Raw genomic sequence first — 71585 nt, forward strand, 5'->3', positions numbered from 1 at the left:
AGATCACGAAGGTGACAACTTTGTTGAGTTTGATATAGTCCACCTCCCGTCTGTAGGTTATATCTATAGGAGACCTTTGTTACATGGTAGATTTGTATTATGTTTCTGGTCTTCCATAGTATTTCCTCAGTTGAATAGTAGAAGACATGGACTGCCTTAGTTAGAAGTAGAAACCCTGATTGAGTTGTCCTCTCTATACTCCTACTATCGATCCCATACTAGATTGATCCTCCCCTATGTTTAAATATTGTTTCTACTTTAGATCTTGTCCCTAGCATAGTTTATATTTCCACCTCATTCACCCTTTTATAGTTAAATTAGTATGTAGTTGACTCATATGTTTTCTTGTGGATACGATATTTAAAACCCTCCGGGTGAAAGCTATAGCGGTATCCGTGCGCTTGCAGATCTTTTCTGTTCGCTTTAATAAATACCAACAATGTTGCACAAGGATCGACATGGCTGCAACAGGTATGGACATCCCATCCACAACATCAGTATGGCTTGGCACGTACGTTGCAAGGGCAAGCGCTCCCATACGACGACCACGACCGGCTACAGCTCCAGGAATGGAGAGCCATGCCATCACCGTACCACACCATACTTCACCCTACGCCTCAGACCTAGACCATAAAGCTAGAACAAACACATGTATCCCTAGCCTCCCCTTGTGAACTATAAAAGGAGAGACAGGTCCGGTTCAAGGGACAGGCTAAGACACTATGACTCAGACCACACCACAACACGAGCACACATAACACACATAGAGCTGAGATCTAAGACTCATTCTCTCTCTCTCTCGCGTCCCGCTTGCAACCTCTACTACGAGCACTTAAGGTGCAGGATAATACAGATCTCCCTCTCACACTGGACATAGGGCATTCCCGGCCCGAATCAGTATAAACCTCTTGTGTTCTTCCTGCATCACCATCCAGATTAAGACCACATAGATACAAATTCATTTGCCTTTTGAATATGTCACTTTAATTGTTTGTATTTAATTTCATAATATTGTTATTTTATTATACGATCTATATGTTTTTAGTATAAATTTTTAGTTGTCCTGTAGTAATGCGACATACTACCTAGTAATATAAAAAAACCTAGCTCCTATCTCGACAAAGGTCTCCAAAGCCAGCCCAGAAGCCCATCGTTGAGACCCACATCTATATGACGATATCACAGTTAACTCAAATTGAGTAAAAAAAACCGTTCTTCTTAATAAATAAATAAATAAATATCTTTTTAAAACTTTATTGTGTATGGAGTCGCACTTCCCAAGGTAGCGACCCACGTGGCCTGATAAGTGCCATGTGGCCGAGCCCACCTAAGAGCTATCGTGCTTCCACGGTCCACATGGTTACGCCGTGCGCCTATTTTTTTCTTTTGCGGCAAATTATTCTTTTTTTCTTTTTTTGTCTTTTCAGTTGTTAAGGTTTGAGTTTCATTATTTTGTGATAAATTATATACTATAGGTGAAATAATTAATATGTAAGATTTCTTTTAGTTTTAATTAATTGGGTTTTTTCAATGTTTTTATTTTGAGATTTGAATTTTTTTCTTCAATGTGTATTTCAGTTTTTAGTCATTTTTAGTGTTTTTTGTTTTAGTTTTCAGTCACTCTTTTAGGGAATACCTCCTGAAATCTTGCATATTAATTAGTTGCCTTACCTATAATATATAAGTTGTCACAAAAGAATAGTCATTGTACACATAAGTTGTCACATAATAAAGGCACGTACATATACATGACAGAATAGGTTGAGATTAGGGATCGCAACAAGTATTAGGATTAGAGGTTATAACAAGTATGAGGATTAAGTGTCGCATATTATAATAATTTGGTCCCTAGTTGGCAGCTTATTATTTTATGCTTATTTTAATAATTTGCCACTTAAGTTGTACAAATATAGTATTATACATAGTAGCAACTTTAGTATTACATAGTAGTAAGGGCACGTTTAAATGCACTCAGAAACCTAAAAGTTTATAAGATTCTCCGTCGCATCGAATCTTGCGGCACATACATAGAGCATTAAATATAAATAAAAAAATAATTATATAATTTACCTGTAAATCACAAGATAAATCTTTTAAGCCTAGCTAGTCATGATTGGACAATGTTTGTCAAATATAAACGAAAATGTTACAATCTCAAAATTTAGAAGAATTTTTGCATCTAAACAAGGCCTAAGTCTTTTTGATATTTTACCCCCGAGCTTTGCATATTATGTAACAACTTTAGTATATTTTTTAGTAGCAACTTTAGAATTATATGGCAGTACTTTTTTAATAAATCTTCTAGAATGTATTACACATAAATTGCTATGGAAATATTTTTTAAAAAATATATACGCAAATGAAGTCTAGTTTTGTTCGTTTTATAAAAAAACACATAGATATAGATAAAATTAAAAATAGATAAATTATTTAAAAGTTATAGCAATTTAAAGGGATTTTTTACCTTTTTCGCTTATGTCAGCGGCATGCATTAATGTCGGGGGTGGACGGGAGTGGGATGGGACACGGACTTGTTTAGTTTCAAAAATTTTATAAATTTTTTTTAGATTTTTTGTCACATTAAATTTTACGATACATGTATAGAGCATTAAATATATATATATAATAATTAATTATACAGTTTGTATATAATTTATGGGATAAATTTTTAAGCCTATTTAATCCATAATTAAACACTATTTGTCAAATACAAACGAAAATACTACGGTATCCATTTTGTCAAATGTTTTGGAACTAAACAAGACCCCGTGGACGACAGTAGAGATAACTCAGTTCCAGTTGGTTGTCTGGCCTTGTTAGTTCACCCAAAAAATCAAATTTTTTTCAACATTTTCGGTCATATCAAATATTACGGCACATATATGAAGCACTAAATATATACAAAACAAAAATTACTTGCACAGTTTATCTGTAAATCGCGAGATGAATCCTTTGAGTCTAGTTAGTTTATGATTGAATAACAATTGCTAAATAAAAACAAAAATGCTATATTATTCAAAAAATTGGAACTAAATAGTTCCCCATTCAAAAACTTTTCATCAATCATATTTAATCTTTAGACATATGCATAGAGTATTATATAGACAAAAACAAAAACTAATTGAACAATTTGGTTGTAAATCGCGAGACGAATCTTTTAAACCTAATTAGCCCATATACTAATGCCGGATTAATTAGACTTAATAAATTTGTCTCACAGCGAGTTATGTAATTTGTTTTTTAGTCTATGTTTAGTATTTAAAATATATACCGATATATTTAATATGACATCTATTTTTTTTTGTCTTGTAACTAAACAAAGCCTGAATCTGTTCGAGCATTGCTAAAAAAAAGAAAAAAAAGAATCCGTTCGAGCAACGTCAGCCCGTCAGGGCGCATTCGCGAAGGGGTCGTGCGCTCCCGCGCTATAAAGTCATTACATGAAGACGAATGTTGCATCCGGCAATTAAGGTCTAGTTTAGATACATCCAAAACTATACAAGTTTTCCCGTCACATCGAATCTTGTGACACATACATAGAATATTAAATATAAATAAAAAAATAATTAATTGCACACTTTATCTATAAATCACGAGACAAATCTTTTAAATATAGTTGTTCCATAATTAGATAATATTTGTTAAATAAAAACGAAAGTACTACAGCGTCAAAATCCAAAAAAATTTTGGATCTAAACAAGTCCTAACTGGCCGTTGTTGAGTCTGCTGCGGACGCACTGCTAATAAATCAGTCCAAGGGATCAGATTAGCCCCAAGCCAAAAGACGCACGCCACACCGCACACGGCTCTTCCCCCAGGATCGCTAGCTGCAGCGGACGACACCCCACGACGACGTCATCGTCATCATGTCCGTCGCCGCCGCCGCCGTGGATCGCACCGACGAGCTCCGCGCGCTGGATGCCACCCTCGCCGGCGTCCGCGGCCTTGTCGCGTCCGGCGCGAAGCAGGTTCCTCGAATCTTCCGCGTCCCTTACCCAGAGGAGCAACCGCCAGCGGCGGCGGCGGCGACCGTGCCGGTGATCGATCTCAGCGGCGGCGGCGACCGCGCAGCCGTGGTGGACGCCGTCCGCGGGGCCGCCGCGGAGTGGGGGTTCTTCCAAGTCACGGGCCACGGGGTGCCCGAGCAGGTGATGTCAGCAGCGGTGGCGGCGATGCGGGCGTTCCACGAAGCCGGCGGCGGGGAGGGCAGCGACAAGGCCCGGCTCTACTCGCGGGAGCCCGGGAAGGCGGTCAAGTACCACTGCAACTTCGACCTGTACCAGGCGCCCGTGGCCAACTGGCGCGACACGCTCTACCTGCGCATCGCACCCGACCCTCCCGCCGCCGCCGACCTGCCGGAGATCTGCAGGTAGAGCATCCTCTCTATACATAGTCTGCCTGTGGCTGTGCTGCCTTCTCCATAGTCTGCCGGGGATCTGCCGGCGGTGTCTAGTCAAGGCAGGATTTTAATGAAAATGAGCATGATCAGACCGTTCGTAGCTTGTGCTTAATAGAATGAACAAAACAAATAATGGGTACTAAACTACACTGAGAACATATTCGCTTTTACTTGCTAGCAAACTGAACATGCTGTAACTCTGTAAGATTTTGGTCATCAGGAAGACTATATACAGATGCTAGTTTGCTACTCGTAATATACTGATAATACGTCATATACTTGTCAAATAATTATTACTACTTTCTTACTTTTAGATAATACTATAAAATAGTTCTGATAGTTCTGTTAACATTTCTTGATAGTCTGCCTGTACTGCCCTCACCATAGCCTACCGGAGATCTGTACTGTCTTCTCAAAGATTCGCCGGCGGTGTCTACTGTCTAGTCAAGGCAGGGTGTCGATTTGTCGGTCAACTTGCATTAAAATATTGTAAGGATCAACGCTTAATTTGATTAGATCATTGCGACATGTGGCGATCCTCTGCAAATAGCATGTGCTTGATAAAATTTACAATAGGAATCAAGGAATGAAATGGATAATAAACTACACTGGCAACATTTTCACTTTGACTTGTAAGCCACAGATTATACGGGCTTTAAGAAAGTAGAAACTTTAGCTGTACTTTTGGTTATCAGGAAGACTATACCTCCTATTTTTGATAGTTCCATACACACACGTATCTAACACTCATGCAGCCAAACACCCACATATCTCTGTAAAATTAAATTGTATTATGATTTGCAGGGATGCACTATTTGAATACGCCAAGCAAGTGAAGGATTTGGGGGACAGGTTGTTTGAGCTGCTCTCTGAGTCCCTTGGGCTCAAACCGAGCTACTTGACAGATATAGAGTGCAACCAGGGACAAATCATACTTGGGCACTACTACCCTCCATGCCCCCAGCCTGAACTCGCCATTGGGACAAGCCGGCATTCAGACTCTGGCTTCCTAACTATACTACTGCAGGATGGTGTTGGCGGCCTCCAGATCCTCCATGATGACCAGTGGGTCGACATTACACCGACGCCTGGAGCGTTCATCGTCAACATAGCCGATCTCCTGCAGGTAAGGTGAACAGGCATCAATTGAGCACACACAGACGTACTTGAATACATTTTTGAGTGTTTTTTGACTGATTTTGCTCCATTGAATTGATTGGCATCTTCAGTTGATCTCTAACGACAAGTTCATCAGCGTCGAGCATAGAGTGGTCGCGAAGAATGCTGAACCGAGAGTTTCGATCGCGTGCTTTTTCAGCACTCATTTTCATCCCGCTTCGACGAGAATGTATGGCCCAATCAAGGAGCTGCTGTCTGAGGAGAACCCTCCTTTGTATAGGGAAACACTCGTCAGAGAATATGTTGCCCGTTACTACTCTGTCGGCTTGGATGGTAAGCAGAAGACTGCTCTAGCTGATTTCCGGTTGTGAATTCTGAACGAGAAAATCGTGTTTTATTACCAGCAAGATGCAAGTGTTTGGGTGGGACAACCTATACCGTGTAATAATATATTAGACCAAAGGTTCCCACCCTGCTTATACTGAAAGTAAAAGATAGGTGGCTGATGTTGCATGTTCTTTGAGTGATGGGAAAACATCTTAAATGAGTTTGTTGACTGCCACTTCCGTGTCTGTATATCCAATCACAATGTCATCAAGGAGTTGAACATAATCATGTCCAATCGTTTCCTCAGTTCTATTTCCAATTTGTAGCAAGTACTCACAAAACCATGGGTCTGTTATGGTTGCGGTGCCAATGCCAACATGGCTATGATCCCCATATGCATCTAGTTGGATATTTTCTTTGTCCAATATAATTGGCGAGTTTTGGTCCATCACATAGTGATTGGTACATGCAAATTTTTTGGTCAGTTGTACAAAAGATGGTTTGACTATATAAAGAGGCCGAGTGGCTGCTTCTAAAGTAGTAGCAGCAGCAGTATAGTGCCATGCACCACAGTACCATACAGCCAGCGATGAGCCGGTAGCAGCTGAACTGAACACATGGATGCTTCTGAAGTTTTACTGAATTGCAAGATAATAAAGAAAAACTATAATGCTGAACTGAACATGCCATCGGTAGGCAAGCAGGTAGCAGCTGATAAATCTGCATATTTCTTGAACCAACCCTGTCGGGCTGCTCATCTCTATAATAAATAATGATTGAAATAGATAGGCACTTGTGTAGATCAGCAACATCAGTCCATACGGAGAGCCATGACAGGCCCCAGACAGCTAGCCAGGCACGTTCGTAGATCATCAACCGGTTTGGATAGCGACGGCAAACTTAGGGGCCAAACAGACCTGGATCTCATCGGAGGATGTACTGCAGGTCCAAGGTGCAGCTGCTGGCCTTCAGCGCGGGTGCCCGCGTTGTTGCCGATCGACCGGAGAAGTGGCTTCACCGGTGACCGGTGGTGTGGCGGATGTGTGCATGGAGGGAGCCCGGCCGATACGATCGTGGAGGGTGAACTACGCCGCAGAGATCGTGGCAACAGCCCTGCAGTGAGATTAAATTCTGATTTTTACCCTTCCACGGTAGTATGTAAGGCCTTGTTTAGTTCCGAAAAGATTTCGGATTTCGGTACTGTAGCACTTTCGTTTGTTTGTGACAAATATTATTCAATTATAGACTAACTAGGATCAAAAGATTCGTCTCGCGATTTCCAGCTAAACTGTGTAATTAGTTTTTGCTTTCGTCTATATTTAATGCTTCATGCATGTGCTACAAGATTCGATGTGACGGGAAATCTTGAAAAGTTTTTGCTTTTTAGGGTGAACTAAACAAGGCCTAAGTTGATTTTTTTCGTCGAGCTGAGGAATCGAACCTCCGGCGATCCTAAGAGGGGGGGAAATTGCATGGACCCTAGGTCCAGCATGTGGCGCGTGCTACTCTCAGCCGGATGGACGCCACGTGCTACCCTCAGCCGGATGGACGCCACGTGCACGGGCCTTTTATCCTACGGCAGTTGGAAACGACACTGTGATGGAAGGCAAAACAGGCACACGACTCTGCTCCTCGATCCTCATCGGCTAGACGTCCCAATAGATCGTGCCTTGAGCCTAGTGGGTTCTCTTTTGAGAAAGTGTGTATCCGTGCATCCGATACGTATTGTATCGGATACCCGTATCCGTGTAACATAGGTTGGTGCATGTGTTACATCAACATTGGAAGAGATGGAATAGAAAGCACAAGGCAAAGGTATAACCTAAGTCTTTTCTATCTCACCGGTCATAGGTGTGTATAGAAGTTTATGACTGAATTTAGGATAGATGGTCGTACTATCAAGAGGGGCAAACTTATTTGCATATCGGTCATCTAGTGCCACTTGAGCGATCTAACTTTGTATACGTGTTAGGATCGAGTGGCATGGCAAGTTGAGAGGCTAACTCCTTTGGAAAAATGTTTATGAAACGCTAACACACATGCACAATGGTAGTGGTTACTTGGTGGTGTTAGGACATTTGCAAAGGAGGTGGAGTTTCTAGGGTAGAGAGGGGTTTGGGTTCCTCTCTCCCTTCCACCGAGCTTGCAAGGCGGGATTCGGCGCTTTTAAGAAAATAAAATGCTTATTTACTATTGCGCTGGTGGAAAGTTTGGAGAAGTCAGACTCACTGGACGCTGGCCTCGGAGGCATCGGACGCTGAGTCTACGCGTCTGGTGTATTGTCAGTTTCTAGCGCGAGTGAGCAGTGCTCTTTGGACACACGCATCGGACGCAGGGCAAACATTGTTCGCACGTCCGGTGGTGCATGACGTCAACAGTAAGTTTGCAAGTGTTTCTGACAAAGAGCATTGGACGCCCAGGACTTAGTATCCATGCTTGGGGAGTGCTAGTAAAGCCTCTAACTCACATATGCTTAATAGTGACCATCTGATTGTGCGAGTGAGCGATTCTAGTGTGATTATATTGAGAGATTGCATCGAGTGGCACTATGTGTTTGTGTTGCAAGCCGGTGGTGCTTATTACCCTTAGATGTTGCCACCTCCTAAACAGCTTGGTGGCTTGTGACTCTGCCGAAGCATGCAAGGAGATTGTGTGGTGCTCCAGAGAAGAGATTATGAGGGGTATGGTGCTCACCCCGTGAGGATCGCGAAGAGCAACTCAATTAGATCGTGCGTGTCGTTGAGCTACCTCACTTGTGGGTAGGTTCTTGCGGTGTCCTAGTGAGGACGAGGTTCGTTCAACACCTCTTAGCCACCGAACCACCAAGTGTTGATCGACACAACGGGGACGTAGGTTGGTGGCAACCAAGTGAACTTCGGGAGAAAATCTTCGTGTCAACATTGTTCTTCCTGTTGGTTTGCAAGTCCCTAACACAAGCTCGTATTTACATTCATATACTTATGCTTGTGTAATTTCTCTTGTAACTAGTTTAGCTTTTGAGTAGCTTGCTAGTCTTCTTCTTGCTTGTGTAGCTAGAAGTAGGTCCCCTTGCGTGACTAATTTGGTTTGTGTAACCTTGTTAGTCACTTTGCTTAGTTTGTATAGCTAAGTAAGCTGCACTCTCTAATTTGGCATTAGTTGCCTTGTTATTGAGAATTTCTAGTGAGCTTAGGAGCTTTTGTGCTTTTGCTTGCTAGTTGTGTAGAAGCTTCTCGGTTTGCAAAGTACTAGTGGCATAGGTTTTGTGACCTTACACCTAGAATTGGTTAGGCGAGCTCTTGCTAAGGAGGCACCTTGTTTGCTTGTTAAGGATCTTTTACAAGGTGCTAGAGAATCTAGATAGATGGGTGTCGTCTTGGCTAGACCGATAGTTTTAGTTCTGCATTTGTTTCGGTTAGCCGACGTGTTATGTTTTAGAAAGGACTATTCACCCTCCCTCTAGTCTGCCATCTCGACTCTTCAATCTATCCACCCTAGATCAAGTCCTTTCCTAGATTTATTTCAGGATTTAACAGCGATATTCTTTTAGTGGTAGACGATGTGCCCGTCAATAGTGAGACACCTATGGTGACTTCATCAATTTCAGGATATACCGATCCAACTCGATTCTTTGGAGATGCTCATAGGGGTAGGGGTTGCGTGCGTGTATTTATAGGGCTGCGTGTGCGCTGATATATGTATGTGTCTGCATATGTAACTGGGTCTCATAAAAAAACACTTTATATAAGGGACTGTTTAGGAGAGATCCAGTAGCTCTAGATCCATGAAAAACATCTCTAGATTCACTTTTCTAAGCGAAATAATTTTAGGTCCACCAATTCTAGATAAAAACATGGATCTCACTCTAGATCCTATAGACTTTGTAGAGCACCTCATGGGTTGTTCTCAAAAACTCATGGATACCTGAATGTTCCTCTCTTTTCTTTACTTTAACCTCTCCATCCCGACACTGCCGTGCGGCACTCCTCTTCATGGCCGCGACGCCACTCGACCTTTCCCCATCGGCGCCGATGGCTCTAGTCACTAGCCGCTCGCTCCTCCCCTCCGTGTGACCCTCCCCTTCGCGGCCCGATGCCGACACCTCCCCGTGGCCACCCTCGGTGCTGCCTGACATTTTCCATCGACGTCAATGGCTCCAGTCCCCGGCCACGCCACAACGGTTGTGTCACACCCCAAAATTTCCATTTTGGGTTGTGAATAGTCTATACTAAATAAAAATAATGATTTTAGAGTTTTCTAAAATTTCTAAGCTCTAATTAGGCTTTTTAGTAATTTAAAGCTATGCAAAGTATGAATCTTAAATAACTTTTATAATTTAATCTAAAAGGGTGTTGCATTCATGCCAATTTCATTTAGTGTTTATGAGTGCAAATGATTTCAAAATATGTTAGAGTGACATTTCTTCCCTTTAGTTGAGTTCCAACTTTTCTGGAATTAAATTCCTTTTCCAACAACAGAAGAGAAGATTAATAACTGCTCGATCGCCACAACAGAAGTACACATGTTTGTACAATAAGCCTGAATTGAGTTTGGACTGTTGACATATATTTCTGTAACATATAACAAGATGTTTCTTCTATACCCTTAAGCATGTACTGCATTTCCTTTTCAGTTCCCATATTCATTCCATTTATTTTGGACTTGTCATTTATATTAGTCCACTGTATACATGTTCAAGTTGAATATTTTGACTGATGAACAGAAATGCAGCAATTGCTCTGATTCCAGTCCACGTGCAACCACTTGATGCCTTGAGCTCCTCAAGCAAAAAGTATGCCTTCAGCTCCATCAAGAACGAGGATTGGGCTGCAAACAGAGTACTTGCCAGAGTATTTGAAACAAAAAGCAAATTCTGCAGAGTTCAACTCTCTCAGGCTAGAAGTCCAGCATCTCCGGGAGACTGCCCTACCGGCGCCAGTAGCTCTCCTCCCCAACCCCTCCGGCCACCGTCGGGGCCCTCTTGCGCGCGGTGGTGGCGGCCCACGAAGTGCCCAAACAATGGCAACCCGCATGCAGCCCTGCCTCCCCTCCTCTCTACCCCTTGTTTCTCTGCCACACCTACATCCCTTTCCCCTCCAACTTCGGCTGGATCCAGGCGTTTGGGAGGCCGGCCGCATGGGTCCGGTCCCCTTTGGCCAAATCTGGCTCCGGTGGCCCGCGGCCTGGTGGGGGGGTGCGGCGGCGGCGGCCTCCCTACGGGCGCTTGATGCGGCAACTGCTTGGGTCGTGGTACATGCTTGACTAGTTTGTGCTGGGGCACCACCACCAGCGCATGCGTGGCCGTGGCCGGCTGGGTGGATGGTGTCATGCCTCAACAGGTGCCCCATACACCCCGTGCTTTCTGGCATGCCCGTGCGGTTGCCGCTGAGATCTTGCTCCTGGCAGGGCTGGTGCACGGTGGCCAACTAGGCGGGCCGTGCCTGTCGTGGATGGCCACATGGGGTCTAGTGCCTTCGTGCCCCCTTCTCCGATGTGGTGGGGCGGTGCCCCCCACTAGCGAATGTAGAAGCGCCCTACGATGCGAACCCTGCGGATCTAGCGTGTGGGTTGGTGCTTGGCCTTGCCCGCGCTTCTGCTCTGTCTTGGGCATCATGGGAATAGCACCACCCCTCTATGCGGTGAATCCTTGCCTGGGTTAACACCCTGCCCAGCCTTGCTCTAGGCCGGTGGCGGTGGCATTGCCTGCGTCATTCTCCTTGTTAAAGGCATCATTCGAAGCTTTTGCACGCCATGCTAGGGATGTCAATGGGATGTTTGTCCCCTTGTGCTTCTTCAACGATGATGGCCTTTGCGGACATTCCTTCTTGAAGGCATCGTTGGTGCTTCTTCCACTTCCTTGCCTCAAGTTGCCCCTTGTTGTGCTGTCTTTTTTGTGCTTCGTGCTAGTCTTCGCTTTGGTTTGTCCAGTAGCTGTTAGTGTTGCCGCAATCGCTTGCTTGTTTGTAGCGGATGCTCTACCGCTATCGTAGCTTCAGTCTCCCCTCTCGGGCAAATACTTTGCTGCTGAGAGAGTGATGGCCCCCCTTCAACGGATGCTATGCCGCGTTGATCGTCGTCGTCTTTGGCCGATGTTTTGCCACCGTGCTACTGTTCGGGCGTATGCTTTGCCGTTGTGGTCCCTTCGCTAGAGGATGCTCTGCTGCTATGGTTGTACGGGTGTCCTTGGTGGATTCTCTGCCACTGAGGTTGTTCATTGCTTGGTAGATGCTTTGCCACTGTGGTTATGCTTGTGTCCCTCGCAGATGCTTTGCCGCCGAGTTGGTTCTTCACCTCCCCACTACACTACTGGCTGTCAATGTGTTGTCTTCGTGTATCAGGCTCAGTTACACTAGTACAGAGGCACACTGTACAGGCGGCTACTAACCTATTTCTACAGGCGTTTTTCAGCACCGCCTGCGTTGGAGGCCAGTAGAAACGGGCCATTTCTACATACGGGTAACTAAGAACCGTGTGTAGAAATGTTTTTATAGAAAATACAAAATCAACTTTTAAAAATAGGGAAAAAAAGATTTTAAATACAGGGAAGGTCCACTGGCTAATCGTCCGCTCCTCTTTGCGTAAAATCAACTTTTTTCACGTAAAATCGCGTGCTTCGCGGTCGGTAGGATTCAAACCTGAGAATTTTGCCCTTGCGCATAGCCTCCTCTACCACTCCACCACTCACTTGTGTTTATATTAGAGTTTAGTTCCCCACATATTATCCCAAACCAAGCATATATTGATTATTTGAGGCCCTAAACGGGTTCCAATGGAAAAGATGTCAACTACAAAGTTTCATAACTATTCAAGACCTACAACTTTTATATTGGTAGTTTTTCCATACGAGGTCATTTATAAAATTTGAATTTCAAATTTAAGAAATTCAAACGTAGTTTTCAGTGACAAGATGATGTCAAATGAAAAAATTATCAACTACAAAGTTTCATAACTTTTCGAGATCTACAACTTTCATTTTGACAGTTTTTCAAACGAGGTCATTTGAAAAACTCAAAAAATTCAATGGCAAATTATTTCTACAGGCGGCTTTCTTAACAAACCGTATGTAGAAATATAATTTTTAAAGACGGTTTCTTATGAGAACCGCCTGTAGAAATACATGATTTCTATAGGCGGTTTTGTTAGAAAAATCGCCTGTAGAAATATGATTTGTAGTGGCGGTTCCTTAGGACAACCGCCTGTAGAAATACATGATTTCTACAGGCGGTTTTGGTTCTGACACCGCTCTTTTTATACCACAGGCGCGTGATAACTACAACCGCCTGTGGTATAAAAAGAGAGCGTCGGTGTTGTACTCTTTTCTACTAGTGTTATTTGGGGTTTTGAGGTGGTGGGTCCCCCCTCGTGTTTCTTGATGTACTCGTGGGATTTGGTTTTGGTTGGTAATCCTCGAATTACTATCGAGTCTTATGTATCGTTTTTGTAACATTTGGTTACCTCTACTCTTAATAAAGAACAGGTTAATCACCAGATCTAGAAAAAAATATTTAAAAAGAAACATATCTATTCTTCTTCTCATGTGGTACATTCGATTATCCATTGGCTCCATACTTGGCTTATCCTCCATAAGCCTGATTCACAGGCTTTGGTTATAATGCCATCATTACAATTAGTGCAAGCGATCAAGGTCACATAGATAGAGGTCTAGTCTTATATTATTAATAATCATTACGGTGCTAGATTCTCATTTACCTTTTTATACATAGGCCGGGAGTGGCTTCACGAATTTTTATCAACCCAGTGCAATGATTGAATCAATAAAAGCCTTCTTCTCCTATACAACTAAAAAGACTAAAACCCGGACATTTCTTTGGTGCGGTTTTGGTTTTCGTCAGCCTGCCCGTCAGTCGTGCGTCCGCTGTGGAGTTGACTTGGAAACCCCCCCCCACCCCCTCCGTAATCACCTCCCCCTTTCCCACCGTGAGCACCAGCGCCCCCGATCCCACCCCGCATCACCGCCTCGCGCACCAGAGCCAGCCCCCCGATCCCCTTCCTCCGTGATCTGCAAGTCCCTCGTCGTTGGTGGCGTCGTCCCTCGTCGCCGGTGAGTCCCCTTCCCTTCACTCGCCTTCTCCCCTTCCCTTCACTCGTCTTCGCGTGGGCGCCGTGGGGCTGGGCGCCAGCGGCGGCGGCGCATCCCGATCTCTTCGCGTGGGCGCCGTGGGGCTGGGCGCCAGCGGCGGCGGCGGCCGCGGCGCGTCCCGATCTCCGGGCCGTGCTGGTGCGGGAACCGCGGCGTGGGCACGAGCGGGTCGCGGTCTTCCTGCATCTTGTTCAGCCGGTCGGGTATGGTGCCATCGAAGAGCCGCGACGTGGGGTTCTCGGCGTAGCAGACGTAGTAGCAGCCGACGCACGCCTGCGGCAGCGCCATGCCGATGCGGGTCATCACGTACCCGACGTAGAAGGCCAGCAGCGACACGGTGGGCGTGTAGTGCCGGTGCGTCGCGAACGCCCACGACCCCGCCAGCGCCACGCACAGCGCGCCGCTCGTCACCCCCGTCAGGAAGCACACCGAGCTGGTGATGTCCGAGTCCACCAGCGCCGCCATCCCGGGAAGCGCCTCGAACTGCCAGGGTGATGGGGAAGGAGAGCGACTAAATCGCTCATTCCGTGTGCTCCAAAAGCCTGAACGTGCACCAATTAGAGCATTGAGGGCTTCTTCCTCTGGACGGTCAGCTATATTTTTCTTAACTATGCATATGTACCAGTACTACGTTTCTTCTGATTTCTCAAGCATAATATTCTTTCTCAGGTACCTTCTGATTCTGTTTCGCGATGCTCCTGTTGAAGTGTGGGCCATGACAAAGAACTCCATGATGGTACTACTTCCTTTGCCTGTATGGCTGTATTTATGCAATTATGGAAAGAAATGACTGTTGACAATCGAGATGATTTTTTTAAACTTGGTTCTTCTAAGAAAAAGCAAAGCCTTATGTTACCAAGTTGACTGTTGCAATGAGCAATTGGTTTGTGCTAAACACTGTTCTTCAAGATGATAATGGAAATCAAAAAGTTAGTTTAGTCCGAACTCCGAAATGTAAGTTCAGCTACTGTCTGCCAGAAAGAAGGCTGGAGTTACAGTTATTAGTTACTCTTCTTAAAATGGCCTCCCTTTTGTTGTTTTATATTATATACATTCAAATTAGTTCTTTCCTTTGGCGAAAGAAGCATGGTATTCATGATTGTTCTGCACTTGTAGCTTAGGTCCTTGGCGCTTCCTTTTACAGTATTAGAGTGGACGGCCAGCTGCACCTCGGCCAGGTCAAAATGCATCATCTAAGCAGTCTTCAACCTCCAAGGAGCAATCAGCAGGTGTAATTTTCATTCACTAGCAAAACTATATAGACTGGATAGATTGCCTTCTTAATCAGTTTATTATTAAAGATAAATTCTTCAGCTCTTATCAGGATCTTTTTGACCAAACATTCACCGACTATACTGTTAGATGACATGATCTATTTGTGTCTGCAGAGGCTTCTGGTGCAGAAAACTCTGATGAAACATGTGAAAGTTTTGCTTTTGCATTAGTCAATGGTGCTCTTGGTGTGTTTGAAGTGCACGGGCGGCGAATACGAGATTTTAGGTACTCCAGTTTCTGACCTTGTAGCTTTCAGCAATTAAAGTAGAATCAAATGCAGCTTAAATCAGAAGACATACAACATCCATTTTCTCCAGCATGTGTCATTAGATATGCACCATCTGATTTATATAGTCATCAACTTTGTTCCACTAGAGCATTAGCATTGGTACATCACTCTTTTCGATAGACCAAAAAATATGATATGTATTACCAGGCTCAGAACAGTAAACATAGTATGTATTACCAGGCTCAGAACAGTACACATCTCTTATGTATTTGGAAAAAAAATGATATGCCTGCAGCTATCTCTAGCCGTTAAATTGGCAACCATAAAATGATCTTTTTTTCTTTTCTGTTTTTCCACTTTTAATGCAGGAAACAGAAACGTGGCATTTGATTTTTGTGTGTACATTGATTACAATTTACAAGTGATAAAATCGTGCAATGTGCTGGTACTTGCCCAAATGATGCCTATGCTTGGCGCATTTAGAATGAGACGTAAGAGAACATGATTAGCTTTGGTATTTGAGGAATGACAGTAACTAAAAAGCTAATGATTATATACAATTTATGATTTCGGACTTGAGACTGAGTGTAACTGTGAAATTTAACGTAGCAAGACTAGAAATGAAGCATTTAGACTTTCTGCTTTATGCATTCTGCAGTTTATTTTAAGTTAAACATTATCATCACCATATTGTGATGCACATGGCCTTCATTTCTGTTTTGCAGGCCAAAGTGGCCCTCATCATCATTTGCATCTTCAGATGGTTTGGTTACTGCTATGGCTTATCGCCTTCCCCATGTTGTATGTATATTTTAGCATTGTGTTTCTTTTATAAGGTCCATACTTCTATTTCCAATATTTTTTTATCTGCAAGGCATGTTATCTTGGGAAACTCTGATGAGATGCTATTATCTTATAGGTAATGGGGGATCGATCAGGCAACATTAGATGGTGGGATGTTACAACAGGCCTTTCTTCTTCTTTTAGCACTCACAGGGAAGGCATCAGGTGGATAAAGTTTTCTCCTGTTGTTCATGGTGATCGAAGTAGAGGGCGCATCGCTGTGCTTTTCTATGATAATACATTTTCAATATTTGACCTGGTAAGTATTATCTTCAGTTCTTCTAGATCTCATACATAATACCCATGGAGTATGGTTTTGCGTTAGTGGATTTCAATGTTTGTTTCTAAATGATGTTATATCGATCACCCTGTTGCATGTATTTTCGATATTGATATATAGCAACCACTTGTCATTTGATTAAAAAAAAGATTGTGTAGGACTGCCCTAATATTGTTTTATCAGATGATGCTTGGTTGCATTCTTTGTACATCCTTATTCCTCAATGTAATTCATGCATGATTTGTTGTTTGTTTCCAATATTGCTGTCCTTTTATGTTTCAGCAGGAATATGCAACTGTCTCATATGGTATTGACTTCAGGAACTATGTTTTAGGATAGTCCAGACCCCTTGGCAAATGCCCTTCTTCAACCGCAATCTCCTGGTACCCTTGTCTTGGAGCTTGATTGGTTGTCAACCCGAACAAGGAAGGATGAGCCACTTAGGTTATGCATTACCGGAGCTGATAGTAGCTTCCGACTGATTGAGGTTAACATGTATGTCATTTTAATCATGCATGTAATAGTTCTAATTCCAGTGTAGAGTTACTCTTTTTATTGTTTAGATTTAAATATGTTTCTGTACTAGAACTCTATTTGATATCTATAAATGAAACTTGACCTGTTAAGGTGAGTTATTATTTATTAATGCATCTATAAGGCAATCACCTCCTGCAGCATGCTTATGAGCTCAGAGAAGGAATAATATGAGCCCAAGGAAGACGTGTGGAATTTCGGGTTGCTTAACTTGAATTTATGCAATTATACTCATTTGCTAGAGACCCCATAATTTTTGTGTCTGCTTTTATATAGAGAAATGTGGAGCAGGATTTTTTTCTGACCCTCTCTATGATTACCCCCAGCAGCTTATTCTTCTGGAGGAAAAGCTTTTAACTTTGTCAATGACTGATCAGCAGATGGATCAATGGAGCTATATGTGGGGCATTTCTTTCACATGTAAACAAAATACAAATCTTTATTGGGACAGTCCATCAAGGTGCAGCAGTTCTCATGGTTATGGAAAAGTGGGTGCCGAGGAAACACAATCTTTTTTTTGGCAGTTTGTGTTGGATCAGCTCAACACTAGAAACATGCTTAATAGGAAGAATATGTATCTGCCTTCATATTCTTGTGTCCTGTGCAATGCTGATGTTGAAGAAACAGTGGATCACTTTTTTTTTGAGTGCTCTTTCAACTCCTGGTGTTGGAGGCTGCTTAATATCGATTGGAACCTTTGTTGTGCCTATCCTGGACAGGCTCCTTCTGGAGAAAAAATGTTTGAGTGAGCCATTTATTTTTATGAATATTATTATTGTAGCGGCTTGTGTATTTGGACTACAAAAAATAGAATTATCTTTGATGGTCAATCAGACAATCACAATCAATCAGACAATTCACTTTGTCGGTATTTAATTTCACAATATTATTATCTTATGGTGCGACTTTTGTTTCTTTAATAAAATAGTTTATTTATCCCGTAGCAACGCACGGACACACTACCTAGTTTATATATAAAAAAAAGCTAGCTCTGTGCGTTCAAAACAAGACGTTAGCTAGCTCTCGCGGTGTGGCTCGCACATGGTCATTCCTTCCTCCAGGCTTCCTACTCCAGGCAGCCGCCCCCCCCCCCCCCCCCCCCCCCCAGCCACGGCGAGGTCATCATGTCCGTCGCCCCGTCCTACGACCGCACCGACGAGCTCCGCGCGCTGGACACAACCCTCGCCGGCGTCCGCGGCCTTGTTGCTTCTGGCGTGAAGCAGGTGCCTCGCATCTTCCGCGTTCCCTGCCCTGAGGAGCCACTCCACCAGGCGCAACAACGACGGCCAGCGGCGGCGGCGACTGTCCCAGTGATCAACCTCAGCGGCGATCGCGCGGCAGTGGTGGACGCCGTCCGCGGGGCGGCGGCGGAGTGGGGGTTCTTCCAGGTCACAGGCCACGGGGTGCCGGAGCAGGTGATGTCCGCAGCGGTGGCGGCGATGCGGGCGTTCCACGAAGCCGACGGCGGGGAGGGCAGCGACAAGGCGCGGCTCTACTCGCGGGAGCCCCAGAAGGCCGTCAAGTACCACTGCAACTTCGACCTGTACCAGTCGCCGGTGGCCAACTGGCGCGACACGCTCTACCTGCGCATGGCACCGGACCCTCCCGCCGCCGACGAGCTGCCTGCAGAAATCTCCCGGTGAGCATCCTCTCTTATTACTCTATACTCTATAGATAGTGTGCCAATAGTTGCCTCACCGTACCCTGCCGGAGATCTGCCATCAGTGCCTAGCTAGCCAAGATAGGGTTGTGATTTTTTTTTTGTGAATAATACATCTGGCTTTAAATTATTAAATTATCGTTAAGTAGGAGCAATGATCGATGAAATCAGCATGATTGGATCTTCAGTGATGTGGCGACGATATGACCCTGTGTGCAGCACGTGCTTAATAATAAAATGAGCGATAGGATCAGGGTGGGTACGAAACTACACTTGGAAACATATTGGTTTTGATTTGCAAGCAAATTAAACAGAAATCAAGAAAATATTAGAAACTTTAGCAGTACTTTTAATGCATGAACAAGAAGACCACAGATACTTCTCTTAATAAGAAAACTACATATACTATATATATAATATAGTAATTTTATTTTTATAGCTTTGAAATGCGGATAGTAACCAAACTGTTAGTATTTAGGGGGTGTTTGGGACTACTCTGTTCCATGTTTTTCAACTCCACTCTACATTTTTTAGCTAAACAGTTTTAACTTCACGCACTCAGTTCGAGAAAAAAAGGTGAAGTTGTAAGAACAACTAAAGAGGCACTCCACAAACTCTAGTTTTTTATGGAGCTGCTCCACGGTGAAGTTTGTGGAGCAGAGTTTGTGAAATAGTCCCAAACACCCCCTAAGTCCTTAACGTACTCGTCATATATACTTGACAAATAAATTCTAACTATTCTATTAACTTTTATAATATTAAATAATTGGCCTCGCTGGAAACACATGAACTTAGTTTCTATATTTTTATGTGAAACATCTATACGATTCCTATAAAATTTATGCGTTACAGATGATGCCTTGATTCATTTCTGACACCTCTAAATTGTATCCATTACTACCTTAAAAAACATCACTCTATATAATTAAGGACATGTTTCAGAAGAGATCCAGCAGCTCCCAGGTCAAAAAAAAAACATCTTTAGATTCACTTTTGCAAGCCAAACACTTTTAGGCCTTGTTTAGTTACTCATCCAAAAAAATTTTATCCATCCCATCGAATCTTTGGACACATTCATGGAACATTAAATGTAGATAAAAAATAAACTGATTGGTTGAAAATCGCGAGACAGATCTTTTAAGCCTAATTACTCCATAATTAGCCTTAAGTGCTTCAGTAACCCACATATGCTAATGATAGATTAATTATACTTAATAGATTTGTCTTGCAGTTTCTTGACGAGCTATGTAATTTGTTTTTTTATTAGTTTCTAAAAACCCTTCTCGACATCCTTCCGACACATCTGATGTGACACCTGACAAATTTTTATTCTCAATCTAAACGCGGCCTTAGCTTCACCGCTTTGAGATAAAAAAACTTGGACTGGCTCCACATGTATGCTTTCCTCGAATACCTCACCCGTGCTCTGAAAACTTATATCTGAAGTTAGCTAAAATTACTCACCATACCACTGATTACACAAAACTTTGTTCTTCTCTTTTCTTTCCTCTTGACCTCTTTTTTCTTGACCTGATGACGCCATACGGCCCTCCTCCATGGCTTCGACGCCAATGCCACCCTGACACCAACCCACCTTCTGCATTGGCGCATGCGGCTTCAGTGTCTAGCCTTTTTTATCCTCCCCTTCACGTGGCCCTCGCCTTTGTGATTTTTCTTATTTTTAGCCCAAATTCAACACATATTTCAAATTTGATCCGGTTTCGAAAATATTTTCAAAACTAGTCCATTTGGCTCCGTCATCATACATGGCAGGGCAAATGAACAGTACCCCGCCATGCATGGAGGCGGAGTCAAGGTGCCACCTGGCCTGGCGCCTCTAGGGGCCTGCTGACGTGGTGGGGTACGTGACAAAGTGTACCCGCCACCCATCATGACGGGTTAGGTAACCCCGCCGCCCATCATGGTGGGGTATTGTTTATTTGCATAGAGTATCATTCAGTTCGTCAAATATCGTTCAATTGCAGCAACTAGTAGAAAAGAAAGTAATCACGGTTCACGAGAAGGATCCTTTCACCTACATGGACTAGCAGCATGGAGCAGCAGCTGCAGGCGATGTACGGCCTTGTTTAGTTCCAAAATTTTTTGAGAAACTGTCACTGTACCACTTTCGTTTGTATGTGACAAATATTGTACAATTATAAACTAATTAGGCTTAAAAGATTTGTCTTGCAAATTACAGATAAACTGTGCAATTAGTTTTTATTTTTTATCTATATTTAATGCTTCATACATGTGTCCATAGATTCGATATGACAGAGAATCTTGAAAAATTTTAGGTTTTTGAAAGGAACTAAACAAGGCCTTAGACCAGCAGCAGTAGCCGGCTATGCTGACCCAGCTGCAGGCAACGCCCAGCAGCCAGCAGCCAGCACAGGCGATGCTCGGCCAGGTCTTGTTTAGTTGCTAAAAGATTTTGTAAAATTTTTCAAATTCTCCGTCACATCGAATCTTTAAACGCATATACGAAATATTAAATATAAACGAAAATAAAAACTAATTGCACAGATTGGTCGAAATTGACGAGAATCTTTTGAGCCTAGTTAGTCTATGATTGGACAATATTTGTCAAATACAAACAAAATGCTACGGTGTCGATTTTTTAAAATTTTTTGGAACTAAACAAGGCCCAACACCCCCAACACCAGCAGCTTGTCAAGGGCTCAGCGTGATAGCCTTGTCAATCGCTCAGATAGAAATTGTGCGCAGGCGATGCCAAGGACGATAAGCTCGCATATTTACGCGCTGAGCAAGAAAATATGCCAACTTTCTATTTTTGCCAAGTTAGGATGCCAGATTATTGGAGTATGCAGGAGAGAGAGAGCGGGCGGGTCGGCTTGTGGCTTTTGGTGGGACTGGACATACCCCGCCATGATGGGGGCGGGGTATGCCTAACCCGTCATGATCCATGGCGGGTACACGTCACCAGCTTTTGGTGCTGCATGCCACGTGGCAGCTATACCACGCAGCCATGCATGACGGGGTACAGTTCATTTGACCCTCTGTGTATAGTGGTGGGGTTAAACGGTCTAGTTTTAAAAATATTTTTAAACCCAGGTCAAATTTAAAATATGTTTCGAATTTAGACTAAAAAAAAATCCCCTTTGTGGCCCAGTGCTGCCACCGCCCTGGCTGCAACCATCCTTAACGTTGCCTAGCCTTTCCCATCTGTGCCAACGGCTTCAGTCCCAGCTGGTATGCCACGACGCCTGTTGCACTACAGACAGGCTGTCACGCTAAGGAGAGGAAGAGCTCCCATCATGAGCTACAATTGGCTGGCTATTAGGCCGGTATAGCAGATCCACCGGAGAGCTCTCCAGTAGGATCTGATATTTATGATAGAGCTACTCTATATTTGATCTGGGACTATAGATTAGAAAATACTTGGAGCTCTTCCAAACATGCCTTAAATTTCCTCTCCGCGGTACTCGTCATTCTCATAAAATAGAGACGAGGACACATGGTACATCCTTGTCATCCCTCCTTAAAATTGCTTTGCATGCATGTTGCCTCACTTTCTTCTATTTTGATCAACCATTAAATGATCAATTAGGCAGTACTCCCACCATTCCAAATCATAAGACATTTTAACTTCTTTAAACACATAATTTTTTCTATGTACTTAGATATACGCTATATTTACATATATAGTAAAAACAATATGTCTAGAAAAGCCAAATATTTTATAATATGGAACATAGGGAGTACTAATAACCTTTTAGGTAATGCATATTTCTACATTTGATCAATTAATCCATTTTAAATCATAGTTTACTTAATTTTGTTTTGTCAAAAACCAAACTTCATTAATTTTGACCAAGTTTATAGAAAAATATATCAACATATACAAAATTTAATTTTGTTTCATCAAGAGTATCTATTAAATGTTAAAAGTATCAATTAAATATATTTTGGAAGTGGATTTATTTGAATTAATAGATGGTAATATTTTATTTCTAATAACTTAGTCAGAATTGGAGAGGTAGGACAAAGCCAAAATGGATCTCCAAAATATCAAAGACAGTTGACTTAGTCCTTCAATTCTCCCCTTAAGTCTTGTGTGGTGTCTTCATAGGGATTTGAACCATGCCTTCTGGCATGCAGCTCATGGAATTTGATCCTTACTAGTAACATGGTTAGGATATCTACCAACTAACCCTAGGTAATAAGAATCCATAGTAAATAGTTGGATGTAAATATACTTTGACCATGTAATAAGAATGTAACAAGAATCTACCTCACCCATTGTGCCCCCAGTTAACTAGTTTATTTATCTTTATAGATCTATCCCATGAATGTCTTTATGCTTAATTCCTATCATTACCTTTACCCCCACTCTAGCTATGCTGGTATCTTGATTGGTAGATACTCCTTTGTTAATCAACAAATCTTTATTCCATTGTTTCCCTATGGTAAATAAAAAATGATACCTAGAATACTCTCGATAAAATGCTACCCTGATGTTCTATGCGCTTATAGAATCCTTAATATTATATTTGCACTCACAAACGTCAACAACGCTGCAAACTTAGTCATCATAAACTTGCCATTGTTGTCCCTGCGTAGCTCCCAAAGCTTAAGGCTGCACTCCATAGCTGGTTGATGGCACCCGCTGCTACCACCTTGGTGTCAAGCAGGACAATGAACATGTAACAAGACATGTTGTCGATGATGAGGAGAATGTAGCTCCAGCCTCTAGGCGTAGCCAGTGTGTCACATGACCATAAAGGTCACCATTCACGAGCTCTAGATTCTCCTTGGTGCCAGAAGGGAAGCCGCCTCTACTTCATCAGCACGCAAGTGTCATAGAGCTGCTCCACGTGCTCGACGTGCGGCATGGCCTACACCGTCTCCTTGCTGCCAGGCTACTTCAAGGGCTCGAAGTTTAGGTGCCCATAGTGATCCTTCCACCACCAAGCATTGTCATCGCAGCAGGCTGCAAGACAAAGGGGCTGCGCCACCTGCACATGGAGGATGTAAAGGAGCTTTCTTCCTTGGTTGACCTTGGCCAACAGTCCATGATGATGATCCTAGATGCGGAGTACTCCATGGTCGATCTCCATGCATAAGCCATTCTCATCCAGCTGCTCCAAGCTTATGATGGAGTTTCTCAAGGCGGGGATGTAGTAGACATTAGTGTGGATGCGATGCTAACTGGTCTTGGCCTTGATGATGACTGAGCCAACCCCCTTGATCTCCATGGTAGAAGCGTCTCCAAACTGGACAGAGCCACACACAACAGAGTCAAAGAAGTACTCACGACACCTGGTCATGTAATACGTAGCACCAGAGTTGTACAGCCGTCAATCTTGTCGTCGCTAGACCCATTGCCAAGGAAGACGTGGGTGTGTGGCTCGTTGGAGTAGTGCAGTGGTGGATGGCGTGGGACGGGAAGTTTGAATATTTCTCCCCCAACTCTATTTCTTGCTGCAGCTTGCTGCACCCGTGCACCAAGAACAAGGCTGGCTCATCCTCCTCTGCTTGCTCGACATGAGCTTGTAGACAGTGCTTCACCTAGTGGCTGTCCTTGGCCCAATGGCTAGTCTTGCCACAGTTGAGGCAGGTGTCATCTTGGGTAGCCTTGCGTTCAAAAATAGTGCTGCCATCAGCGTCACCTTGCTCCCGGGGTGCCTTCTCCACCTTGCACAGACGACGGTGGTGCCCACTCGATGATCCAGATAAGCATGAAGCCTCCCCTTCCTCTCCTTTTAGCGGGCGAGCCACTACTCCTTGGTGAAGAGGAGTGTTCCACCAATGGTGATCTCGACTCTGATGGAGGTAGCTGCCCACGGGTGTCGATGGCCTAGAGCTAATCAGTCACCTCCTCAATGGATAGCTTGGAGATCTAGGAGCGTCTCCATCATGAGGGAGACTTAGGGATGATGTGGAGGAACTTCTCAACATCTTTCTCCTCGTCAATGTCATCATCACGGAACCATGTCATCTGCTTCTATTTCATTGCCTTGCGGGCATGATCGACGCTGATCTGTGCCATGACAATTGCGTCCTATGCCTCCTTGGCGGTCTCCTTGTTTGCATGGGTGGGTGCCATTTCTGGCGGAACCTCAGTGAGAATGGCCTCCGGTGCCCACGATTATCATGGAAGTTGACTTCAACGCGGCGGACCGTGCACCCACATTTTCCTTGCCTTCACCTACACCTTCATCATCAAGCTCCATTCGTTGTAGTTCATCTTCGTGAGCAAGGGCAACAACATACTCCCAACAACCTCCTTGATCACGGTCTGGATGATCGGCGATCCGTGACAGCCACCACGTCTGTGACAACACTTTGGTGATGGCGAGAGGACGCGATGCCTATGAGGGCTCTCCGAAGCTCTAGGTTGCTCTGCCTCCACGCGCAGAGCGACAGTAGCAGCCACTGTGGCCTGAGTTGGGGCCGCCGCCTGCCTGGTCGTCTCCGCAGCCCGCGTGGCCATTGCCTCCGCTGCAGCAATGCACACGTCGCGCTCTGAGTCGGGGTGATTCGACATGGCCACACACAAGAGAAGGAATAAACCTAGGCTCTGATCCTCATACAAATTGTTGGCAAAGACACATATTGGTACACATATAGACCAAGTGGTGTGATTACAGCTAAAATAGAAGATAAGATGCCATGACATAGACACTAATTACTCCTACTTATCCTAGAGATGGAGTTCCAAAATATCAAAGGCACAAGACTTATTCCTTCATAATTTACAACATATTTATTCAGTATTATATATAAGATAAGAGTACACACAGGGGCGATCCATCGTGGGGCAGAGTGTGTTTGAGCCACCTACTCGCTATGACACAATGGATCCCCTCCATAAGCCACATTAATTTTTTCTGCTATTGATTGAAGCGTGGGGTGTTTGAGGTTGAAGGAAAGTGTTGTTGGTTCAGTACCCTTTACAAGTACTGTTAAAATTGTTTTACGATTTGCAGGGATGCAATATTTGAGTACGCCAAACAAGTGAAGGATTTGGGGGACAGGTTGCTCGAGCTGCTCTCCGAGTCCCTTGGGCTCAAACCGAGCTACTTGGCAGATATAGAATGCAACCAGGGACAGATTATAGTTGGGCACTACTACCCTCCATGTCCTCAGCCTGAGGTCGCCATTGGGACAAGCCGGCATTCAGACTCCGGCTTCCTGACTATACTACTGCAGGACGGAGTTGGCGGCTTGCAGATCCTCCATGACGACCAGTGGGTCGACGTTACCCCAACACCTGGAGCATTCATCGTCAACATAGGCGATCTCCTGCAGGTAGCATGACGAGATTATCAAACCGTCATCAATTGAGCAAAAACTTGAATACATATATCAGTTTGATTGATTTTCTTCATTGACTGGCATTCTTCAGTTGATCTCTAACGACAAGTTTAGCAGCGTCGAGCATAGAGTGGTAGCAAAGGATGCTGAACCAAGAGTTTCTATCGTGTTCTTTTTCAACACCCGTTTCCATCCAGCTTCGACAAGAATGTATGGCCCAATCAAGGAGCTGCTGTCCGAGGAAAACCCTCCTTTGTATAAAGAAACCCTTGTCAGAGAGTTTTATGCACGTTACCACTCTATTGGCTTGGATGGCAAGCAGAAGACTGCTCTAGCTGATTTCAGGTTGTGAATCCGGAACGAGAAGATTACCTTTTATTTACCAACAAGATGCAAATGTTGGGACAATCTGTATCGTGTAATAATACCAAAGAGAAGATTAAAAACTGCCTGCTCGTAACATTCCCTAATTAATGTATATTTATGCTCGATCGCCACAACAAAAGTAGACATGTTTGTATAATAAGCCTGAATTGAGTTTGGACCCTGGACGTATATTTCTGTAACACATATAAGATGTTTCTTCTATGCCCTTGAGCATGTACTGCATTTCCTTTTCAGTTCCCATATGCATTCCGTTTATTTTGGACTTGTCATTCATATTAGTCCACTCATATACATGATCATTTTGAATAGACTCGAAATCTTTCTTGGCTGATGAACAGAAATGCCGAATTGCTCTAATTCCAGTCCACGTACAACCACTTGATGCCTTCAGCTACTCAAGCAAAAGGTATGCCTGAACCTGAAGAGGCCTTAATAGCATCACATGGAAATTTCTCTTCTACCAATCCACTTACATGTCGTGCCATTGTGCTCAGTCAAGGAGCTCCTACTTTATGCTACAAAAAGGCCAAAGAAAGAGCACACAGGAGAGGTGATCTCTGTCCTTTGCAAGCAGTACGTGAAGCACAATTCATTTTTTAGAAAACTCTGTCGACTAATTACACAATCGATGGTCCGTCGAATCATTAGTTTTTGTACTGGACCTGTGTTCCATCAAGAACGAGGATCGGGCACAGGGACGTCTATCTCTGGATGGAAGCCTTCCACTCCACAGGGACGTCGACTGGTGGCGCACAAGTCTATTCTCATAAAAATACTCATTCTAGCTGTCATCCGTTACCCATTCGAGATTTTTATCTAAAAAGAAAAGTAAAGCAAGCATAAGTACATCTCGTACTTAACAAGGACAACATGAGTCAACATGAGTTTATGAGGCTTAAGAGGCTGACATTGGTTTACTGCGGTTAGCACTTTTATTAAACCTATACCTTAGCATCGTATTTGATTATGCATAAGACCAAGATTACCCCAGTAATTATACACATGTCATTAATCATCATAACAGTCATCATTATACTTATCATCATAGATAATATCAAAAATAAGTGAGCAACTATTCCATAAGTTTTCCGGGCCACTCGTAACCGTAAGCACGGCTGTTATAACAGTTTTAATACTCTGCAGAGTTTGTACATCTTTACCTGAGAGTCGTGATTTACCCCTTTGCCCAAGGTTGCAAGTCTCTTAACCCCCTTCCTAGGGAGGTCGGCAGGGTTCAATAGAAAGTTTTTCAAAGGTTTTCCTAACAAGTTCATAGCCGCTAGGTTTCCTTGGCAAGGGATTATAGAGCCCCCCTTCTATATGGCACATTCCACGCAGGCTATACACATACGAACAGAGGCCACACCAGGGTTAGTCTGTACGCGGACGACCTGGTGCTATTTGTAACGCCACAAAGGCGTGACCTGGAGGTCATCAAGGCGACTTTGCAGATCTTCGGACTCGCCTCGGGGCTTTTCTCCAACCTTGAAAAGAGCGTTGCTATGCCGATGCACTCCTCCGATGAGGACATGTTGCGTGTTCAGAGCGTGCTGGCCTGCGGAGTCCAGCAGTTCCCGTGCCACTACCTGGGGATTCCACTATCTGTTCACAGACTAAAGCGCGCTGACGAGCAGCCGCTCGTTGACAAGGTGGCTGCGCGGATTCCAGGTTGGAAGGGTCAGCTGCTCAACGTGGCGGGAAGAACGGCGCTCATTTCAGCAACCTTGTCGGTGGTTCCTGTGCACACGATGATCGCGGTATGCCTGTCCCCTTGGGCAGTCAAAGCGATCGACAAGGTCCGTCGGGCGTTCCTTTGGACGGGCACTGAGTCTGTCAGTGCAGGCCGGTGCAAGGTAGCATGGGCGACTTGCAGCCGTCCCAAGCAACTAGGCGGGCTAGGTATCTCTGATCTTCGCCGCACCGGGGTCGCGCTGCGGGTGAGATGGCTTTGGCGGGAGCGCTTGGAAGGCCGCGCGTCCGCGCAGGCCGACCCAGCGGCGCTCGCTCTTTTTCGTGCGGCTGCTGTGCTCAACCTCGGCAACAGTAGGTCCACCCTATTCTGGAAAGACAGGTGGATTGACGGCCAGTGTATCAAGGACCTAGCGCCGGCAGTGTTCCAGGCCGTCAAGCCCAGGAAGAGAAACGTGACGGTGGCGGAGGCTCTACAGAATGATGTCTGGGTGCGCCATCTTCGTGGTCCGGTCACCGCGCAGCTGCTGCTGGAGATCAGCAGGTTGTTTGATCGCCTCGTGGACATCAACCTTTCCTCCGAGCCCGACACGTTCCGGTGGCGGCTCACGGCGGACGGGGAGTACTCGGCGGCGTCGGCGTACGGGGCTATGTTTCTGGGGTCGTCTACAACCGTTGGAGCCAAGCAGCTGTGGAAAACCAGAGCTCCGCCAAGGGTTCGTTTCTTCGTATGGCTCATCCTTCATGGGCTGTGTTGGACTGCGGAAAGGAGGTTCCGCCATGGGCCGCAGAACAACGACGTTTGCATCATCTGCGACCAGAGCTCAGAGACGATGGACCACTTGGTTCTGGGATGTGTTTTCAGCAGGGAGGTTTGGGGCATCCTGCTTCGCAGGCTTCACCTGGGGCACCTTCTCGTCGACGAGCAGTCAGTAATCGACTGGTGGCTGCAGGCAAGGAAGACTATCGATAAACCTTTTAGGGCCGGTTTCGACTCCTTTTTCTTGATGGCTTGGAACCTTTGGAAGGAGAGAAACACTAGGACTTTTCAGGGGGTTGAGAGAACGGCGTCGAGGCTCGCCGACGATATCCAGCAAGAGCTGAACCTGTGGTGCTCAGCGGGGTACAGGGGCCTGTCCGCGCTGGCTGCTCGTTTCGCGTAGGCTGTTGTACAGCCTGTTGTAGGTTCTGGTTCAATGTAATCTCTTCTGTCTTCGAGGGGTGAGGAGAGTGTTCGTTGTTGGCTGGTAACCTGGGTTACGTAGTCGCTCTCTGTGTGTACTAAAAACTCTTCCTGCTTAATAAAATACGCGCCAAGGCGTGCTCTAAAAAAAATAGTTAGCTCGGCAGGCCCCATGTGCGCCCTTTCGGGTAACTACTAGCAAGTTAGAAAAGATCATATTACTGAGCTAAAACTAGAGCCATGTGGCAGTCTCGGTTGTACTGTAAGTCTCAGCTTTTGTCAACGGATGAGTCCTTAGGGAGGGCCAAGAGCACCAACTGCTCTCTCACCCTATCGTCCAGTTACTGTTCACTTTTATATCCATTCCATATATTCATTAGTTACCATTCACAATTGTTAGTTTGAGCACTAGCCATCTACCCAAATGCATATATATAACCCATAGGAGAATAAAGGTACGGGGTACAACAACTAGGATGTCCTTAAGGGTGATCAAAATTGACACATGCATATGACTAGGTAATTAACTATGATATAAATAGGACAAGGAATCCCCATGCTATACTTGCCTTGCTGGTAGTTCCCTTGCTGATCTTGGTCGTCGAAGTAGTAATGCTGATCGCCCACTCACGGCTCACCGTCTGGACTCGCGACAACAATCAACAACACACAAGTAATTGGGGACAATCATGCACGAAGCAAACAAGCTATAATTAGAATAGTATACCAACAGTAGTAAAACAAATATAAAAGTTTATAAAAAACATTCTATGCAGCGCTACGATTACATGGATGTAAAGATCACGAAAATCGGAACTAAAACATAGAAGTTATGAATTTTCCAAGATTTCCTATAGAAGAATAATTAATTAAATAGTACTACGAAAATAAAAAGTTACAAGCTAAAGAAACAGAGATACCAACATTTAGATCTCGCAACTACGAATCTAACGCAATTTGAATGGATCAAATCGGAGTTAAAATGACCATTTTATAAGCAATTCAATTTTAGTGGTAAAATTGTAAATAACAGAACGTATTTTCAGTCGAACCGATAATAATATGTTTTCGGAATTAAAAACGTCAAATCGCTGAGATGCTAAGGACGGTGGGTTTTATCTTTGAAAAGGGAAGGGGCTCTTTAGTAAAACGTCCTGCTGAAACGGTAACTTCTAATCTCGTGCGTTGATATGAGATTCGACGGCTGAGAACGATCCAAGGGAGAAAATTTTTGGCCGGCCACCGGAGAAGAAGACTGGCACGGCGGCATAGCCATGCCCGGCGGTGCGAAGCTCGACGGAGCTCATGAATCGGTCACTAAAGGCCACGGTTTTCAAAGCCGATCACAGGGGAAGGAAGCAGGGACACAGGTGAACACGCCAGCCCCGATGCGCGACCCGGGGAGGGCTCATGTGGTGCTCGCCATGGCCGGCGGCGGTTCGGCCTCATTGGAGTTCGCAGCTACGGCCTTAGAGGCTACGATTCAATGTGCTAAGGGCACGGGGAGGAAGAGAGCATCACCACGAACTCACCTAGACGAAGAAACGGGGGCAGAGACGGAGGGGGGCAGCGCTACGCGGTGAGCTCCGAGCTCACCAGTGGCGGCTAGGGTTTGCACGTGCTAGGACAGGGAGAGGGGGCACTACGGGTGTGGCGGGTTAAGTAGGTGGGGCGCGAGCGCTCGAGGCGGATCGAGGAGCGCGACCGAGCGGTGGTGAAGGCGGGCGACACAGTCGCCATCGTCTGGTTCAGGCGGGAGGTAGAAGACGGCACCGATAGGTGGGTCCCACCTATCAGCGAGGCACAGAGAGAGGAGGCGCGCGCGGGTGACTTGGGCCGGGTGAGATGGGCCGGCCCAGTGTCGCACACGGCCTGCAATGGGGGGAGGAGGGGAAAAGAAAGGAAACCCTTTTCTCTTTTTTAGAAATAAATTTTCCAAATTCATTTGTACAAGATTTTGAATTACTTTCAAACTTGGTCAAAAACCACTTATCACAAAACAAAAGTGCAGCGGCATGAATGCATGTACATGTATCTAGCCTTATATTTGATTTATATTCCCACAAATTATTATTTTTCCTAAATTTGAATGCCACAAAATTGCATAATAAATCAATTTTTAAAATTTGCTACCCAAGTTCAAAGAAATCAAACAAGGGAGGACCCATATCTTATGGAGGTGGTGGCACAGGGTCTTCTTGTGTTGGTCCAGCACCCAGGTGTTCGTGCTACATGACCTCAATCTGAACTGACTAGGAATCCCCATCTTGGTTGATTGGGTCAGAGAAAGTTGCCCAGTGAGGGATGGTGTCAAGCTCAGTAACCTTGACCTAACAATCAAAGCCGCAAGCTCATCATGGTGCAGATTGCCACCAAGCTGATGATCAGGTCGAAGCATGGAGATGGCAAACTACTCTTACAAGAGAAGTCAGATGACAACTCCCAGAACTGATCTAAGTGATGATTAGGAGGCTCTTACCATCAACATGTGTGATGCTTTCTTTTGGATGTTGGTTAAACTTAAATGTCTGTATGCTAAGGCTGTATGCTGGGGTTGTTCGATCTTTTGTTTGGCTGTCTTTAGATCTTGTTATTAGGGTAAACTTGTTCAGGTCAGGTAGTGGTTGTGAGTCTGCATCTTCTGGTTTTATCTAGTTTTCTCGCTGCAACAGTCTTGAATGAACTGTTGTATTTCCGTTGAATCTAATGGAAATTGGGGGATACCTCCGATTCGAAAAAAAGCAAGCTCATCATGGGTCTTTTTCCAGCTTACTGTCCTGGCAAAAGGACCTAGGATCACCTCAATATGCTCATCTTCCCAATAGTCCTCCGTTAGTCCCATAAGCATCAGCCAACATTCATAGTTAAAAGAGACCTTTCTCCAATTCCTACCCCGTTTATGCCTTGCGAAAGAAATGTGCACATCACCAAAAACATGAGGACTGCCCAGGACAAATCTATCTCTATCATACTTCTCTTGAAATCTAACAAAGGCCTGACCAAGGGACATTTTTATATTTCTTTGATTGGGGTCCTATGAACTTCCAAGAACTCACTAAGGATTTCTTTTACAGCCAGGAAATGCAGTGGATTATCAGAAAGTGGAGTGATCGTGGCGATGGTCAAATCTTCATTTCTTGGCCTTGGCTTTCTGCTTGCCACCGCCCGAACCATCATCGGCCTGTTTGGAATGCCCAAGCTGCTAATCTGTTTCCAAGGCAGTCAAACTGCCCTGCCCAATAACCCCTTTGTCATTATGAATGGTAATTTTCCTCCATTTATCGGTCAGATTACGGGCACCCGGACAGTTGATCGCTATTTGTCCCCCGAGCTCGCAGGCATAACACCTAATTGCAAATTTGTACGCTCTCCTAGCATGCCCAGGCGACAGGCAGCGTGAGCAAATCCATTGCTGCAGAGATTGCCGGGCGCTCGATGGATTTTCTGTAGGCGAGCGCTGACCAGAGGCTGGGCCAAAATTCAAATTTGGCCTACGGACAAAGGTAGTCGGTCGGTCCACTAGAATGAAACTGACCAGAGTGCCCATTCCCACTATGATCTTGGCCAATGAGCTCTTTGCCTTTGCCATGAGCATGAACAGGAGGGGTTGGCAAAGGAAGAAATACATTTTCCAAACAAACTTTGATTATGGATCGGGATACAATTTGCTCCTGTGAGCACATATTTTTCACTGCCTCTGCAGAAGATAAATCCTTCAAAACCCACCCTCTAGTTTGATCAATTTTTTTCCCCTGATTTTCTTTTTTTCTGCTGACCGTGGACCAAGAAGCAGCTTCTTCTTTACAGAACAAGGACCATTCTCGAACCCAATTAGGCCCGCCATTGCTCCACAGATGGAAGAAAAGTTTGTAGGAAGAACATTCAAAAGAACTAAGCTTGAAAAATATGAAATCCCACTAACCTCGAAGCAACTGAAAACTGAAAGACCCGATCGGCAAGAGGAACAAGCGAGAAATCAGCAGCAGACCCCAATGGTGGCCTGAAAAATGAGACTGACCGAGGATGGCGACAACTGAAACTTGCAGCTCCCGAAGGAGGCCACTAGAAAGAAGGCATGACCAGGGATGAAGGGGGTGACCGAACACCTAAACTTACGTTTGATCACCTCCTAGATCCCGACACTCGGGCGATGGTTGAGGCCCGGAAGCTACATTGCTGGGGAGTTTTCACCAGAGAGGGTCGAGATCCAAGTCCAAGAAAGCTGGGAAGCAGCAGTAGCAGGCGGCGGCGGCGGCTGCTGCCTTCTGCTCCGACTCGCTCACCGGCGGCCAGGAGGCGTCGCCCAGCTTCGGGTACAACCGCTGCATGAGAAGGTGAAGGGCCTCAAGGAGGATGATGGAGCCGGTGGCAGCGTCGGCATTCAGTCAGCGGTGCTCGTCACGAAGCAGCAATTGCACATGTCCGAGGACGACGCCATGGCGAGCAGCCATGGCGGATGTGTGAACCGGCGCGGGGAACTTTCATGGTTAGCGCAGACTCTATCATAAATCTAAAATTATTTATTACCTCGAATAATATAAACTTACAGTCTAAATAAGAATTAGAGTCTTATTTTTTCTGTATCTTTCTTAAATAAATATGATGTCACATTAGCAAAACATCATAAATAATATGTAATTAATTGTCTTGGACTCTACGATAGAGTCTTGCATTATGAGGGCACTCCCAATGTAAGACTCTATTACAGAGTCCAAGGCAATTAATTACATATTATTTATGGTATTTTGCTGATGTGGCACCATATTTATTGAAGAAAGAGATAGAAAAAATAAGACTCCAAGTCTTATTTAGACTCTAAGTCCACATTGTCCGAGGTAATAAATAGCTTTAGACTCTATGATAGAGTCTGCATTGTGAGTGCCCTGAGTGGCTTTGATTATAACGGCATCGCAACAATTATCACAAGCGGTCATGGTGTTTTTGTCCTATGCACATGGATAGTTTAGTATTAATACTTAGTATAGTGGAAACCATAATTTTTGTGAAAACCCATACAAACCATATAAAAAAACTCGTCTAAATTAAAAAAAACAATTGTAGATGATGTGATGATACACAATTTTTTAAAATATTTTGTCCAAACTTAAATTCGTTTGTGAGATATCTCACAAACAAATTAGAGTTTGGACAAGATATTTTACAAAGTTGTGTATCATCATATCATCTACATGTGTGAATTTTTAGAAAAAAAGTCTACATAACGCCCCAAACTATCTAAGGTGGAATACTTTATCCCTCAAACTATAAAATCAGATATTCTACCCCCGAACTTTCAAAACCGGTCAAATAACCCCCTCGAGTGGTTTTAGAAGGTGATTTTGTCTTTTTATTTTTTATTTATTCTGCTGAATTTTTGAAAAATCATAATAAGTCATAGAAAAATCATAAAATAAAAAATTTAATTTTGTTAGACTCCTGGTGATTAGTTCTACATAGTGAATATATAATATGATATACTTTAGCATAAAGTTTTTATTGTAGTTTTAAATCTATGTTTTTCTATAATTAATTCGAATAATTCATATATGTAGTTCCTATAGTTCAATTGTGGTAAAATTTTTATGGTGAGCTCATTATTGTATGCTTGAACTATGGTAAAAGTTTCATACTCATTGAATCACATATAACATAGTTATAGATAAAGCATAGATTTAACAAGAATAAAGCTAAATAAATCTATAACTAAGTTATACATGATCCCATTTGTATGAAACTTTTACCATAGTTCAATCATATAATAATGAGCCCACCATAAAATTTTACCACAATTAAACCACAGAAACTACATATATGAATTATTCCTATTAATTATAGAAAAACATAGATTTAAAGCTATAAAACAAACTTTGTACTAAAGTATACCATATTATATATTCATTGTGTAGATCTACTTACCAGGATTCCAACAAAAATGAATTTTTCATTTTATGATCTTTCTATGATTTATTATGATTTTTTAAAGATTCAACATAAATAAATAAAAAAGAAAAAGACAAAACCACCATCTAAAACCACTATAGGGTTATTTGACCGGTTTTGAAAGTTCAGGGGATAGAATATCTGGTTTTATAGTTTAGGGATGAAGTTTTCCACCTTAGATTGTATGGGGGGTTATGTAAACTTTTTCCGTGAGTTTTTGGTGAATTAGATGACTTTTTTGCCGTGGTCTGCACGAGTTTTCGTTACGATTTCACTAGATATATTTCCTAATACTTATAGATTTCCAGCTGGGCCGAGCACGATGGGCCGGGACTGGCACAACCCTAATAAGCACGGCACTAACACGGCCCGTCCCGGCTACCACCGTGCCCGTGCCTGGGCCGCACATTCAGCCCATGGGCTAGCACGGGCACGGCACGGAAATTGGGCCGACATGATGCGGCCTGCTAAATTTCCACCGTTGGATGATCTAAGAAGCGTTAAAGCTGTTGGATGTAGTATATATATAGGAATCCTAACCCTAACTCCTCTATTTCCCAACCACAGATGCACGGCGCCGCCGCCCGTACTCCCGTCCACTCCATCCTCTTCTACTATCTTTCTTCCCCAACCACTAAACTCCAATACTCCATGGCCGGCTGTATGGGCTCCCTCTGCTCGGCGTCCCGGCGGCAGCGACGCTCGGCTTCCCCAACAACTCCACCTCTATTCTCCATCTCTAGCTCCGTTCTCTGCGCTCAGCGTCCTCGCGGCGACGGCATTGCCGCCGGTGGCGCGACCTTGCAGCGGCAGGAAGAGTAGCTCTGTCCCATAAACTCACACGCGACAACGACAGTGGCGCTCCTGCGAGGCGCGTGGCTAGGGGCGCGACGGGAGCGGCGTCCCCAAGCTTCTATGTGACGACGACACGTCGTTGGCGGCAGCGGTGATGCGTCCCCGAGCTCCGACGTGACGCCGACGCCGCATGCAGCTTCAAGCGGGAACGGTGGCACAGGGAAGCACGCAGTGGCGGACCCAGGAATTGAAACTAAGGTAGTCCTATTTTTTTTCATGCGCAACACGACAAAATTCAAAGAAAAAAATCGGTAAATTGACTATAAAATAAGCAAATTGCGACAATACAATTTAATGTTCAAAGTTTACATAAATTGGTCTGAAACTTACACAAATAGATTACATATAAGATAAGGTCTTACATCAATATAAATGGCTACTTTAGTTTGCGCTTTCTCATTGCCATGAAAGCATGAATTATGTCATCCTCGCTTACAGAAGAGAATATATCACGCTCAATAAAGGTAACCAAATAATCGTTCAATAGCCTATCACTCATACTATTTCTCACCTTATTCTTCACTAAACACAAGGGAGAGAAAACTCTTTCAACACTTGCTGTCGCCACCGGTAAGATCATACCAATTTAAGGACTAAGTACACCAAACCATAATATTCATGTTTATTAGTGCCAACAGGCTTGTTAGAGAGCTCACCAAGGGTGGTCAGTCCTTGAAATCTGTTATCCATCTTCACATCTTCAATATAAGTGCCAAGTTGAATTTTAAGTGTCCTCAAATCCGAACTTGAAAAATCATTGGGATAATAAGTTGCAAGCTTGAGGATTTTCTTAGCATCAAATGAGGCAAATGAATTGGAAGGATTCAATGCTGCCATACAAATAAGCAACTCCCTACTAACTTCATCAAACCGATTCTCAAGCCCTTGATGAATTGTATCAATAATACCAATATACACTTCTCTTCTATCTCTTCTTCAACTTCATCTGTTGTGGGTAGAGTTGTGGTACTTGTAGCTATAGGTGTTTCTGTCCCTTCATTCACAGGTACATTAGCACTTTCTACACTTGCAATTAGAGGATCTTTGTCGGCGTCTAGACTCGCGGTCTAGGCACTAACAAGTATAAGTCTGCGTGACTGACCAAGCTTGGATGGTGATGCAAGTGAGACACAGAGGGTTTATACTGGTTCGGGCCAAGAATGCCCTACGTCCAGTGTGGCTGTGGATTCTGTATAACCTTGCACCCAAAGGTGCTTGCAGTAGGGGGTACAAGCTAGTTGCAAGAGAGGGCTAAGTCCCAGGTCTCGGCTTGGTGTGGACAGAGTGCGGGCTGCTGCTCCGTGAAAGAGTGTTGTGTGTGTGAACCTTCTGAACTTATTCTTAGCTATGAACCCCGGCTCCCCTTTTATAGCCTCAAGGGAAGGCCAGGTATTTACATGAGTAGATGTCTTTTATTGAATGGTGAAACCACAGTCCCGACCCTGTTGAGGCTGGTCCATCTCGTCCTTGAGGGATGGTTGACGGCATGGCTGTTCCTGTAGAGGGTTACCGAGCCCTGTAGGGGTCGCGGGGGTCGGATCGCCAGCACTGCTGCACATCCCGTCAATAGTGGGAAAAGACCCCAAACAGTGGTGCTGATTTTACCTCTCCCATTCCCTTTTTACTGTGCGACACTACGCTACAGCGAAAGAGGTAAGGATGTACAGTGACAGAGGTAAGGCCACAGTGACCAGGGTGGTTGGAATAGTTATCGCCTTGCCCTGCCGCGGTATGGAAGCCGTCGTGTCTGTCATGTCGTGGGTACGGGCGCCGTGCGGTGGAAGTCTTGCTGCCCAGGCGGAGTGGGGTCTGGCGCCCGAGCATGGACGGGGTCGGGCGAGTCGGAAACTGCGTCCGAGGCCCTGAGGGGTCGGGCGAGTCGGAACTTGCGTCCGAGGCCCTGAGGGGTCGGGCGAGTCGGAACTCGCGTCCGAGGCCCTGAGGGGTCGGGCGAGTCGGAACTTGCATCCGAGGCCCTGATGATTGTGGTTAGTACGTTTCTTTGCGTTTTTTCATTGCTCTGATTTGGGTATCCCTTATTATGGTACCCAACAGTAGCCCCCGAGCCTCTGAAGGGGTGAGGTCACCTCTTTAGAGGTTCTTTCCCCACGAACTGTAGTCGACTCGGAGCCTTTTACTTTTCTCCGGGGGGTGCGCGCGAGCGCACCCGCCGGGTGTAGCCCCCGAGCCTTTTGGAGGAATGGTGTTATTCCTTCAAAGGCTTTCACCCCTTGACATCTTTAGTCTGGAGTGTTTTAAGGGATAGGTTGCGTGTTCTTTACACGTAGTGCCTGTTCCCATGGTGCGAGGAAGCCCCCGAGCCCTTTCCCCGCGAGGGTCGATCAGGTTCTTTCTCATCTTGTAATTACGTCCCTCATTCTTCCTTTCGCTCGGAGGAGGGGTGGGTCGTGCCGTACTACCCTCGTTGGGCGAGTGACGACGCTCCCCGGGAGCTACAGGCGGGTAGATCCGAGTGGATGTCCGAGTCCCGTTCGATAGGGGTCGGCTAGTGGCCTTATGGGCACATCTCAAAAAGTACCCGAGGGCAGTCACGGTGGATGTCGGAACCGTTCGTTAGGTTCCGAGGGCTCGATGCCTCCCTCGATGGGATCCCACTCACGTGACACCCACATGGGTCTCGGATATGACTTGCAAAGATGCGCCGACTCCCTGTTGGGCTCGGACCTTGGCCTCTATTGTGCTCATCTCCAGTCATCCCTCGCTCAGTCATCCTAAGGCGACTGTTCGAACCTGTATCGCAGGTCAGTCTCGCAACCTCTGGAACGTAGGTGGCCATGGCCTGGGGATTTTGGGCCTCGAAAGGCTTTTTTCAGACTCGTTTTGTAGTGTTGGGGGTCGGGCGAGACGGAATCTGCGCCCGACGGGAGACCACCTTGCAACTTCAGCTCGGGGTCTTGATGGGGTCGGACGAGACGGAAAACTGCGCCTGACGGTGACCTTCCCGCGACGCTTGGTCAGCGGGGGGTCGGGCGCCGCGTCCCCCGAAAGGAACCGCCCTGACATAACTTTTCAGGGCGCTTCTTTTGAGGCGCGGCGCGCGGGGACTTGAAATGGCCATGCCGTCTCGCCCCGGCCGGATGGGACGTTTCGCGTGCGAAATTAATGCGCGCGTGCGGCGGGCGTGGGAATCGAAGGGAGTTTGGCGCTTCGAATTTTTCACCTGGTGGGGAGTGGACGACGGTTGCCTTCCTCCCTCTTGGCCTTCTTCGCAGGGGGCGCGGTCGTGGCGTTCCCCTTCTATAAAAGCGGCTGCTAGGGGCTTGGCTTCTTTCTTCTCGCTCCTGCGCCACAAAGCCCTTGCCTCCTGTCCCTTCATCTGCCGCCATCTCTTCCACCTCCATCGCGCAGACTCTCCTCTTCCTCCCGGAGCCATGGCCGGCGTCGAGGCGTGGCCGCCCAGCAATGTGACCAAGTCCGCGCTGGAGGCGCGCGTGAGGGCCAGGATTCTCCGCCCTCTCAAGGACGTCGTTTTCCCGGAATGGATCGTTCCTTCGGCGAATGACAGGGAGCCAAACCCGCCGTCGGGCTATGTGGTTTGCTTCCTGTCGTTCTTAGACTGGGGGTTCGGGGTCCCAGCCGGTCGTCTGATCCGGGCCATCCTCCACTACTACGAGGTGGAGTTACACAACCTGAACCCAAACTCGGTGTTGTAGGCCGCCGTCTTCACCACGGTTTGTGAGGGATTCCTGGGGGTTCCAGTCAACTGGAATCTCTGGCTTCATCTCTTCAAGGCGGACATGTCGGCCCGCTACGTGGGGAAGGAGAAGATCCCCCTGCGAGCCGGTGGCTGCACGCTGCAGCTCCGCCAGCAACGGTCCGGGCTGTACATTTGGAGTTCGATGCCCTCATCGAACCGGGGGTGGCAGAGCGGGTGGTTCTACCTCCGGAACGACGGCGGCCTGCTGCCGAAGTACACCAGGAAGATGGTGACGGAGGTTCCCATGAAGTGGGCGTGGGGTGCTCCGGCCGAGGAGCAGAAGAAGCTCGGCCCGCTTCTTGCGGGGCTTCAGAAGTTGTGGGAGGCCCGAGTCACTGCGGCCACGGTGGCAATAGCGTTCCATAAGAGGAGCCTGCTTCCGCCGGCGCAGCGCCGGGTGCCCATGTTCGGGATGACCCGGGACGCCCCTTGGGAAGGGACGAAGATGTTAGCCGAGCCGATATCGGCCTCGGACGTCACCGCCCGGGTCGAGAAGACCACGCATTCGGAGTTGAAGAACTCTCGGGTGGTGCCGATGCGCCCTGAAAAGGGCTACATTTCCTAGGTAAGAAGGTGTTCTTTATTTCGATCTCTTGCTCCCGTTTTTTCTTTCGCCTGATTCCCTGTTGATCTGCCTGCTCCACAGGGGATCGGGGCCGTCAAGGATTCCCCGCCCCCTGTCCCGGAGGACAAAGAGATCCGGGCCAAGAACAGGGCCCGGAATGAGGAACAGAAAAAGGTGAAGGAGGACAAGAAGGCGAAGGCGGCTCGGAAAGCTCAACGGCGGGAGATTTCCGCCAAAAATCGCCGAGAAGCCGAGAAGGCGGGGGTCGCCCTGCCTCCGTCTCCCGGGACTTCGGTCTCAGAGATAGAGGGCGGAGGAGACAACACCAACTGGCTCGACGAGCTGGCAGAGGAGGATGACGCTATCCCTCCTGCCGGCGGGGGGATCGAGGCCCCTGAGGGGTCGAAGGCCCGAGGGGGGTCGGAGGCCCCCGAGGGGACCCAGGCGCCGGGGGGCAGACAGACTGCCCCCACATCATTGTGGATGATGAGGACAGCGCCCCTCATGAGGGTTCATCCCCGGTGGGTCCTCAAGAAGGGGAGAAGGCGTCAGGGGTCGGATCCGAGGCGCCGCCTCGACCGGTAATGCCAGAGACTCTGGCCGAGCCCGCCCCAGCGTCCGGGGCGGGAAGCGGTGCCTTGGTGGAGGCGTCGCAGGCTGAGACCGCCGTGGAGTCCCCTGCGCCGTCGGCGGGCGTGGCGGGATTCGGTCCGGCGGCCCCTGGCGCCGCGGGAGGCCCCCTAGGAGCTCCGAGCTCCCAAAAGAAGTCTGCTCCCTGAGCGAGGTATGTATAGGATTTCTGATTTCTCTGATGATTTTTTGTTTTTCTCTTTCTTCTGATTTGGAGTTACTCTTCCAGCCGCAAGCAAAAAGCGCCTTCGGTGGTGCTGGCCCCCCTGAAGGCTGTGAAGAGGGGGGCTCAGTCGACTCCTGGGTCGGCTAGGCCTGTGTCGCCGCCGCCTCCAGGCTACGAGGAGGCAGGGCGCCACCAAGGGCAGGACACGGGGGCGCCGAGACCCCAAGGACCGGAGGAGACGGCCCTTGCCTCCGGGGCCGCGCCTCCCCCTGAGGATGCTGATCTGGGAGGTGCGGTCCGACCTGCACATGCTGAGGAGGGCCGAGCCATCGTGGCGTCCAGCGCGGCGCCCGAGGCCCTTGCGGCAGGAAGGGAGGAAGACAACGGATGGGGCAAGAGCCCCGTAATCTGGCCCAACCTTGGCGATGCCGAGTGGGGAGCCAGATTCGTTCTGGATGACCCGTCAGAGAATTACCTCTGGCAGGGTCTGGACGCGTGTGGCCGTGCCGGTGTCGAGGCCCTCAACCGAGCCTCTCAGCTCGTGGCTCGTGACATGTTCAATCTGGCTCAGGTAAGATTTTTATCCGTGTTGTGAAGTAGTTTTGTCCTCACTTTGCGATTCTAACTCCCTGTGTGACTTTCGATCTTATAGGCGCTCAAGGCCACCTCCCTGGAAAAGTCCGTATTTCTTCGTCGGGAGAGGGATGCCATGGCGTCCTTTGAGCGCGAGAGGGCCGCCAGGGAGGCGGCAGAGGGAGAGCTCGCGAAGGAGTGCGAGATTTCTGCCGAGCTTCGGCAGAAGTGCTCGTCACTGGCTACCGAGGCTCGGGAGGCCCGGGACAAGGTCGCCCCCTTGGAGGAGAGAATTGGGGCCCTTGCCCGGGAATCCGAGGCGCAGAAGGCGGCGGCTGAGGGGTACAAGGGTGAGGTCGCTCGGCTTGAGGCTTTGCTCGGCGAAAGGGACCTTGCCCTGAACCAAGCTCAGACCGACCTATCCGGGGCTCTGAGCCAGGTGTCCCACTGGCATCAGAGCTCGGCGGAGCACGAGAAGCGTGCCGAGGGTAAGATTCGCGCCCTTTACTTTGGACTCCTTTATACTTTTGAGTTAGCTTTTCCTGACTTTTTGTTTTTTACTCTGTTTTTCGACAGAGTTAGAGAGGAAGGTGGTCGAGGCAACCTCAGCTGCCGAGACCCTGCAAAGGTCCCTTGACGCCGAGGCTTCAGACCGCTCGGCTCTTGAAGCCGTGGTCACCTCGGCGTGCGAGGGGCTCGGGGTATCGGCGTCGGGGTCGTCGCTGCGGAGTCGGGTCGAAGCCCTTTACTCCCGGGCCGGGGAGAGGATGAGGGAGGCACTCCACGCCGGGGTGAAGAAGGCCCTGGCGGTGGTGAGCTCTCACTATGCCGGCATTGATTTGCCGGCAGTCTGTGAGGGCTACGTTCTCCCGGACGATGAGGCTGAGGCCCAGGAGGAGGTGAAGAGGCTTGAAGACGCCGTGGCTGCCCCCGGAGATGCCTTGGCCACCTTCTTTGACGACGAGGTGGAGCTTCCGCCCCTTGGGGCTCGAGGACCTGAGTAGACAGGGCAGCAGGACCCTTAGGTTTCTTTTCTTTTTGTGGGTGTTAAGGCCGGTGGGCCTTGTAATATATATATATACAATGTTAATGTAGATATTTGTATGAATGCTCTTTTTGAGCTTTTTCCCTAAGTGTTTTATTTTCTTTCTCTTTATGCCGATCCGACCTCGGCAGCGCGAGGTCGGGTGAGCTACTTAGAGTTTTGCGCTAGCCAGGGTCCCCGAGCCTAAGTGCTTTTCCTTTTTCCTTACTAACTCTTGGAAGTCCGAATTTGTTCCCTAAATTTAAGGTGAGTAGAGGCGGTCTTTGCTCGTGAGCGCAGATCCTTCCTCGGGCTCATGCCTTAAGATTTAGGGGACAAATTTTCGGTTTCTTAAGTCTTTTTTAGGAGGGAGGAGGAAGACCTTGGGTCGGGGTTCTTACGCGAAAAAAGGAAAAGATTTGGAGTCGACATAGGGGGTTCCCCCCATGTAGCCCCCGAGGGAGGCCCGGACTCTGCTTGGCAGGTCCGCGGCTCTCTGATAATTTAAACTTTGATTTATTCCTTGAAGGTAGTGAATGAACAAAGAAATTTTTACAAAGTTCTAAGGGTAAAAGCGACGTAGCTGTTCTATGTTCCATGCGTTTTTGAAGACCTCCCCTGCTTCATTGGCGAGCTTGTAGGTGCCGGGTCGGAGAACCTCGGCGATGACGAAAGGTCCTTCCCAGGGGGGTGTGAGCTTGTGACGACCCTTGTTGCTCTGTCTGAGCCTCAGCACCAAGTCGCCGACTTGAAAGGCTCGGCCTTGGATTCGTCGTGCGTGGTATCGGCGGAGGGCCTGCTGGTATTTGGCAGGGTGTAGGAGGGCTACATCCCTGGCTTCATCCAGCTGGTCCAGCGCGTCTTCTTGGAACGTTTTGCCGCTATTTTCGTCGTAGGCTTGTACCCTCGGGGACCCATACTCCAGATCAGTAGGGAGGACAGCTTCCGACCCGTAGACCATGAAGAACGGGGTGAAGCCTGTGGCTCGGCTTCGGGAGGTTCTCAGACTCCAGACGACGGCTGGTAGCTCTTTGAGCCACCTTTTTCCAAACTTGTTCAGTCGGTTGAAAATCTTGGGCTTCAAACCCTGGAGGATCATGCCATTGGCACGCTCCACTTGACCGTTGGTCTTGGGGTGAGCCACTGCCGCCCAGTCCACACGTATGTGGTGTCTGTCGCAGAACTGCAAGAACTTTCGCCCGGTGAACTGTGTGCCGTTGTCGGTGATTATGGAGTTCGGTACCCCAAATCGATGGATGATGTCCGTGAAGAACAACACTGCTTGCTCAGCCTTGATCCTTGTAATGGGTCGGACTTCGATCCACTTGGAGAACTTGTCGATGGCGACAAGTAAGTGTATGAAGCCCCCGAGCGCTTTCTGCAGAGGCCCGACCAGGTCGAGGCCCCAGACAGCGAAAGGCCAGGTGATGGGGATCGTTTGCAGGGCCTGAGCGGGTAGATGTATGTGCCGAGCATAAAATTGACATCCCTTACAGGCCCTGACGATCTCTGTGGCGTCGGCTACGGCAGTGGGCCAGTAGAAACCTTGTCGGAAGGCATTTCCTACCAACGTCCGAGGCGCGACGTGATGGCCACAAGCCCCCAAGTGAATGTCTTGTAGGAGCTTGACCCCCTCTTGACGTGGGATGCACCGCATGAGGACGCCCGAGGGGCTTCGCTTATACATCTCCCCATCAAGGAGGGTAAAGGTCTTGGCACGACGAGCCACGCGCCTTGCTTCGGCCTGGTCCAGGGGCAAAGTGTCGTCGACCAGGCGTTGAAGCAAAGGGTAGCGCCAGTCAGGCGAGTCGTCAGATGCAGGTGGCTCTGGCTCGATGTCCATGGCCTCCTGTTCTTGAGCGACAGCGTCTTTGGGGTCGGCGTTCTGTTCGCCGAGGGGTTCGCCCGACCCCCCGTCGTCCTTGTAGTCGACGGAAGGTTTGTAGAGGTCGCTGACGAAAACATCCGGGGGGACCGTGGCCCGCTCGGATGCCATCTTGGCGAGCGCGTCGGCGGCCTCATTATACTTCCTTAACACGTGGTTAAGTTCGAGGCCGTCGAACTTTTCTTCCAGGCGTCGTACCGCTTTGCGTACGCGTCCATCTTGGGGTCATGGCAGCTAGACTCTTTCATGACTTGATCGATGATGAGTCTAGAATCGCCTCGGATGTCGAGCCGTTTGATCCCAAGCTCGATCGCGATGTGGAGACCGTTAACAAGGGCCTCGTACTCTGCTGCATTGTTCGAAGCAGGGAAATGGAGTTGGATTGCGTATCGCATCCTTACCCCGAGGGGTGAGATGAAGACAAGGCCTGCGCCGGCCCCAGTTTTCATCAAAGACCCGTCGAAGTACAAGGTCCAGCACTCGTGCTGGATTTGAGGTGGCGGGAGCTGAGTCCCAGTCCACTCTGCCACAAAGTTTGCCAGAACCTGGGACTTTATGGCTCTCCGAGGCTCATAGGTGATCCCATCACCCATGAGCTCTATGGCCCATTTGGCAATCCTTCCGTTGGCCTCTCGGTTCTGAATCACTTCTCCCAGAGGGAAAGATTAGACCACTGAGACCGGGTGGGATTCAAAGTAATGTCGGAGCTTGCGTCGGGCCAATACTACTGCGTAGAGTAATTTTTGGATCTGGGGGTATCGGGTCTTTGCATCGGAGAGTACTTCACTGATGAAGTATACCAGCCTTTGGACCGGCAGGGCGTGCCCTTCTTCCTTCCTCTCGACCACGATAGCTGCGCTGGCCACCTGATCAGTGGCTGCGACGTAGAGAAAAAGTGGTTCCCCCTCGGCGGGGGGCACCAGGATGGGAGGGTTGGTGAGCAGAGCCTTGAGCTTGTCAAGGGCTTCCTGGGCCTCGGGGGTCCAGGAAAAGTGCTCAGATTTCCTAAGTAACCTATACAGAGGCAGCCCTTTTTCCCCGAGGCGAGAAATGAAACGGCTTAGGGAAGCCAGACATCCCATTACCCTCTGTACTCCCTTTAGGTTACAAATGGGGCCCATATTTGCGATGGCCGAGACCTTTTCTGGGTTGGCCTCGATCCCCCGTCAGACACAATGAACCCAAGGAGCATGCCTCGGGGGACACCGAAAACACACTTTTCGTGGTTGAGTCTGATCCCTTTCGCCCTAAGGCATCGGAATGTTTCTTCCAGGTTGGCAACCAGGCCGCTCGCTTTCCTGGACTTGACGACTATGTCGTCTACGTAAGCCTCTACCGTTTTGCCTATAAGGTTCCCAAAAACCTGGAGCATACATCGTTGATATGTAGCCCCAGCGTTTTTGAGGCCAAAAGGCATGGTTACGTAACAATACATTCCGAAAGGGGTGATGAACGAAGTTGCGAGCTGGTCGGACTCTTTCATCTTGATTTGGTGGTAGCCGGAATAAGCATCAAGAAAAGACAAAACCTCACATCCCACGGTGGAGTCAACTATCTGATCAATACGAGGCAATGGAAAGGGATTCTTTGGACATGCTTTATTTAAACCAGTGTAGTCTACACACATCCTCCACTTCCCATTTTTCTTTTTAACTAGCACGGGGTTGGCTAACCACTCAGGATGGAATACTTCCTTGATGAATCCGGCCGCCAGCAGCTTGTGGATCTCCTCCCCGATGGCCCGGCGCTTCTCCTCGTCGAATCGGCGCAGGCGTTGCTTCACGGGTTTGGAGCCGGCTCGGATGTCCAAGGAGCGCTCGGCGACTTCCCTCGGTATTCCAGGCATGTCCGAGGGACTCCATGCAAATATGTCGGCGTTTGCGCGGAGAAACTCGACGAGCACCACTTCCTATTTGGGGTCGAGGCTGGAGCTGATCCTCAACGCCTTGCCCTCAGAGGTTCCGGGGTCGAGGAAGACTAGCTTAGTTTCCTCCGCCGGTTCGAAGCTCCCGGCGTGACGTTTGGGGTCGGGGACGTCCTGGTCGCAGTCGTCGAGGCCGGTAAGAATGGCCAGAGACTCTGCCAGAGCCTCGGCCTGCTCGACGCACTCGACGTCGCACTGGTAGGCGTGCTGACTGGTCGTGCTGATGGTGATGATGCCCTTTGGCCCTGGCATCTTGAGTTTGAGGTAGGTGTAGTTAGGGACGGCCATGAACTTGGCGTAGCATGGTCGTCCCAGGATGGCGTGGTAGGTCCCTGGGAACCCAACCACGTCAAAAGTGAGGACCTCTCGTCTGAAGTTGTCGGGGGTCCCGAAGCAGACGGGCAGATCGATCTGTCCGAGGGGGTGGGCACGATGTCCCGGCACCACTCCATGGAATGGCGCAGTGTCATTCCTCAGCCGGGACTTGCTGATCCCCATGAGGGCCAGAGTCTCGGCGTAGAGTATGTTGAGGCCACTGCCTCCATCCATCAGCACCTTAGTGAGACGGGTCTCGGCGATGATGGGGTCGACGATCAACGGATAGCTCCCGGGATTGGGAATCCGATCCGGGTGATCCTGCCTGTCGAACGTGATCGCGCTCTCAGACCATTTGAGGTACGAGGGCGCGGCCGTGCTGACTGCGCAGACTTCTCGGAGTTCGCGCTTCCTTTGGCTCGCAGTGAGGCGAGCCGCGCGTCCCCCAAAGATCAGAAGGCAGTTCTTGATCTTGGGGAAAACCTCCCCCTCGGGGTCGTCGTCCTTGGGAGGCTCTTCGGCACTCTCCTTGGTGATGATGTCGGTATAGTACCGACGGAGGACGGTGCACTCCTCGAGGGTGTGTTTGGTTGGCCCCCTGTGATAGGGGCACGGCTTCTTCAACATTTCGTCGAAGAGGCCGGGGCCTGCAGGAGCCCTCTTGGGGTTCTTGCGATCAGCCGCGGCGACTAGGTGGTCGTCCGACTGACCCTGCTTCCCCTTGCGACCCTTCTTTTTCTTCTTGGGGTCGCGTGATCCTGAGGCTTCGATGGCCTCGGCCTTCTGTTTCCCCTTGGCTGCGCCGTCGGAGAAAATGGCGCCGACTGCCTCTTCGCCTGAGGCGAAGTTGGTGGCGATGTCCAGCAGCTGGCTAGTGCTCGTGGGGGTCTTGCGTCCGAGCTCGTGTACCAACTCCTTGCAGGTGGTACCAGAAATAAAGGCTCCGATCACGTCGGAGTCCGTGATGTTGGGGAGCTCGGTGCATTGTTTGGAGAATCGCCTGATGAAGTCTCGGAGGGACTCGTCAGGCTTCTGCCGGCAGCTCCTGAGGTCCCAGGAGTTCCCAGGGCGCACGTATGTGCCCTGAAAGTTCCCGACAAAGATTCTGACCAGGTCAGCCCAGTCATGGATCATGCGCTCAGGGAGGTGCTCGAGCCATGCCCTGGCCGTATCGGCCAGGTGAAGTGGGAGGTTGCGGATGATGAGCAGGTCGTCATCCGCGCCGCCCAGCTGGCATGCTAGGCGGTAATCTGCCAGCCAGAGCTCAGGATTCGTTTCCTCTGAGTACTTGGTGAGGTTGGCGGGCTGTCGGAATCACGCCGGGAACTTGGCCCTGCGTATGGCCTCGCTGAAGACGCGGGGACCTGGAGGCTCTGGTGACGTGCTGCGATCGTGATCGGGATCGTACCTCCCACCACGGCGGGGTCGGTAACGTCGGGACTCGGCTTCGTCCCTGTCGCGTCGCCTGGCCTCGAGGGTGGCCCGCACGTCCGCGCCTGCTCCGACGCGCTCGTGTACCGACGGGGCCTTGTCACCCCTTTGGGGGTCAGGGAGCGGCGGACCCTGTACCGTTGGTGCCTTGTTCGGGGGGGGGGGGGGTCGGTCCCCACGACGTCTTGTGCTATGGGATTGTGAGGTAGAACTCTCCGCGTTCTGCACCACAGCCTGCTCCAGGAGGCCACGTAACCCCTGGCGCACTCTTCTTCCCTCAGGGGTCGATGGTTCGGGCATCGCCCTGAGGAGGAGCGCAGCGGCTATCACGTTTTGGCTGGCCGTGCTGAAGACTGGGGCGCCACCCCCTTGGTCCTCGATGATACGGCGGTTGACGTCACGGGCGCGGCGTCTAGCCTCGCCCCCATCCCCGCGGCCTGACGGCTCTCGGACCAGGGCCTCATGGAGTTGGCGGAGGCGTATGCGCTCTTCTTCGAGCCTGGCCTCCAGCTCATCGAGTTGTGCGAGGTCAGGACGGTGTCCCCCAACGGGGGCAGATGCTACCCCACGGGCTCTGGGATTGGTTCCGGGAGTTGGATTGGGAGGTGGAGTTGCGTCCTCCTGTCTAGAGGGCCCTGCGTCCCCCTGAGCGTCATGCGGCGTGCCTCCGACTTCTAAGTTGAAGCACTCTCGTGACGGGTCGTAGCTTCCGTCGTGCTGGCCTCCAAGAAGCGCATGAAAGTCTCCGGGTCGCCACACCCGAAGAAATCAGCGCCAGCCCACTCGTCGTCGCCCGAGGTTAGGTCCTCTGGGTATGATGAGACGGGCGGTGTGGAGACAAGGTCCAGTGTAGACCTCAAATGGTGCCCTGGAAGTTCCGCGTACGCAGTTAATGAAGTGCTCACGGAAGAGGCGTAGGTGGCGGCGGCATTCCTGAGCCCAAAAGGTAACTCAGGAGGTGCCGCTACCGCTCCTTCATCCGTAGGTGGAGGAGGACGGGATGTTGAGGCCCCTTTGCCCCCTTGCGGGGGACGAGTGCGGTCCTTGCCTTCCCCTTCGACCGGGGCGGAACGGGAGGCCGCGATGATCCTCTGTTGGTCCTGAGACCGGGGCTTGATGCCCCGCGAGCCCTTCCTCTAGCGCCTGTCGGGGCGGAGGATCGGGCGACCTGGTGAGGAATATGCGGGGGAAAGGCCGGACGGGTCCTAGCTTCAGAGGTAGGGTCAGAGATCCTAGATCTCTGACGCCCCCTCCGTGAGCCCCCCGCATGGTGTCCCGAACGTCTCCCACGCACTGACTGTGGTGGGATCGGCTCGGGGCTAGGCTCGACGTCGTCACGTGGCGGGAGGAGGACCATGTCGTAGCCGGAACCGAGGGACATGAACTTCAAACTCCCAAACACCATGATGGTGCCGCGACGGAGCGGGCGAAATCCGTCCGCCATCCAAACCTTCCTAGTAGGGACAGGTGAATGTCACGCAGAAGGCCCCTACCTGGCGCGCCAACTGTCGGCGTCTAGACTCGCGGTCTAGGCACTAACAAGTATAAGTCTGCGTGACTGACCAAGCTTGGATGGTGATGCAAGTGAGACACAGAGGGTTTATACTGGTTCGGGCCAAGAATGCCCTACGTCCAGTGTGGCTGTGGATTCTGTATAACCTTGCACCCAAAGGTGCTTGCAGTAGGGGGTACAAGCTAGTTGCGAGAGAGGGCTAAGTCCCAGGTCTCGGCTTGGTGTGGACAGAGTGCGGGCTGCTGCTCTGTGAAAGAGTGTTGTGTGTGTGAACCTTCTGAACTTATTCTTAGTTATGAACCCCGGCTCCCCTTTTATAGCCTCAAGGGAAGGCCAGGTATTTACATGAGTAGATGTCTTTTATTGAATGGTGAAACCACAGTCCCGACCCTGTTGAGGCTGGTCCATCTCGTCCTTGAGGGATGGTTGACGGCATGGCTGTTCCTGTAGAGGATTACCGAGCCCTGTAGGGGTCGCGGGGGTCGGATCGCCAGCACTGCTGCACATCCCGTCAATAGTGGGAAAAGACCCCAAACAGTGGTGCTGATTTTACCTCTCCCATTCCCTTTTTACTGTGCGACAGTACGCTACAGCGAAAGAGGTAAGGATGTACAGTGACAGAGGTAAGGCCACAGTGACCAGGGTGGTTGGAATAGTTATCGCCTTGCCCTGCCGCGGTATGGAAGCCGTCGCGTCTGTCATGTCGTGGGTACGGGCGCCGTGCGGTGGAAGTTTTGCTGCCCAGGCGGAGTGGGGTCCGGCGCCCGAGCCTGGACGGGGTCGGGCGAGTCGGAAACTGCGTCCGAGGCCCTGAGGGGTCGGGCGAGTCGGAACTTGCGTCCGAGGCCCTGAGGGGTCGGGCGAGTCGGAACTCGCGTCCGAGGCCCTGAGAGGTCGGGCAAGTCGGAACTTGCATCCGAGGCCCTGATGATTGTGGTTAGTACGTTTCTTTGCGTTTTTTCATTGCTCTGATTTGGGTATCCCTTATTATGGTACCCAACAATCTTCTACAATAGGAATAGACAACTCTTCATCAATAACTGGAATTGGGGAGCAATATGATTTACAATTCTTTTCTCCTCATGTTTCTTGAAAAGAACTGCTATATTTGATTTCTTCATACCTCAACTTCCTAAAAACATATCAACAAATTCATTCAATTCTTGGCTCACAATCTCACAGAGTCATAGCCACACACAGACAGTAGATCTGGGAGAAAAGCTAATCCCTAAACCAATAAACCAGGAAGCCATAGTTACTGTGCACAAATAAAATCAACTCACCACAGGAACAGAAGAGTTGGCCTGGGCGCTTGGCCGGCGGCCGGCGCCGGTGCGGACTGCCCACTTGGCACTGGCGCCCGTCGGGCGTCCAGCCCAGGCGACCAGGCAGCCCGCACCGCCGGGCGCCGTGAGGGACTAAGGGTGAGGCCGTGAGGGACTGAGGGTGAGGGAGGCGGGAGGCCGGAATCCCGCCGGGCGCCGGAGCGTGGAAGCGTCAGGCCATCGCGGCGGCTCCTCCTCGCGAGTCGGCGAGTCGCGACCTCGCCACTTCGTCGTTCGCTGGTTCACCAGGCCGTAACTCGCGAGTCGCACATAATGTCGGGTCGGGATGAACGGAGGAAAAGGAAAGGGAGAAAGAGGAGTACTGGGCCAAGTTTCTATGGGCTGAAAGGAGTACTAAAAAATTTTTGGGCCAAAATACAGAGTAGTCCTGAGTCTATCTGGACTACCTATTGGGCCCGCCACTGGAAGCACGCGTGCTGCCGTGCCCATCGGTATGACACGACACGACTAATAGGCTATAGTGCCGTGCCTGTGCCGTGACCTCTGCAAGACGACACTATTAGGCACGGCACAGCGGGCCGGCAGGCCGCATAGTGCCGTGCCTCGTCGTGTCGTGTCGTGCCTCACCGTGTTCATGCCCGTGCCATGCCTAATACTTAATGCCCGAGCGGCCCCATTTGGAAAACTATATTAATACTTAATAGTCATTAGAGTGCTAGACTCTCCTTTGTCTTTGTTTATGCTGTGTGTGTGTTTTATACAGAGGCCGGAAAGTGGCATCACGAATTTTAAATCAACTCAGTGCAATGATTACGAATTAACAAACGCCTCGTAGCTCTCTGTGTTCAAAAGAAGACGTTAGCTAGCTCTCGCGGTCATTCTTTCCTCCAGGCTCCATAGCTGCAGCAGAGACGCCCCCCCACGCCACGATCCACGGCGACGTCATCATGTCCGTCGTCCCGTCCTACGACCGCACCGACGAGCTCCGCGCGCTGGACGCAACCCTCGCCGGCGTTCGCGGCCTTGTTGCTTCTGGCGTGAAGCAGGTGCCTCGCATCTTCCGCGTTCCCTACCCTGAGGAGCCACTCCAACATGCGCAACAACTGCCAGCGGCGGCAGCGACTGTCCCGATGATCAACCTCACCGGCGATCGCGCGGCAGTGGTGGACGCCGTCCGTAGGGCGGCGGCGGAGTGGGGGTTCTTCCAGGTCACGGGCCACGGAGTGCCCGAGCCGGTGATGTCTGCAGCGGTGGCGGCTGTTCGCGCGTTCCACGAAGCCGACAGCGGGGAGGGCAGCGACAAGGCGCGGCTCTACTCGCGGGAGCCCTGGAAGGCGGTCAAGTACAACTGCAACTTTGACCTGTACCAGTCGCCGGTAGCCAAATGGCGCGACACGCTCTACCTGCGCATGGCACCCGACCCTCCCGCCGCCGACGACCTTCCGGAGATTTGCCGGTGAGCATCCTCGATCTCTATTACTCTTGTATACATAGTCTGCCAATATTTGCCTCACCATACCCTGCCGGAGATCCGCCGGCGATGCCTAGCCAAGGCAGGGTTGTGACTTCTGACCCGTGACTTGTCGATCAATAATGCATGCATGCATCTGGCTTTAGAATATTGTTCGGTTGGAGCAACGATCGATAAAATCACCATGACTGGATCGTTCATGATGTGGCGATCATGTGTGTAGCATGATTGGATCGTTCGTGATGAGCAATACGAATGAAATGCATAGCACATAATGGACACAAGTAAAAAGTATCTAAAATAGGGTTCATAGTAGTGGGCCGCCTGTCTGTTGGAAGAGCAAGGTATACCAATAGCTTGGAACATCACTTGGCGTCTCTTTTGATACCTGTACCTATGTGTATGTATGAGACATCATGACCATGTATGCTATGCAAGACATTATATATATATATATATATATATATATATATAGTAGAAAAGAGTACAACGCCGACGCCCCCTATGAATTTCTACAGGCGGTTGTAGTTATCACGCGTCTGTGGTATAAAAAGGGTGGTGTCAGAACTACGAACCGTCTGTGAAGATGTATTTTCACAGGCGGTTTTTCTAACAAAACCGCCTATAGAAATCATACATTTCTACAGGCGGTTGTCCTAAGGAAACCGCCTGTAGAAATCATGTATTTCTACAAATATTTCTACAAGCGGTTTCTTAACAAAGCCGCTTGTAGAAATAATTTGAAATTGAATTTTTTGAGTTTTTCAAATAACCTTGTTTGAAAAAACTGTCAAAATGAAAGTTGTGGATCTCGAAAAGTTATAAAACTTTGTAGTTGATAATTTTTTCATTTGACTTCATCTTGTTGTCGAAAACTATATTTGAATTTCTTAAATTTGAAATTCAAATTTTGTAAATGACCTCGGATGGAAAAACTTCCAATATAAAAGTTATACATCTTGAAAAGTTATAAAACTTTGTAATTGATAACTTTTCCATTGAAATCCGTTTAGGGCCTCAAATAATCAATATATGCTCGGTTTGAGATAATATGTGGGGAACTAAACTCTAATATAGACACAAGTGAGTGATAGATGGAGTGGTAGAGGAGGCTACTCGATTTTGTATTTTCTGTAAAAACATTTCTACAGGCGGTTGACATAACTGAACCGCCTGTAGAAATAAATTTCTACTGGCGGTTCTTAGTTACCACCTGTAAAATTGGCCTATTTCTACTGGCTTGCAGCGCAGGCGATGCTAAAAAACGTCATTAAAAATAGGTTTCCAGCCACCCTCTGTACTAGTATATATATATATATATATATATATATATATATATATATATATATATATATATATATATATATATATATATATATATATATATATAGCATAAGCCGAGAGACGGTTTGGTGTCACTACCTGAAAAATCATCTTTAAGTGTCAGGGGTCTGCCCCTAAAAATGGACACCGAATATTTAAAATGAAGTAGTAAAATTTGAATTTTTAAAAATAACTTCGGATGGAGAAGTAACGAAAGTAAACTTTATAGATCTTGAGAAGCTATAGAATTTTGTAGTTGACAATCTTTTCATCTGAATTCATTTTGTTAAGGAACACTACCTTTCAATTTATCCAATTTGAATTTTTCGAACGGTTTCGTATTGAGAAACGACCAAAATAAACTTTGGAGATATTGACAAGTTATGAGATACTGTAGTTGGAAAATTTTTTGTTTGAAGTCATCTTGTTATGCAAAACTATGTTTGAATTTTAAAAAATTAAAATTTGAATTTTTAAAATGACGACCTCGGATGGAAAAACTGTCTAAATGAAAAGGGTAGATTTCAAAAAGTTATAAAGTTTTCTAGTTGACAACTTTTCATTTGATGAAATCATCTTATCATGCAAAAATATGTTTGAATTTCTCAAATTTGAAATTCAAATTTTGTAAACGACCTTGGATGGAGAAACTCCCTAAATAAAAATTGTAGATCTCGAAAAGTTATGAAACTTTATATGTAACAACCTTTTGATTTGAATTTGTTTATGGCTTCAAATAATCCATTTACACTCGTTTTAGTATAATACATGGGGAACCGAAATGGATTATAGATGTAAATGATAAAGGAGTGTAGTGGTTGGGGAGTTCACGCGCATTAGAGAGAGAGGTCGGCGGTTGAAAACCTGGGTGCAGCAAAGTGCGAAACAATTGTGGGAAAAAGTCATGGGAGAGTAGATGGGTGGTGTGGCTGACCGGTGGGGGCCTCCTCTGTTGAGATAAAATGTTTTACTATATTTTGGAATTTGTTTTTCAGTTTTTAAAAAATGATTTGTAAGGGGGGCGGCTCCCCTATAAATGCTTGATTTGTAAAAGCCATCCCGGAGGGACGGCTGATGATGATCGCCGTTAAAGATGGGAGCCGCCCCTAAAAACCATAAATGGTGTATTGTGTGGTTAGTGCTATGTCCATTTATCTCAAGATCGAAAACTTATTCTAGGTTGTTTTCATGTGTATTAGATGGTGTCATTGTGTTGTTCTCAAGCTTAGGAGTTAGATATGTAACCAAGGACTTGTGCTCCAAGTGCAAAGAGTAACATATTTCTAGTATTGAGTTAATACCCTAAACACAAGATATACTTAAGTGCATAAATGCCACGAGATGACGCACAAAACATGTTTCAAATCATGCAAAAAGAAGACTAATCAAAACAAGTTTCAAATTTTTGGAGATCTAGAGAACAAGTTATGCATTTTATAAAATTTTTAAAAAACATTATTTAGTCAAATTGAAATATACTTTTTGGTATCAGATTTATATTTAGATGATAGAGAATATTCTAAGGAACACAACAAAATATGTTTCCCAATTTTTGGAGCTCGAATACATCTTCTATGAATTTTACAAGTTTGGATTATTGTGTCATGGTTTATCGGGCTCTTCGCCAAGAATGGTGGACTCTTCACTAATGCAAGTTGCTCTCAGATTTGGCTATACTATAATTCAACAGACTCTCTGCCACAAATGATGGACTCTCCGCCAAACCACGAACAAGGAGTTGTTCATACAATCTCGAAATGCAAAGCTGGACCTAGGGGTTTTGCATGTTTAAACCATCTTCGTGGTAGCTTCCAAGCATCCTATATATCACCTTTAGCCTAGTGGTTTGAGCCATATTGTGTGCAAACTAACTCAGCCACACTTGGTTATTTTCAAAGTTTGTGCTTATGTGAATAGGGAATTTATGCTTGAGCTCGATTTGATCTTACCAAAGGGCAGCAAAGGATGGATCCAAGCTCCCTAAGATGATGGAGATGTTGGATCTACCCTTTGGCAGCTCAAGCTCTGAGGGAGGTCGACGGCCTTGAGCTGCCTAGTCACCTCCTCAATGGACAACACAAAAAGATGCATGAGTGTCTCCATACAAGGATGACTTGGGTGTACTCCTTTGGGATGACGCAGAGGAACTTCTCAACGGTTTTCCTCATTGATGTCATCATCACTGTGTCACATCATCTGTTGCACTAGGTCAGAGAGATGGAGCGCAAAAACATCAATGTCCTCCTTCGACTATATGCGAGATGGTCCTATCCTAGCATAGCTTCTGCTGCACTAAATTGTGGGCACGGTCGCTACCGATATGTGCCACAGTGATGGCATCCTAGGACTCTTGGCGGTTTCCTCGTCCTTGAGGATGGGTGCCATATCCGACAGAACCACAGCAAGGATGGCCTCTGGCACGTCCAGCTGATCACATACCACATCTACCTACCTTGCATCTTTACCTTCATCACCAAGCTGCACTTGTTGTAGTTGGTCTTTGTGAGTATGGGCCACAACATACACCCATTAGCCTCCTTAATCACGATCTGAACGACTAGCATCCCATGATAGCACCACGTCTGTGATGATGCTCTGGCGATGGTGAGAGGACACAGTGCCTATGAGCGCTCTGCGAACCTCTAGGACGCTCTACCTCCACGTGCAGAGCGATAGCAACAGCAGTTATGGCTGAGCCACGGCCACCGCCTGCATGGTCATTTTCACAGCTTGCATGGCTGCCGCCTTCGCTTCAACCATGTGTGTGTCACGCTCTATGTCATCGTCCACTATTGTGCATTGACAGCGTTAAGCTTGTGCTAGATGGAGGTGCCAGAGGGGTTCGACATGGCACCATACAAGAGAAGAAAGAAACTAAGGCTCTGATAAGACATAGGTTTGAAATTTTTGGATTTCTATATTGCTAAGCCTTGAACTGCGTGGTATGGTACATTTAGACCAAGTGGTCTGACTACAGCTACTAAAGCATAAAGCAGAGCAATAACTAAAGTAGAAGATAACATGCTAAAGCACTAGATAAGATGTCATGACATATGCACTAACTACTCCTATTTATCCTAGAGATTGAGCTCTAAAATATCAATGTCACAAGACTTATTCCATCATAATATACAATATATTTATGAGTATTATACATAAGATAAAAGTACACACAGGGCACATCCATCGTGGGGCAGGGGGTCCTCGAGCCCCCTTACTTGCTACAAGACAGTGGATCCCCTCCATAGGCCCCATTAATTTTTTCTGCCATTGATTGAAGCATGGGGTGTTTGAGGTTGAAGAGAAGTGTTGTTGGTTTAGTACCATTTACAAGTACTGTTTAAAATGTATTATGATTTGCAGAGATGCAATGCTTGAGTATGCCAAACAAGTGAAGGATTTGGGAGACAAGTTATTCGAGCTGCTCTCCGAGTCGCTTGGGCTCAAACTGAGCTACTTGACAGATATAGAATGCAACCAGGGACAGTTTATAGTTGGGCACTACTACCCTCCATGCCCCCAGCCTGAACTCGCCATTGGGACAAGCCGGCATTCAGACTCCGGCTTCCTGACTATACTAGTGCAGGACGAAGTTGGTGGCCTTCAGATCCTCCATGACGACCGGTGGTTCGATGTTACACCGACACCTGGAGCATTCATTGTCAACATAGGTGATCTCCTGCAGGTAAGATGGCGAGATCACCAAATTGTTGTCAATTGAGAAAAAACTTGAAAATATATATACCAGTGTTTTTACTAGTTTTCTTCGTTAATTGGCATCTTCAGTTGATCTCTAATGACAAGTTTAGCAGCATCGAGCATAGAGTGGTAGCAAAGAATGTTGAACCAAGAGTTTCTATTGCGTTCATTTTCAACACTAGTTCCCATCCAGCTTCGACAAGAATGTATGGTCCAATCAAGGAGCTGCTGTCCGAGGAGAATCCTCCTTTGTACAGGGAAACCCTCGTCAGAGAGTATTATGCTCGTTACCACTCTATTGGCTTGGATGGCAAGCACAAGACTGCTCTAGCTAATTTCAGGTTGTGAATTCTGAATGAGAATATTACCTTTTTATTTACCAGCAAGATGCAAATGTTGGGACAATCTGTATCATGTAATAATACCAAAGAGAAGATTAGTAACTGCTCGTAACATTCCCTAATAATTAATGTATATTTATGCCTGATCGCCACAACAGAGATACACGTGATTGTATATTTATCCTGGACGTATATTTGTGTAACATATAATAAGATGTTTCTTCTATGTCCATGAGCATGTACCTCTATACAACATTTGTTTTTCCAATCCCCCATATTCGTTCCGCTTGTTTCTTTTACACCCGGTTTAAAAAGTAAAACCAGATTTATTATATGTCTGTCTAAGAAGTTCACACATACAACAAAATAGAGGATATCAAAAACAATAATATACAGTGGAAACAGACTTGTATACATCTGAGTATAGCGAAAAGGTTACTAATCTTTTCTTCAGGCTCCAACTTCACAGGGGATGGCCTGACTTGGGGTAACATATGCCTAGCACTCCTTAGAACCTTATTCAAGCTTCATCTTCTATTACCCATTTAGAATTTTTATCCAAGTAATTAAAAAGTAAAGCAAGCATAAGTAAACCACTGCTTAACAAGCACTACAGAATGAGGCATTAGTCGATGCACAAAATCGTCAAAAACCTCGGCCTTTTTGCGGCCCAGCGTTAAAGGCCCCTTTAACACCGGTTCGTAACACGAACCGGTGCTAAAGTGTCCTACCCAACGTGCTGTCGGGGCAGGGACCCTCTAGCACCGGTTCGTGTTACCAACCGGTGCTAAAGGGTCCCTTTAGCACCGGCCAGTGCCATGGGCCGAGGCAAAGCCTTTAGCACCGGTTTTTAACACAAACCGGTGCTAAAGGTGACCCTTTAGCACCGGTTTGTGCTCTGAACCGGTGCTAAACGTCCGGTTTATAGGCCGGCTACCTCCTCCTCTCTGCTCATTTGAAACCGAGAGCACCATTGTTGTTCTTGGAGCTTCTTCTTGCTTGGTCTTCCTTTGTTCTTCATCTCCGACGTCCATCGTTGATCTTCTTCGACTCCATCATCGTCTCTTCGTGCTTGGAGGTGACTAACTGCATCCTTTCTTGTCTTTGTCATGTTGTTTTTGGCTTGTGATTTTCCCATTATTTTTAGCTCAAATCCACTTTGTTATTTTGAATCATTCACTTGAATTAGTATATATATATATATATATATATATATATATATATATATATATATATATATATATATATATATATATATATATATATATATATATATATATATATCATGGTTGACCTAGTATTAATGTAGTTTGCAAGAATGAATTATAGTATTTTTTTATGATCTTAGAAATTAGGATAGTTCAAATTATTTGATTTGTTAATATCACTTGATTTGTTTTTATTACTACATAATGTCCATTGTATAATTTAAAAGATTTATTGACGTAACTAGACAAATAAATAATATTATTAGATTCTTCTTTAATCATACATGTTTACTAGTAAATGTGGAATTTATAATTGTTTAAAAATTAAGTATGGATAGTAGATGGCAACCGTGACCGGGTTTTCGGTCTCTCAACGGGTTCAAAAGCGATACCGGCCGGAACTCCCTCTCATTACTTGTGGCAATTGTGGGCAGAAGATTGTGATGGAGTACAAAGTGTCGAAAGAGGGAGTAAACAAGGGTCGTATATTCTACAAGTGTCCGGATCGTAATGTGAGTTATTTCCAGACATTTGCTTATATATGTGCTTATTTTTTTAATGATATTAATTAAACTTTTGATTCTCTCTTTTATTTTTAGTGGGATGGTACCGACAGATGTACAGGTTGGTACTGGGAGGAAGAATACATTGAACACATCAAGAAATCTTTTGCACAGGTGGTTGAGGCTGAAGGAGATGAGGCAGTGAGCCGGCGAAAGGAGTTTAATGATGTTGATCAAGCGAATGATCTATCTATTATAGTTGGGATCGGACGCGAACTAATTATGTTGCTTAAGTGCATTTTAGTTTTGATTTTTTTAATGCTAGTTGCAATTGTATTTGTTGTAGCCAAGCTTGCTTGAATTAATTAACTATGTGTGTTAGACATGTTGTGCAATAAGATGAGAAACTATATGTGTGTATGGTTTTCATAATATATATGTTATATTTAATGCAGATGGTAACACGTAACTGCATGTATAATGCCGATCGGCGCTCTGAAGAGTTCTTTAATGGCGTGCATGTTGACGGTCCTTAAGTATCAAATTTAATTATCAAATAAACAAAGAAAAAGATCCAAATGCAATCAACATACAGACTTAGGGTTTTATCTGACAGAATTCCACGAGTTTTGGTGTTTGTCTATTTCTGCAGGGGTTATTAGGAAATACGGAAGAAAGACCCACACGTCGGGATTACAAAGAGATATCAACGTGTCGCGCAATTATCTTATATCGAGAAGACTCCAGAAGCCACGAGAACGAAGCGGAGGCAGAACAGAGCCTGGCCCAGGGCGCCGGCCCCCTGTTAGAGTCCAATCAGAACTCTCTTCCGGGATTACGCTCCACCGACCTAAAGGATCAAGGATAACCGTTCAATCAATGTTGTTTTGATCCGACGGCCCATATTCACTTGGAAGGACTATAAAACTAGACCCCCTGGCCCTTGGAGGAGAGGACCTCTCAACCCTAATTCATTATTCATCAAGGGAGAAGAAGCCTCTGATCAAGCCTAGAGCCACCACATCAATTAGATATCTAGATTAGCATAGCTACATAGAATTAGAACTAGGAGTCAATCTTCGATTGGTTTCCGGAACTGTCAAGAGGATTCTTGGTAATTCTCTATTGTTCTTCAATTGTTCATCTTTGTTCTTCAATATATGAATATGACTTTGTTCTACTTCAATATATTGGTTATGACTTTGCTCTACTTGTTTATATTCGCAATTATATTGTTTTTAGTTTATCATAGTTATATATTTGGCTTAGTTAGATTGGATTTATATACATGTTTCGGATCGTATAGCGTTTATCCATCGGATCCATGGGTAAATGATAGATATTGTGTAGGCGTGGTGCTTATACCGTATTTATCTGCGAATGTACCCTATATGCCAGATCGCGAGGTAGTTCGTGGTAGTGACAGCTCCATTGATTCTTATATAGTCTCACTCTCGTGTATTGAGCTGGCAGAGCAACATTATTATAGGGGAGTGATTACGATGTTTCTCATATTCCTTGCTAATATCACTATGCATGGGTGTAGTCCTGTCTCACAATGATTGCTAAGTATAATTGCAATAACTATGATATGCTAGACTGTATAGTTAGGAATAACTTAAGAAATATTCTCGTAGTTCGTCCTAATTCCATGCTAATGACTTGCTAGAATATCTAATTGAGGTGCTTATCATATTTATTATGTGGCTAAGTTATGCTAATCAGATTAATTATCATTGTCACTATTCATTACTTTATATATCCTTTATGTGACACTTATCCCTGTATGAAAGAGTTAGATAAATGTTCTCAATTATACATGCAATGATAGATACTCAATTCTCTATTCTATTCTATAATCAACATTGATGATTACTAATCCCTTCCCAGTGGTAAAAATATAAATAACGATACCTGGAATACTTCTTGGTTAAAATGCTACATCGGTATTAATCTGTGCGATTGCAGATCCCATTTGTTATTTATTTAGATGAGCAATTGCATATTTCAATACCGCGTGTCTCATGTCATGCTGGGGATGACAACTTGGCTTAAGTGGTATGAGGGATAGGTTTGGCATTTTTGGCGCCGTTATCAGAATTAGAAAACTAAGTCTACTTTTGGTAATGACGTTAAGAATACCCAACAAGCATTTTTGGCGCCGTTGCCGGGGAAGGTTGATTACTAATCAGGAATGAATATAGAATTTTGAGTTATCATTCGCATCACTAATATGATTGAGCTTATCAATTCTCTCATACAGTTTTACCCCGTTATTTTCTATTTTATTTTATGCAGGGTAATGTATGAATAGAAGATATCTTCCAGGAAATTTTGTTGACAATCTCGAAGCATTATTTAGAAAAACAAGAGCCAAGCTCAAGAAGAGATCATCAACACTTCAGCAAGAAGCTTCATCCAATCAAGAAGATCACCGGAACTTGTCTTCAGAGTTCGAAGCCATGGCGAACAAATCGATCCGTGAGTTCTCAGCTCCCACTACGGACAACATCCGCACTGGACCTGCTGCAGAGATCGATGGCAACTTTGAGCTCAAGCCTAGACTTATCAACATGGTGCAATCCAACCAGTTCTGTGGGAAGACACACGAAGATGCTAGTGCTCATCTCCAACACTTTCTGGAGATTTGCAGCACATTGACCATATCAGGAGTCCCCAGAGATGCTATACTACTTCGCCTCTTTCCATTCTCACTGTTAGGAAGAGCGAAGCAGTGGTTCTACGCTACAAAGGAGAAGAATACTACGTGGGCACTCTGCTCCACGAACTTTCTGGCTAAGTTCTTTCCCATAGGCAAGACCAATGCTCTCCGTGGGAGGATTACAAGTTTTCAGTAACAACATGATGAATCTGTTCCAGAAGTATGGGAGCGCTTCCAAGACTACATCCTAGAATGTCCCCATCATGGAATGGAGAGTTGGCTACTAATGCAAACGTTTATCATGGGCTCGGCAACAGTGCCTGAGAAACCATGGATGCTGCAGCTAGAGGAGCATTCCTATCACTCACCATATCACAAGCCATAGATCTTGTGGAGAAGATGGCGTCCAACCAAAGGTGGAATGAAGAGAGGACCCAGACACGCAAGAAAGGTGGAGGTATGCATCAGCTCAAGGAGGTAGACATGCTGTCTGCAAAGCTAGACCTGCTCATGAAAAAGCTTGACGATAGAGCTGAAGATAAGAAAGAAGTTATGCACATCTACGACTCTCACATGACTTGTGAGGAGTGTGGAGATACTGGACACTCAGGCAATCACTGCCCTGTAATGCTTGAGGATGTGAACTACATCAACAATAACAACAACAACAACTACTACAACCGTCCTCAACAAAATCAAGGTTGGAATCAACACAGGCCTAACTACTCAGGTAATTACCAAGGTAATAATTCTTTCAAAAATAATAATAATTTTCCACCTCTAAGAGAGTTAGTGTCTAATCAAGAAAAGCTAATGGATAACCTATCTAAGAAATTGGTATCTAATAATAAAATGCTAGAAAATATAAATAACAGAATGGATAATTTCTCTACTGCCATCAAGAATCAAATTAGCTTTAATAAAATGATTGAATCTCAGTTAAATCAAATAGCTGTTGCTATTCCTGCTACTAACCACGGTATACCATCACAACCGAAAGGATTAGAATCTGCCAATCTTGTAGACATGTTTGAAGCAGGTAACAACTAGAGTAACCCCGTCACTGAAGTTACTACTGAGCTTCTGCGGGTCAAGAGAGGCGATCCAGGACGCCTCGTCATCCCGATCTCCATCGGCATGGTGGACTTCCCAGAAGCACTCTGCGACTTTGGCTCTAGTGTCAACATTATCCCCAGGGTACTCTATGAAAAATTCTTTACATATCCTTTATTAGAAACAACCATGTGTTTGCAGTTTGCAGATCAGACGATAAGTTTCCCAAAAGGAATATTGAAGAACCTCTGTGTCCGAGTTGGTACCTTGTACGCCCTAGCAGACTTCGTGGTGATAGAGACCAGTAATGATGAGAGGACACCCATCATCTTAGGGAGGCCATTCTTAAACACCTCGGGAGCTGTCATCTACGCTAGTGCTGCCAAGATCAGTTTCTACCTCAAAGGGAGGAAGGAGACGTTTTCCTTCAATAACAATACTACACAAATCCCAGAGCAATCCCGACATGAACCAAGGAAGAGGACCAACAGGAGGAATAGGAACAAGCAAGTGTGGACCGAGTCAGCTAAGATGGTCACTACAGTTCAAGGAGGTCAAGATCATCGACTTGAGTCACCGTTTCTGATCAAGAAGGACGACCCAGGAATGTCAAGCATCTATTGCTCCATAAATGGATACAACTTCTACAAGACGACTTGCGACACCGGATCGGGCGTCAACATAATGGCCGTAGTCACCTATCGGCTCTTGTTCGGAACCATGCCCTTAAAACCAACATACATTCAGCTCCAGATGGCAGAACAGACATTTCGAGAGGTTAAAGGTATAGTAACTGATGTCTCTGTCAAAATAGACGATCATTTTGTCTACACAGACTTTCAAGTTATTGACATGGGAGAAGACGAATAGGATCGACCCATCATCCTTGGAAGACCGTTCCTCAGCACCGTTAAAGCAGTCATCTACATTGGAACCGGAGAAGTTTATATGTACTTCCCCTCAGAGAAGGTACTCCGCTATTATTGACCCTAACTATATCGTTGAAGACTCTAAGCAGGTAAGGACAAGAAGAAGACGACGCAACCGCAACCAGAAGAGGCAAATCATCAGGGACGGATGGGCAGACTATGAAGGAGAAGTAGTAAGGTCAGAAGACATACAGCTTAAACAGAATTATCCAGAGGAAACCATAGCTCCAAGTCAAGTGTGGAGAGAGAAGATAACTATACATGAAGCAGAGGCGCCGCCGGAAGCACCGACTACGCCACCCAACGAATCCTAGGACAACTAGAAAACGGAGAGTCCCGTTCGGAGGACTTAAAAACACCGAACGCCTTGCCAATAGGTAAACTTGGTAGTTATCCTTTTTCCTTTCAATTATTTTGAAATAGTTTACTTAGTTAATCATGTTCTATCCTAAAAAGAAAATAAAAATGTTAAAAAACAGTAAGCCCCATGTGAGTATACGAGTAGCATGAAACCCATAAGTACATTCACTGTGGTGCCATAAAAATATTTTTTCTACTCTATAAAATGAAAATATAAAAATAGAGAGTAATATTTATTGAGGAGGCTCAACATGATAAAGGCTAGATATTTATGCTAATACTTAATCAGTTCCACAAAGCATTGTTGTCTATTTGAGCTCCACAGAATTCAAGGATCAAGAAGACTAGCAGATGGAGGACATTCTAATCGCTGTCAGGGTACTGCCGACTTTCAAATACACCTCTGCCACCTGCTAGCTACATCAAAAGAAATTACGTCAAAATTCAGCTTGGTGGAGAGCACCCCCATTTATCCAGCTAAGTATTTCTATCTATCTATCTTTATACTTATACTATATTAAAATATAAATATACATAACCATGAAAAAAACCAAATAAAGATTTTGTGCTTATATATATGTATACCTTTTGCTTAGCGTGCTTAATAAATAAATAAAGTGGCTATGCTAAACTGAATCTTAATAATAAAACTCTAGCATGGATATGATGAATACTTGCTCTGCCTAATTTTCAAATTTGAAGTTCTCTCAAGTTTAGACATAACTGTTATAATTTAAAGCTTGCTCTAAACCTAAACTTGTGGGAAGAAAACTTGATCTGAAGTCTAGGTAGTTAACGGATATGATATGGGAAGGTTGAGCTGCTGTTTATCTGTTCCTAGAGATGCTAGAATTCTCGAGAATTTTATCTTTGAAAATCTTTAAAATATTACATGATGAGTTCCTGTATGATGAGAGTTTAAATTCCTACCACAGCCATATATACATGCTTGCTAGACTTTGAGCCACACATTTACTTTTTACTGCTTATGAGCATTGAGTGTGGTCAAGCTGTGTAGACCCTTAGGAGCTTGTCATGTGGTTAAAATCGAGATTCACTTGCACGTTCACTCACACATGTTGCTTCTACCTTGGAAGTACGCATCCACATATATCCACTCATTTCCATCTCCAGAACCACCCAAAAATATTCTACTCCTAATCCGGGAGAGAATAGCCAAAAACATTTCTGTTTTTCCCCTGTGAAATAAATGCTCAACTTATCTTGGCTACTACCACTTGCTATATTATTTCAGGAGATGAGTACTCTAAAAAAGAAGAAAAAGATACGAGGAAATAAAAAGGGGCAAGTGCCCGGAACCTCGAAAGAAAAGAAAAAGTGAGACGAGAGGTAAAAATGGACAAGTGTCCGACAGTAGAATTAGGGGTACAAGATACCCACCTGAGAGGAAAGAAAAAGAAAAGAGAGAGCATGTCATTCTCATCACAAAGTTTTAAAGAGCAAGAAAGGTATGTATCCCCTCAAAAGAGCAAAAGTAGAATTAGACTTTCACCATTGTTTTGACCATCATCACCATACGCCATTCATTCGCCACACATGCACATCTTGATTTGACTTATTGACTTGTTACTTTGGATCCATGGTTTGACTATACAATAAATGTCTTGTAAGTATGTATACTTTATCTCCCACCTATGAGCTCTAGATATCAAAAGCCTTATTAGAGTAGGATGAGAGAGAAGACAATGTCACTATGCCTTATACCACAAATACCACATATATTGAGAGAAGGCATATACCATCACTACCTTGGTAAGGATCCAGAAATACTACAAAAGAGAGATCTGAGAGAGTCATACAAGGAATCTCTGAGTTTTATTTGAAAATCTGCAAAAACTTCAGAGCTATAGCTGATCAAGAATAAGAGACATGACACTTGACTAGACTGTTCTATCTTTTAACTACTCAAGACAGAAGTGACGGTTACAAGTCCCATTGTGAAAGGTGAAATGAGTATGTTTTAAGTCTTAACAGTTTACTCTAACTCAGAGATAAGATCTTATTTAAAAGCATGTGTACCGTCAACTTTTAAAGGCATTACAACAACTTCTGATCCATCGCTGAGATTATCATTGCTCAGGGACGAGCAAGAGGTAAGCTTGGGGGAGTTTGTTGATGGTCCTTAAGTATCAAATCTAATTATCAAATAAACAAAGAAAAAGATCCAAATGCAATCAACATACAGACTTAGGGTTTTATCTGACAGAATTCCACGAGTTTTGGTGTTTGTCTATTTCTGCAGGGGTTATCAGGAAATACGGAAGAAAGACCCACACGTCGGGATTACATAGAGATATCAACGTGTCGCGCAATTATCTTATATCGAGAAGACTCCAGAAGCCACGAGAACGAAGCGGAGGCAGAACGGAGCCTGGCCCAGGGCGCCCGCCCTAGGGACCAGGGCGCCGGCCCCCTGTTAGAGTCCAATCAGAACTCTCTTCCGGGATTACGCTCCACCGACCTAAAGGATCAAGGATAACCGTTCAATCAATGTTGTTTTGATCCGACGGCCCATATTCACTTGGAAGGACTATAAAACTAGACCCCCTGGCCCTTGGAGGAGAGGACCTCTCAACCCTAATTCATTATTCATCAAGGGAGAAGAAGCCTCTGATCAAGCCTAGAGCCACCACATCAATTAGATATCTAGATTAGCATAGCTACATAGGATTAGATCTAGAAGGAGTCAATCTTCGATTGGTTTCCGGATCTGTCAAGAGGATTCTTGGTAATTTTCTAGTGTTCTTCAATTGTTCATCTTTGTTCTTCAATATTATGAATATGACTTTGTTCTACTTCAATATATTGGTTATGACTTTGCTCTACTTGTTTATATTCGCAATTATATTGTTCTTAGTTTATCATAGTTATATACTTGGCTTAGTTAGATTGGATTTATATACATGTTTCGGATCGTATAGCGTTTATCCATCGGATCCATGGGTAAATGATAGATATTGTGTAGGCATGGTGCTTATACTGTATTTATCTGCGATTGTACCCTATATGCCAGATCATGGGGTAGTTCGTGGTAGTGACAGCTCCATTGATTCTTATATAGTCTCCCTCTCGTGTATTGGGCCGGTAGAGCAACATTATTACAGGGGAGTGATTACGATGTTCTCATATTTCTTGCTAATATCACTATGCATGGGCGTAGTCCTGTCTCACAATGATTGCTAAGTATAATTGCACTAACTATGATATGCTAGACTGTATAGTTAAGAATAACTTAGGAAATATTCTTGTAGTTCGTCCTAATTCCATGCTAATGACTTGCTAGAATATCTAATTGAGGTGCTTATCATATTTATTATATGGCTAAGTTATGCTGATCAGATTAATTATCTTTGTCACTATTCATTACTTTATATATCCTTTATGTAACACTTATCCCTGTATGAAAGAGTTAGATAAATGTTCTCAATTATACATGCAATGATAGATACTCAATTCTCTATTCTATTCTATAATCAACATTGATGATTACTAATCCCTTCCCAGTGGTAAAAATATAAATAACGATACCTGGAATACTTCCCGGTTAGAATGCTACATCGGTATTAATCAGTGCGCTTGCAGATCCCATTTGTTATTTATTTAGATGAGTAATTGCATATTTCAATTCCACGTCTCTCATGTCATGCTGGGGATGACAACTTGGCTTAAGTGGTATGAGGGATAGGTTTGGCATTTTTGGCGTCGTTATCAGAATTAGAAAACTAAGTCTACTTTTGGTAATGACGTTAAGAATACCCAACAGTGCACTATTTCTTAAGTGTTGTCGAGACAAATAAGAGGGACGGTTTCATGTGTTGTCCATGTGCCGTGTGCAAGAATTTGATGGAATATTCTAACTCAAGAACTCTTCATTCGCACTTATTAAAGTCTGGTTTCGTACCAAACTATATTTGTTGGACCAAGCATGGAGAAAGCAGGATTATAATGGATGAAGGTGAAGAAGAAGAAGAAGAAGAATTGGACCACGCCAACATTATTGCTCAGTACGGTGGCTTCAATGATGTTGCAATGGGGGAAGATAATGAAGAAGAGGTAGCGGCAGAAGATGATCAGGGCGATGATGCTTTTGGTGATGCCATCCGTGATGCACAAAGAGAATGTGAAAGTGAGAAAGAGAAAGCCAAGTTCGAGCACATGCTAGAGGACCACAGGAAATCGCTATATCCCACCGCTGAAGAGGGGCAAAAAAAGCTGGGTACCACACTGGAATTGCTGCAATGGAAGGCAAAGAATGGTACATCTGACAAGACATTTGGGCAGTTATTGAAGATCATAAAAAATATGCTTCCGAAAGGCAACGAATTGCCCACCACTACTATGAAGCAAAATAGGTTGTCTGCCCTTTGGGATTAGAAATCCAGAAGATACACGCATGTCCTAATGACTGCATCCTCTACCATGGGGAGGAATACGAGAATTTGGAAGCATGTCCGGTATGTAAGGCATCACGGTATAAGATCAGGCGAGATGATCCTGGTGATGTTGAGGGTGAAGAACGTCATAGGAAGAAAATTCCTACCAAGGTTATGTGGTATGCTCCGATCCTATAATACCATGATTAAAACGTCTGTTCAGAAACACGGACAATGCAAAGTTGTTGCGGTGGCATAAAGAAGACCGTAAGATAGACAATATGCTGAGACACCCTGCCGATGTAACCCAGTGGAGAGCGATCGACAGAGAATTCCCAGATTTTGCAGATGATGCTAGAAACTTGCGGTTCACCTTAAGTACAGATGGTATGAATCCTTTCGGTGAGCAGAGCAGTAGTCACAGCACTTGGCCAGTTACTCTATGTATCTACAACCTTCCTCCATGGCTATGCATGAAGCAGAAGTTTATTATGATGCCAGTGCTTATCCAAGGACCGAAGCAACCTGGCAACGACATCGATGTCTACCTGAGGCCATTAGTTAAGGAACTTCAACTTTTATGGAGCAAACCAGGAGTTCGCGTGTGGGATGAGTACAAACAAGAGCACTTTGACCTGCGAGCATTGCTGTTTGTAACAATCAATGATTGGCCAGCTCTGAGTAACCTTTCAGGCCAGTCAAACAAGGGATATAATGCATGCACACATTGTTATGAAGACCTTGACTGTGTATTTTTGAAAAAATGTCGAAAGGTCGTGTACCTTGGCCACCGTCGGTTTCTTCCTGTGAACCACCTAGTACGAAAGAAAGGCAAGCATTTTAAAGGCAAGACAGACCACCGGACCAAGCCTCTCAATCGAACCAAGGATGATGTACTCGAAATGGTCAAGGATATAAAAGTGGTATTTGGAAAGGGACGTGGTAGCGAAACTATTCCCAAGGACGCTAAGGGACACGTACCTATGTGGAAGAAGAAATCCATATTTTGGGAGCTACCTTACTGGAATGTCCTAGAGGTCCGCAACACGATCGACGTGATGCATCTGACAAAAAATCTTTGTGTGAACTTGCTCGGATTCGTGGGTGTCTACAAGAAGTCTAAGGATTCACTTGAACCACAACAAGACTTGAACCGCATGAAAGAACGAGAGAACATGCATCCAGAAAAGACAGATGATGGACGTCATTACTTAAGCCCTGCTAGCTACACTCTGAGCAAAGAAGAGAAGGAAAGCATGTTTGAATGTCTTAGCAGCATCAAGGTCCCATCTGGATTCTCCTCCAATATCAAGGGAACAATTAATGTGCCAGAGAAGAAATTCCTGAACTTAAAGTCCTATGACTGTCACATTCTAGTGACGCAATTGCTGCTAGTGGTTTTAAGAGGAATATTACCTCCACACGTACATCTAGCCACCGTAAAGCTATGTGCATTCCTCAATGCAATTTCTCAGAAGGCAATCAATCCAGAGCAACTAGCTACTCTGCAGAATGATGTCGTTCAATGTCTCGTCAGCTTTGAGTTGGTGTTCCCTCCATCCTTCTTCGATATCATGACACACCTCCTAGTTCATCTGATCAAAGAGATTCGTATTCTCGGTCCTATGTTCCTACACAACATGTTCCCCTTCGAGAGATTCATGGGTGTCCTAAAGAAATATGTCCATAGTCATTCCCGGCCAGAAGGAAGCATTGCCAAGGGCTACGAAACAGAGGAGGTCATAGAGTTCTGTGTTGACTTTATTCTAGATCTTGACCCAATTGGCATTCCTGAATCTCGACACGAGGGCAGACTCAGCGGAAAGGGAACACTTGAAAAGAAAACATATATTGGTACGGGAGACGATTACTTCAATAAAGCACACTACACAGTTCTCCAGAACTCCTCATTGGTGGAACCATATGTTGAGGTACACAAAGATTTCCTACGGTCCCAGTGGCCCGGGAAGAATGAAGCTTGGATAATGCGTCAGCACATGGAAACTTTTGGCGATTGGTTACGCAAAAAATGTCAGGGTGATGAAAATATTGATGAGCAGCTTTATTTGTTGGCCAGGCAACCATCGTGGCATGTCCTCACGTACAAAGGGTATGAGATAAATGGTAACACATTTTACACAGTTGGCCAAGATAAAAGGAGCACCAACCAAAATAGTGGTGTACGTGTGGATGCTACGGATCCAAATGGGAACAGACAAACATATTATGGACGCATAGAAGACATATGGGAACTAGACTATGCAGCTAATTTTAAAGTTCCTTTGTTCCGATGCCAATGGGTGAAGATGACCGGAGGTGGGTGTTGGGTATTTTAAACGCAAACAGAAAAATCCGCAAGCGCACGGATACCGATGTAGCTTTCACCCGGGAGTATTCCAGAGTATCGATTTTTCACAGGGAACGTGAGTGTACTAATTAAGATTCAAGATCGCCCAAGGATAACTATATAATTATTTTTGTTGGGAAGAGAGGAAGTTTCCTGAGAGTTCTCTAGTTGATCTAAGAATCAA

At 46.1% G+C, this 71585-nt stretch overlaps 3 protein-coding genes and 1 long non-coding RNA gene across 5 annotated transcripts; all 4 read left to right on the forward strand.

Annotated features, from left to right (window-relative positions):
• On the forward strand, positions 3763-6151 carry LOC8083456 (1-aminocyclopropane-1-carboxylate oxidase homolog 1). 2 transcript variants are annotated; one of them, XM_021464096.1, is made up of 3 exons: positions 3763-4369; positions 5204-5530; positions 5629-5770. In XM_021464096.1, exons 1-3 carry the CDS (start codon positions 3867-3869, stop codon positions 5630-5632), a joined length of 834 nt encoding a protein of 277 aa, XP_021319771.1. In that variant the 5' UTR covers positions 3763-3866; the 3' UTR covers positions 5633-5770. The 2 variants fall into 2 exon arrangements, with proteins under 2 accessions (XP_021319771.1, XP_002446161.1); XM_002446116.2 differs by having other exon boundaries at positions 3765-4369; positions 5204-5525; positions 5629-6151.
• LOC8083778 lies at positions 15288-17255 on the forward strand. Its single transcript, XR_002454431.1, has 4 exons — positions 15288-15425; positions 16155-16230; positions 16349-16531; positions 16887-17255. It is a non-coding gene; the product is annotated as an uncharacterized LOC8083778 (long non-coding RNA).
• Positions 18173-26654, forward strand: LOC8067774 (1-aminocyclopropane-1-carboxylate oxidase homolog 1). The gene is made up of 3 exons (XM_002446118.2): positions 18173-18725; positions 25700-26021; positions 26119-26654. Exons 1-3 carry the CDS (start codon positions 18211-18213, stop codon positions 26377-26379), a joined length of 1098 nt encoding a protein of 365 aa, XP_002446163.1. The 5' UTR covers positions 18173-18210; the 3' UTR covers positions 26380-26654.
• On the forward strand, positions 51939-58164 carry LOC8067775 (1-aminocyclopropane-1-carboxylate oxidase homolog 1). Its single transcript, XM_002446119.2, has 3 exons — positions 51939-52567; positions 57269-57590; positions 57692-58164. Exons 1-3 carry the CDS (start codon positions 52059-52061, stop codon positions 57950-57952), a joined length of 1092 nt encoding a protein of 363 aa, XP_002446164.1. The 5' UTR covers positions 51939-52058; the 3' UTR covers positions 57953-58164.

The sequence above is a fragment of the Sorghum bicolor genome, chromosome 6 (assembly GCF_000003195.3).
Source record: "Sorghum bicolor cultivar BTx623 chromosome 6, Sorghum_bicolor_NCBIv3, whole genome shotgun sequence".
Classification (NCBI taxonomy): domain Eukaryota; kingdom Viridiplantae; phylum Streptophyta; class Magnoliopsida; order Poales; family Poaceae; genus Sorghum; species Sorghum bicolor.

What these genes read in the sequence shown, in the direction of transcription:
- LOC8083456 (XM_002446116.2), top strand. Translation starts at nt 3,867, where the DNA reads ATGTCCGTCGCCGCCGCCGCCGTGGATCGCACCGACGAGCTCCGCGCG. An exon ending in GACCTGCCGGAGATCTGCAG is followed by an intron (nt 4,370 to 5,203) that starts GTAGAGCATCCT and finishes TATGATTTGCAG; the next exon opens with GGATGCACTATTTGAATACG. An exon ending in ACATAGCCGATCTCCTGCAG is followed by an intron (nt 5,526 to 5,628) that starts GTAAGGTGAACA and finishes TGGCATCTTCAG; the next exon opens with TTGATCTCTAACGACAAGTT.
- LOC8067774 (XM_002446118.2), top strand. Translation starts at nt 18,211, where the DNA reads ATGTCCGTCGCCCCGTCCTACGACCGCACCGACGAGCTCCGCGCGCTG. An exon ending in CTGCCTGCAGAAATCTCCCG is followed by an intron (nt 18,726 to 25,699) that starts GTGAGCATCCTC and finishes TACGATTTGCAG; the next exon opens with GGATGCAATATTTGAGTACG. An exon ending in ACATAGGCGATCTCCTGCAG is followed by an intron (nt 26,022 to 26,118) that starts GTAGCATGACGA and finishes GGCATTCTTCAG; the next exon opens with TTGATCTCTAACGACAAGTT.
- LOC8067775 (XM_002446119.2), top strand. Translation starts at nt 52,059, where the DNA reads ATGTCCGTCGTCCCGTCCTACGACCGCACCGACGAGCTCCGCGCGCTG. An exon ending in GACCTTCCGGAGATTTGCCG is followed by an intron (nt 52,568 to 57,268) that starts GTGAGCATCCTC and finishes TATGATTTGCAG; the next exon opens with AGATGCAATGCTTGAGTATG. An exon ending in ACATAGGTGATCTCCTGCAG is followed by an intron (nt 57,591 to 57,691) that starts GTAAGATGGCGA and finishes TGGCATCTTCAG; the next exon opens with TTGATCTCTAATGACAAGTT.